Source organism: Electrona antarctica (genome assembly GCF_951216825.1).
Source record: "Electrona antarctica genome assembly, chromosome: 10".
NCBI classification, from domain to species: domain Eukaryota; kingdom Metazoa; phylum Chordata; class Actinopteri; order Myctophiformes; family Myctophidae; genus Electrona; species Electrona antarctica.
The window spans coordinates 36,708,848-36,772,582 of NC_136791.1; the positions used below are offsets into that span (position 1 = coordinate 36,708,848).

Sequence of the window (63,735 nt, forward strand, 5' to 3'; positions counted from 1 at the left end):
AAATTAAGCCCTGTGGATTAATCTGAAAAAATGGTCCATAAAGAACCACAAACTGCTGGTCCTGGAAAGTTTGTGTTTAATCCCTATAGGGAACCAAGCTCTGATGTCATCGCCTGCCCAACTGTAAATAATGTTCTCGAGCAAGTTGCCTGCTAAACAATAAATCATTGTACATGCTGTTGTGTGCTTTGATGTTGGGGGGGGGGGGGGGGATTATCCAATTCCATTTTACACTATTAAAAGGTAGAGTAATGTATTTTGGTTAAAAGGTTAAATCACTATTCTGAAAGTCATCATTGCTATAGTGTTTGTTCAAGAACGGGTCTCCCGCCCTTTAATAAACAATACATTTTCAGGTAGGTGACAATTCCAGACAATCGGGAGAGTAGCCAATTATCAGCTTAATTTGTATAGTGTTCCAGTTGTCTAATTTCTTTGTCATCTACAATTCCACTTTAATCCTTATCCTGACTGCGTTCTCTATCCTGATTGGATATTGGTATCCCGACCTGAAAATACATTAATAAAAAGCTGGAGTGACATGGAGATTCCTGTTACTGAACAAATACTAGCAATGAGTACTATCAGTCGAGGCGAGCTTTAACACTTATTTTAACCAAAGAAAATCACTTTCCCTAACCCTTAAATGATTTGGTTCACGTCTTTACAACAGGATTTGTTAGGTCAAGTCCCAATCTGAAATGGCTTGAAATCACTTTCATTATCAATAGATTGAGGCTTTGACCTATTCTAATACTTTCATGACTGACCCCTAGGTTGCTCTGCCAGGCTTTACCAGACCAGTTGATGTGTCTTCTCTGTACGGTGTCTAGCCATCAGTTATTTTACCAATGGTCCCAAATGAACGGTTTGTTTTCTTAGTGTAATAAACAGTCCAGTCAGCAACCTCACCTTCCCACATAGTATTACAAGAAGGACCACCACACAAAACACAACATCTAGGTCATAATGTGTTGACATAAGACTTTATTCTCTTAAATACAACAGACGAAGTTTAAATCAAAAGAGGCGGAGGGGGGGGGGGAGCATGCGGCACTAACAAATGACACATTCTTAGAGATCACTAAAAAAAAAGGAATGCTGAAAGTACTTCAGAATCAGTTATCACAAGGTCTATGAAAAAAAGGCTGCCACCTAGTGGGGGTTATTAAGAATTGAATCCAAGTCACATGAATATCTAATTATACATCGGCCACATTTAAACATAAGTTGCTTGCTTCATCCTCTAATGCTGCAAAAGCAAGGTTTCAGCCATCTGAAGAGGCAAATGTAAAGGTGAGGTGCAAATGGTGCATTTAAGCATGACTAAATATCAACGTCGTCCAGGGATACTGACAGTATGTTGTACAGGCCAACTACGGTACGTCTTGACATAAAGATGGCACAAATTTACCAATAACAAGTGGGTCACAGAGAAAGGTCAAGACAGGTCAAAGGTCGTGTCAGTGGTCAGATGAAGGTCTTGGTGTCGGTTGGTCGGTCTGTCAGGGTCAGGAGTCAGTGTCATGACAACAGTCGCCTAGGAGACAAGAAGCTGCAGAGAATTATCCAAGGGGGAAGAGACAAGCAAGTGAGTTTTCCGTACAGACTTTGTTGAAGGCATAATTTACCTGTCAACATTTAATCTAAGTGCTGAAAAACAAAAAATGATCTTATTTAATCTAATATTCTTTATTTCACAATAAGCAGTTATCAATATACTGGTAACAGAAGTGATTGCAATGAAGATGTCTCATTTTGAACGGCAAAGGAAAGTTGGGAGTGGTAATGTCCAAGTCCATTGCACCACATTATATCACAATACAGAAACATTGGTTTGAAAAGGACAATAGTCATAGTTACTGTACTTGCACAGTACATGCACACAAGTACTGTTGTGAATTGTCATCTCTTATTAGAAAAGAAAGCAACTACAATGTCCTCAATATTTTACCATTTTAAATGGCAGAATGTGTGTTTGATTATGTGCTAAAAAGAGTGACTGCAAGACCTTTGTCACTCTGTACTGTAAGTTAATGGGGAGACTACTTTGCATTATCCAACTCTTCAAGTCACTATTGAAGAGGATGCTCCGATCACCGATTGTTTTTCTCATGATCGGCCGATACCGATATGGCCGATACTGAACTAAGAGGCAAATTTGAATATTTCCAAAATTATTATAATTATGTCAAAACCCACGTCAAAACTGTTCCTGTGTGTGGGGAGGAAGGGGAGAATGTTTAGGCCAGTCATAAAAATGCAAAATGATATTACACTATATATCTGATTGACATTTATAGTGAATATCGGCCAATAGAGGGTATGTGCGTGACACATCATCATCAAACCCGGACGTCATGCAGGAACGCCTACTGAGTGGCAAAAAACTACTTTCTGGCCTTGACAACCCATACATCCACAAAGAAAAGTCCTAATTGATTGCATTAAACAACGTTAAACAATGTTAGTCACTTTTTGCATGTTGCTTTGCCACTCGATGTGCCACTCGATGTGCCATTCACTTTAAGCATGCGCATACCCTCTATACGGCCGGTCTCCGAGCGGTTGGCCGATAATCGGAGCATCTCTAGAAGATATCGTGCCAATAATTGCCTCCACATCATGTCATGGTAAATACACAAGCCAAACCTCAAACCAAAGTGTATGATTTGTTTTATTCTTCTTTTTTTGCTGCATTCTATAACCCATTTATTCAATTCAGCAAAATTTGAGTTCATTGCAACATCATTTCATGGACACAGCGAATACATAAAAATATAAAACGGTGAGGTTTTTACAAAACACTACTGTCAGATCCAGTTCCTTCCTATGTGTTTATTGAAATAAAATATTGGTAGTAGCCGTTATCCCCCACTAATTGTAAGGACTTAAAATTGAAAGCTTTAATTTCAGAGAGCATTTTCCCCCTGTGCTCCTGTATATTCCCTACATTGTAGATGTGTGCAGTACTTACCCCCGTGGCTCTAATAGGTTCGAGGACGTTTGTGAGACTCCTCTCTGGGAGGGTCGGCCAACATCACCTTCATTCTCACGCCGTTAATCGTTCGTCCATGAAGAGCTGCCATAGCATCATCTGCACACTAAGGAGAGAATTTGAACAACAAATCTATTAAAGGGACACTTCAGCCTTTTTGCAAAAACATATGTTAATGACATTTAGAAGATTATAGAGCAATCACTGAGCAGAAGCTCCTTGCTCAATTCATTGTGGTAATGCTCTGGACATATCCAAAGCGCTCCGTCCCTCCATCCCTATGTACAGTATGTCCCTATGTTTAGGGTACCAGTAGGGGCAAAAGTGGCGCTGTTGTGCTAGAAACAGAGAGAGATAGTGTTGCACTGTTGCCTGCTAATTACAATGTGGAACATGCATGTAAGAGAAAGTGAGTGAGTGAGTGAGAGAGTGAGAGAGAGCTCATTCCCCACAAAGTAACTGTCATTTCTCGACCGTTTCGGACACGGGCGGCTCGCTGGAACCGGGCCGGAACCTGTGGTTCTGAAAGTTCCGGGGACCCCCTGGGGACCCCCACACAGAGTTGCACCACTCACACGTGTTTTTTTTGTTTTTTTTACACACATTTTCTGACATGAGGTCAGGGACTTTTAGGACTAACGGTTCAGGCTGATATGCCTAATATCTTATCACATCAAACCAAGCTCAAGCTACGACATATGCATCCTCCATTTCTTTATATCCTCAATTTCTCGATCAGATCTTACAACTGTTTGACTCACCTGTTTCTCTGCATACTTCATATATCCCACCTTCCTGCCTGGAACCAGATGCACCTCAATCAGAGAGCCATATCGACTAGAGACAAAAAGGGGGGAGAGAGAGAATTCTTAATTGGCTTGACCATTTGTTTTTTAGCAGCCTTAATTACTAGTATGCATTTCAACTAGGGATGTCCCTATCAAATCATTTATTTTTTACCCCTGATCAAGTCTCGATCTGATCTTATTTACCTAAAGAAATACAGCTGCCACTGTGCATACTTTAAAGTACATTAAAGGAATTGTTCAGTAGGCTACAGACTAGCTAATTTCACCAATTGTTTTTTACCTATTCATCACAGTTTCGTTTCCAGAGTATGTTAAAGCAGAGACTAAAACCATGGCAGGTGCAATACCAAACACAAACATAAAATAAACTAGTCGTTCAAGTCTGGCAAGCTCATCTGCAATGGTCTGTAAAGGTTGAGATAATATGGTTCATACATGCAAACAACAGCTATAATAAGTAAAACAGCAGGATGATGGCAATAATCATCTCGACAATTTCAATGTGATTGATTGCCCCAATGGAAAGTCGACAACACTTGAACAGTGTTAGGATGAGTGCTGCCTTTATGAAACCAACTTCAAAGCCTGTTCTTTAAACCTATATGAACACCTGTGTGTGCACCTTCAAAGACTAAAACGTCCACTTGTGGAACACATTGCACAGGACAGCTGCATCTGTCAAATGTAGTCGAAGCATTTGACTTGATTTAACTAGAGGGAAACACATGATTTTACTGTACGTACCGACTTGATGCATGCTGAATATATGACATGTAGACTGAGCACAATGGGCGAAAATACTGAAATTTGTTTGCTTTGAGACATCTTTACATTGTACAGAAGCTAAATTGTGCCTTTTCTAGTTTTAATATAGACAAGTTCAATATGGAACCAACAGTTTTGTAATTGAAAACAAATACACTTATACACACTGTAAAGGCAAAGTCATTATTTGTCTAATAATAGAGTATAAACATTCTATATTTGATGGAGATTGGTTATAAATTTACCAGTAGACATCCTCCAGCACATCCTGGGGTAGCGGAGAAGGGGTGAACACAACAAACAAACGCTCCTTCACCTTGCTGTCAGGTGGAGCTAGCTTCTTCAGAGAAGGCAAGGATACATCAGTCTGAACCCGGGGCATGGGAGCAGGCCCCTGGTAGCCGCCCTGGAGGATACAAACAACTTCAACTTCATTATCTGCTACATTCATTTTCATTAAACTCGTTGAATGCAAGGTACAAAGATTGATTGACCATATTTACACAGCATCCAATTTGCTCTCATGTATGACAAGAGAAAAATTGAATATGGCCAGTATTATCAACATGAAACCAGAGTTCTCAGTTTCTTGTGAATTATCACTTAAGCAAGCATTTCATATTGTGTGTATAAACACACATACCCTTTAGTCAGTCTTTAATGTGGATCTAGTTTAACTTTGCAACTGCCATTAATAGAGAGAAGGGGAGGAAGTAACCTGACTCCGCCAGATGGGGCAGCAGAGAGTACACTGGGTTCCCCCCTCCTGAGGGGGGAACCCAGTGTACTCTCTGCTGCCCCATCTGGCGGAGTCAGGTTAGGGAGGAAGTGCCTTGGGAACCAAAGTTCCCTTGATGTACAGTACTAGTACACCCCCCTTGACATGTTAGTGTGTCTTAGTTTAGACAGTTTTTGGTTTAGACTAGTCATTGGTTAGACCAGTCATTAGTCCTACAACTACAACCTATCTCAAACGCTCACCCTAAACCTAACCTCCCACGGGGCAGCACACCTAAACCTAACCTTAACCCATGTCTAACCAATGACTAGTCTAAACTAAGTATGCACCCCGCTTACCCCAAATCCGTTTATCAATAGATTTATTGTGGGGAGGGTAAATGTATGTTTACCACATACATTTGGCTAACCACATTTGGCTAACCACACCAAACCCTGCCTAAACGTAACCATACTAGCAGCACCTATATTTAACTCAAATGTATTAATTAAACACATGCCTAAACTTACACATACTAATGGTGCCTAACCTTAAAATGAATTAAAATTCATGTTATATCCACATTTACCAGGACACCTACATGTTTAGCCTGGGAAATGTGCTGTAGCTGTATACATTTACCATCCCCACTGGAAGTCTATAGAAAGCTTGAAGGATACAGTAGTCAAGCTCGGTGCTGCATAAAAAAAATAATAAACAAAGACCATATCCACACTAATTAATTAGTTGCAACGTTTCAACCAATTTGGAAGAAATTATGTGGTGGAAATGTAATCCAGCAAAATATATAGACATTATCTGGACACACGGTGCAAATTAACGTAAGGCCTCAACCGTCTAGATTGTAAAGAGTATTTTGAATTCTTGCCTGGGAGGATTTCTGAGAGGAGGGACCATTCCACACCGTGGACATCATCTGTGCGGCTACAAACTGCATGGCCATACGACCTACCGGACTAAATACACAAGGAAACATGCTATATCAAGGGGAGACATATAGCAATAGTACACAGATTATATCATTCTTATGCATATGAGCATGAAGAGGTTCTTCCAGACCTGTTACAATACCTGTGGTACAAAATGCACACACTACCTACTAGAGTAGACAATACAATACACTCATATACACAATGTAGGCGTAATAATATCACGTTCAACTTGCAGCATGTGTAATGTTGTCAGCACATTGATTACACAATATGTTATGTAACTATTTTAGTGAGTCCATGTATGAGTGCATTTGTAGTCAATTAATTCCTGAAAAAAGTCTGAAAGATTTATGTCCCACCCAAAAACCACCCAGGTCTCCTGTATAAATGAATGCCTTTATTGCAGACTGGGGGTCCATAGAAAAACATACAAAACAAAAGTGTGTGTGTGTGTGTGTGTGTGTGTGTGTGTGTGTGTGTGTGTGTGTGTGTGTGTGTGTGTGTGTGTGTGTGTGTGTGTGTGTGTGTGTGTGTGTGTGTACGCGCGCGTGCGTGCGTGTTACTCGCTCTACTATATGAGATTCTGTCTGTACCTTGTGCGGTCCTCTCCATCATCAATGAAATTTACAGCCAATCTGTTGCCAGGGGGATATTCAAACCCATTTAGCTTCTCTTTAGCATAGACTGCAGATCCAAGGTTGTTGTAACGAATGACAGTGCCTGGGGAGAACATGAAATACAAAGTGACACAGCAGCATTTTATAGTGTTCCCCATGAATGTGAAGTGCTTGCCTAATGTAACATGGATAACGGCAGCCATCAGCTTACAGAGGTAAAAAAAATATAATATATATTCTGGGGCTGACAATTGTTTTTACAATCATAATTTATTCAGGGGGAAAAGCAATACTTTTATTCCACACAGAGTGCAAAACATACTCTCACCCCATGCCTTCGGCCTGGTGGAGACAATAACCGGTGGCAAACAAAACAGCACATTCAACACAACCTGAAATTGTCAGCGAGAAAACTGACCTTGCACCTTATTAGTCACCAAATAGGAATGGACACGGAATTTGAACCAAATGACTTATTTTGTGTTTTACGGTGGGTTTGCACATTGCTAACCTTTGCTGAGTCCATAGGAGTCTCTCTGGAGGTCACAGTAGTCCACACCAGGGATGAGATCAAACAGAGCATAGATCTGTTCTTGGGTCACCGGCGCTCTCGATGACACCATTAGGCAGCGTGTGATGACGTCACTGGAGCGGTAGTCTGTCGCTGGGTAGCTGTTGGGGTCACCTGGTCACAGGTGTCAATAACGCAAAATAAACTGTTAAAGGGTGCCTTTGGAATTGTATAGCTTTGCATTTCTCTTCTCCGATACAGATATTCATACACGCACCAAGTAATGAGATGGGTAGCTTCAAGACAAAATTGAACTTTTATTCTCTACAGTGTCAAGTGCTCGAAGAGGAATTACCACAATGAATAAATCAAAGTTGTTCATGCAACAGATTCACAGTCTGAACAGATATGACAATAATGGAAACCATCATGCTGAAAAATCTGTTACACCATAATTGTGATCTATGCAATGCTGTAAATCCAGACATCACCTTTTGCAATATTACAAATAATTGTTCCATTGTGAATTTGTCAAAGTTCAGCAAAACAGTAACACCAGTTATCAAACTTATCACATATATTCACTAATCTCAATATAACCATTTTTGCTGAAATCTCAAACAGTAAAAGCATGGCATACCCATAGTAAAGGGGTAGGCATTAAAGCCATCTCCACCCATGTGGTCAGCTCTACTGCCTCCAGAAGGGTATTCTCCATCAGCCGCTGTGGTTCTGGTGCGAGGTTCAGCCAAGATAGCCCTGTAACCTGTCAAACAGAGTGGGAAATTTAAAGTCTTTAAAAACTAAAAGATTATTTTGGCAGGTATGTTCCAATTTATACTTCAGCAACACTTGAAATAAGCGTTTTTCACCAAGTAAGTGTCATCTTGTTTTGGTGTTTTGGTTTTGTTTCTCTCTGCCATCATATGATAATGACAAGATTTTGTAAATTGGAAAGCCAACTAGATTAATGTTAGATGGTATAGGGGAGGTCCAGGAGTGCCTCGATTTTTCCATCCAGTTTCTTTATCATTTAATTGAACTACAAAAACCCTCCTACCCATACCACTACAATAATTTGAGAAAAGCTTCCACAACAAAAAACTTAAAGGCCTATTCAGATGGAACTAGTTTCTCACGTTTGAGGTGTGTGGTCTAACATTGGCACCCGCCTACCGATTTCACTAATCCATCTGGACAGCTTTACATCGACAAGATGAGAAACGTCGTTCTCCAGTCATACAGAAAACATGCATGCATGTTCAAATGATGAAATAACAGCTGGGATGTTTCACAACTAGTAAAGTAGTACAAGCAAACAATACACATAGCATTACCTCTGTCACAATTCTCTATGGCGATGGCAGCTTGGGAGGGCTTGTAGTATCTGACGTAGCCAAGGCCTTTACTTTCACCTGTAAACTTGTTCTTTATGATGACACAGTACTCTATATCTCCATAGTCCTAAGGATAGAAAGAGAGGGAGAGAAAGATAATTTACTCTCAAGTTGTTTAATGTTCCCATGACACTCATAGACTTCATTTTACAAGGAAAAAGAATGTGAAGCTACATAAACTAGAAAAGTTGATTTGAGGCTTTTTGTTCAAAACGGGCCAGTCCTGCAAACTTTGAAAGCCAATGTTAGCCAATTAGGATGGAATATGAAATAATGGACAGATCCGTCTTGAGCACATGACTATAGAGATACTGTGTAACGATTTGCGGGATATTTGGTCAAAATCTGGAGGAGTAATAGCAAAACATTTGTTTTACAAAAGTCGGCCTACTGGTGGCGCTATAACAGGCCGTTCTGGAATATTTGAGGTTCATCATTGGCATCTAGAGAGTGTGTGTGCAAAGTTTGGCATTGATCGGGCCAACGGTGCCAGAGATTAGCTGGTAACGGACGGACGGACACATGTAAAACATACGTACTCTCTCCCCATGCCTTTGGCCTGGTGGAGACAATAATTAGTCGTGCTGTGTGGCCAGCTGCTCCCTTCAACTCATTCCACACTGCAATGTGCACAAGCATTTGACAGCTTCTGTACGAACAAATGTGTGGTGGATAGTGACATACATGGTGAATCCAAATGTGAAACCTGCATCCAAACAAGAGACTCTGTAAGTCTAAATGAAAGCCTGCATTAGCCCTGTATTTTAAGGACAACTTTGGTTGTTTCATGTTTTAGGTTGTTATTAGAGAAAGTAAAAGATGTGTTTTGGGGTTTTTTCATTTGCTACTTTCTTTCGTTAGCGATTTTAGCTATTTTTGACAAGGGGGTGGGGGAATTCGAACAAGTGGCTAAATATGTTTGGTTTTTTTTACAAAATTGTACAGCGATTTCTATATTATTATTTACTATATCCCTACTAGACCCCAGGAAATTACATCTGGACACAAAAGATCACGGGATCTCACAGAAAAATAAACAAGCAAATAAGGCATCTTAGCTATAGTACTTTAAATGTGTCTTTGATGTCCTCCTCTGTGAAGGTTTTAGGAATCATGACAAAGATCCTGGTCAGTTCCTCATCCTCCACATCCCGGTGTCTGGCTGAGGACCGTGACTGGGCGATAAATACCTAAAAGACAAGAAAAAGAATAGTGCTCTGCAAAATCACATAAGTGTATTTAAAAAAAACATCTTATCATGATACTTTAATAAATTATTGTATTATTGCTCAGTTCAACCATGTACCCCAATGATATATGTGATGTATAAAAAAGAAAAGTAATGTCTGTGATTTCTGTACTGATATTGTATTGTGAACTGCTATAATCTGACTCGTCGTGACTGTGATACTCTGTAATTGATTGTCAAGCAAGGACCTCCCCTCTACACGGGTGGGAATGATTAAGTGTATGCTTTAAAAGAGGGACTGTAGCGGACCCAGCTGGCCATGAAAGGTTGAAGACTGAACTAATGATTTTGAAGTCTTTATTCGTATAACGTATCAACGTAGAACAGGGACCTACAGTACACCCCGAGTCGAGTATTACCTTTTTTAATCAGCTCTGAAGTGAGTGAGGAAGGCTGTTGCCGAAACAAAAATCGATCGATCAACTACATCTAAGATAGTCTTGAATCCAAGGACATGAAATAGCATGCAGTATGTTCATTATTAGACGACCTGTAGACTACAGTACACTGAAACCTCTGAACAAAGCATGGTGCACTAACTTATTCAGCTCTTTACAGGCTACAGCGACCCACTATGATGAATTCCTGTTCTGTTCTTTGACTATATAGAAGTGTCTATTTGTACGTCTCTAAATGTTTTGATGAATTGAACATGGTGGACCCTCTTGTAAACAAGTGTAATGCTTAATTGGGTCGTCCAATATTTCAATCAATCAATCAAAACCCACCTTAATGGGTTTAGTTCCTTCCGTCAGACATTTGCCGTGCATCTCCTCCATGGCCAAGCAGGCTTGTGAGGATTTGGCAAACTTGACATAGGAAACGCCTTTTGATTCCTTGGTCTGTTTGTCTTTGACCAGCCAAACCCCCTGGATGTCCCCGAACACGGAGAAACTGTCCCGGATCACATCTTCCGAAACGGACCGACTGGTGACCAGAAAGAGACGGCTGTTGGGAGGCTCGTCGAGATTTTCTGGGCCTTGTTTAGAGTAGTCGTCCATCTTTGTTTGCCGGGGATCAGAAGAAGCAAGACCACGATTACCGGTTACCGCCTCCTGGAATATTAAGGAATCTGTGCCCTACTAAATCCTCGCCCACAGACTCCTTTTTAAATAATAATCAAGCCTAATACTCACCACCAAACCCTCAATGACTCTTTTAAAAAAGGAAAACAATCGCGGTGCAGCGCTCGAGACTAATCATGCAGTGCATAAACCGCAACCCGGATGTAGTTGACGAGTGGGCGGGCTCATAGGGGCGGGCTCATAGGGGCGGGCTCCTGTGATTTTTTTTCTCCACATCTTTATTGACAAAACAAACTACATTACAATGTTATTTGTAAAAGTGGGTGAAAGTGTTCAACATCAGAGAGCCATGATGGGAAGATGATTTTTAGTTCAAATTAATTCGTTTGACCCAATGAAAATGTAGGTTTATTGCGACTGTAGGGTAGGTCGCACTCGCAGATTACTATGAAAACCTGAAAAACCTGTCAGTCACTCTGACTGTCACCACGCCACCATATATGGCTGCCAGTCCATCACGCCTCGTGACACGTCACGCCCGTGAGTCGTGACACGTCACGCCATCATATGGCCGTCAGTCCATCACGCCTCGTGTCTTGACACGCTCCATATATGGCCGTCTCCATATAGGCTATGAAGATCGCGACACTGACCTCATTATCAAACCCTGGATAGCCCCCCCCCCCCCCCCCCCCCCCCCCCCCCAAGTACATGAGGTTAGACATGAGGTGCAAGTCTGCATAAGGCAAAACCTTCCTGCATGGTAAAAATCCACATAGTAGATCCACTAAGGAAAAATAATTTGCATAGGGGAACAAATCCACATCAACCACATGAAGGGAGGTAATCCAACAAACGGAAAAAGAGTCTGTCAAAGGAAAGTGATCCAGTGTGGCAGGCCAGCCTGATGACAGGCACTGTTCAGGCCTTGTTCAATAGTCTGATAGGCGGGTGGAAGCTGTTCACAGTGTTCAGCAATCTGATGATCTTGCCCTTGAGAATGAGATTGTCACTGTCACCATGTAATATTATGTAATATCTGTCATATGATGCCGGCTGTATCTTATCACGTCAGAAGCTTGTGATTCACATAACAACACGTCAGAGTGAGAGAGACAGAGAGCAAATGCACAAAATTGACAGCAGCAGATTATCTTGTGTTTTTGTTATGTATGGTGTTAACAGAGGTATCTGTTCTTCATCAAGCCATTTTCGTAGGCTTTATTCACATTAATTATTGTGTTGGAACCTTTTAACTTTATGGTTGGAACAGAAAGAAACATTGATAGAGAATGACAATTTGCCTAACCCTTTACCCATAAAACCCTTCAAACACCAACGTACCATCAAGATCTTTATACTTTACTAAATTTGAAATACGGAGCAAGGTTTTGTGTTGTAATTTTTGAATGAAATGGGCCAGTCAACTTCATTTTACATACTTTATGTCACATGAATGGCAGGCCTGAGGAGAAAGTATATCTGCATGAACACAATTCTGTAACACTCAAAGTCACCAGCCAGCAGACATGTCTCTCTCAGCCTTTCTCTCTCTCTCTCTCTCTCTCTCTCTCTCTCTCTCTCTCTCTCTCTCTCTCTCTCTCTCTCTCTCTCTCTCTCTCTCTCTCTCTGGCATAGATGTGAGGACATAGATACATGTGAGGACAGTTCTCAGAAAAGATATTCAGGTTGAGGGTATAGGCATTCACAGGTTAGATTTAGGAGTTGGGGTTGGAGTTTTGCCTGATTTATGTTGCATGAGGGGTTGTGTACCGAAAATGTCGCTGCGCTGCAGATGTTGGTGCACAACACCGATGCTCAGCTGAGTAGACTGCAGCGTTAATAGGGTTAAGTTCAGCTGAGAATGAGGGTGTCTATCCCCTTTTCAATGTGACTGCTGGGAGATGCATGAGGTGGAGCGCAACACCTACTGTATCAGCTCCAAATAGCCTACTTAATGCATACCGGTAAGTAACCCATACCCAAGCTGTACTACTCACTGAGTTGGAGGTTCCCGGGATCAGACCTATGGATCAGACCCAGGACCTTAAGGTCGCCGGCCCGGACCAAAGGTGAGTGGTAAGAATCTTAGACGTTCGGAATCGTGCATTTCCCGTCAGTTTGTGTTGGTCGGGCACGTGACATCACGTGACATCATCAGGGATGGAGCACGTGACATCACGTGTCATCATCAGGGATGGAGCATGTGACATCACGTGACATCAGGGATGGAGATCCCTGATGTCATCAATATTAAGCCCATATATGGAGATCCCTGATGTCATCAATATTGGCCAGCAACTCTACATCTGACCTCAAACCTCAAACCCTTAGATCTCCATAAATGGGGCTGACCTGTTCTGACATTTCATATATATACCTGTCCATTCAAACTCTAGACGGGCCTGCCCCAAAGTTATTAGTGCAGACGGCAGACGGCGAAAACTACAGTTCTCAACAGCAACAGGCCCGAAAATTAAGATCTTACACCCCATGCCAAAGCACCAGCACTCGCCTAGCAGTCTGCTGTCACCCAGGCGGATATGTTGACCTGACCTCCCATTCTAAAGCGCCAGTGACAGGAGTCTGCTGTCACCCAGGCGGATGCGTGCATGCGACCTCGCCCTTTAGGGTGAGGTCGCTTCTCGACCTCAGGCTGGTATCTTGTGTGTGTGTCTGTGTGTGTGTGTGTGTGTGTGTGTGTGTGTGTGTGTGTGTGTGTGTGTGTGTGTGTGCGTGCGTGTGCACGTGCATGCACGTGCGTTGCGTGCGTGCATGACAGGGTCCCCTGTCAGTCCGCAAACTGCTAGACCTACCAGGTTGGCCACTGAACTATAGGTCTACATCCACTATTTACCCCCCACGTTTAATACTTTTAAAAATAATTTACTTTTTAATTTTTATTTATCAAAGTAAAATATTAACATTAAATTATAATGGAGACTTCGATGTGTCCTTCAGTAAAACAAGACACTGACGTGGCTATAAATCTCCTTACATGGCCAGATAGCAGCAGGTGCTTTTCTACAATAGAAGCTGAGGAATGCCGCGGCGTGTTCGGAACCTATGCTCGTTCCCTTCGCGGGATCCTTCTCTTGTTGCTTCCTCAATTCTGAGAGGCCAACGGCAAAAATAAATGTCTAATAATGTTTTAATATTCTGTTTTTGTTCCTGCACTCACATACTTTATCTTTATCCCCCGAATTTCTCCTGGAAAACATGAACCGGGTGGTGAGGAAAGGTTGTGTGTACGATAGTGGAACCAGGCCGCTGGTGGACCACGTAGGGATGTGGAGGAAATAGACGACACGCGGCACGTGATTGGTTGATGACGCTAAAAGCCGGGGCCTCTAAGTACAGTGAGTGACCTTCTTTACGTCCGCTATCATAACGGAGCAGCAGCACAGTCAGGATACCTACACACTTATTATCACTGTACAAATACTTCTCACCAAGAGGTAAGATTGTGTTACTATCACTGTAGCTTTACCTCTGCAAGATTACCTGTGGGATTGAAAGCGATTCACATGTAAGATTTTTAAAAGTCAAACATCAAGAGACAAGACTGTAACAAGGTTGGTTGGGTCTTGGGGATGCTTGCTGACTGATTGAGCTAGTAGCAAGCTATTTTAACTGGTCCTTTGGAGAAATACCAAGCTTGTTTCCTTTGCCTAAACCTATATGTTATGTGCCTTGTGGTTGATACATTTGACTTTTATTTCTTTATGGTTTGAAAGTAGCTAGGATGCTAATCCACCCCTGAAGATATGAACGTGGATGATTCATGTATAACGGTTCCCATTATCACCTATCACCTAACCCTAAAACAACTAGTTTCTTTCTCATGTGTCCTTGGTGGACAATCATAGTCTGATCCTCGATAAACACTGTTTAAACAGTTCCCGTTGAATGCACTGCTTATGGAAACGTGGTACATGATCTGATACTGCAGCAAATCCATGACTGTTACCATAACAGCTCCATGTGTTGAAATTGTACTGTTGCTTAATGGTATAGCATATTGTTAATCACCATTGCAATCGGTAATAGGCCTACGTCACTTTCTTTCGGTATAGACAGACAGTAGACGTTATAAGGATGGATGACATTAACCGTAACGTTGAGCATCATTATTACATCAGATTACATGATAGGCCTACAGCAACAGCGTAGTTTTTGTAACTGCTTAATTGCTGGCTGTTTGACAGTGAGTAGTAATGTGGCAGCTTTCCATCCTCTGTCATGTGAACCACGCAGGTTGCCTCTGAGCCTCTCTCGCGCGCGCTCTCTCTCTCTCTCTCTGCTGTTGGGCTGTTTGACATTGATGTATACGGAATACGGTAGTGTTAGCGCTGCCGCTGCGTTAGCGGCTAAATTACCGTTCATTTGTGCTAGGAGTAGGAGGGGGAGGCTATAGTTGCGTTACTTGTCGTTGCAGCCCGCAGGGCGGACTGTCCTGCAGCTCCCGGTTGTTTTCTCGGGTGTCGGAGGAATCTGGACGGTGACGGCCCCCATAGATATATGGACGGCCCGACCTGACCTGAAATGCCTTCAGCGTAGCATGACGTATACTCACTTCGTCGTAGACGTATGACTGTAGACACGAGGCGGAGTCTCATTTGTCATATATCATATGGTCCTGTTAAAGCCATGGAAGGGACAAGTCAGTCACATCACCGTGCACGTGCTGCTGCCTGCTGCTGCATACATAGTTTATTGAATACATGTGCGACCGGTGACTGAGGTGTTGTTAAATAGTTAGTACGTGTGTTAATTGTGTGAACTGTGTGGAGTTCTTGGTTACCTCAAACGACCTTCACAAGCAATATGGTGCAGGGTCGGCGTCGTGAGGATTTGGAGGAAAGGTCCTCTGTTTTTCGGCAGTGATCGTTACCTTAAATGACCTTCATAAAATGGCGCCCAAATATAGTTCTGTATGCAATAGCCTACAGTATATTTATACTGTAACATTGCCACACTTAGTAGCCTAATAATAGACATTATGCTTCATTTTCATGACAAAAATCTTTTAGAAATAGAGTATTTTTTGGAAATAATCTTAAATTATACCCGTGACAAAATGTACAGCTTTCTCATCACCACCACCAGTCATTAAGGCCTGGAGAGCAATAGGCTACCTGCACCAGCACACATTACACTTTAATAACTTTAATAATAATAATAATTATTATTAATAATATATATATATTTTGTATTATTATTATTATTATTATATTATCATCATTATTATATAAAAAACAAAGTACTTTGTAACACTATACTGTAAGTTGTACCAATGTGTGTGCTTCTATAACCTCTTTCTTTCTGATGTGCTCTACAGCTGAGTATGGGAGACATTGCAAAAGGAAAGAAAGCTTTTGTCCAGAAGTGTGCTCAGTGCCACACAATTGAGGACGGAGGCAAGCACAAGGTTGGCCCTAACCTTTTTGGTCTCTTTGGGCGCAAGACGGGGCAGGCAGAGGGCTACTCATACACAGATGCCAACAAGAGTAAAGGTCAGTCGGAAAGAAGACTTTGGTTGGGGGAAAGAAATGTCTTTAATAGAGATTTTTATTTTGTTTATCCTTTATTTACCCAGGGTAGTGGCTGAGCACAAGTGCTCATTTTCAGCAACGCCCTGAACATAGAAACACACACACACACACACATTAAAGCCTGGGAGCTGACCAGTACAACCAGTCTTATACTGTTGGCCACTAAGCAGCTCCAGGGGGAGCAGTTGGGGGTTCAGTGCCTTGCTCAAGGGCACTTCAGCAGTGTTGGGTGAGTGATGACAATCACTTCCCCACCCAGATCTTTCCTACCCGTCCGGGAAATCGAACCGGCAACCTTTCAGCAACAAGGGCGCTCCTCTAACCCTTAGGCCACCGCTGCCCCTAAAATTATGTTATTCATGAATGAACCAGAAAGTATGGTTCAACCATACTTTCTGGTTGGAGTGGCTGATAAAAAAAATGTCAGTGTTAAAAAATTACAATGGAGAAGAAAGGGAATTTACCGCACTCTGTGTCTCAGCTCCCCTTAGAAAACTTTATTGCATTTGCAATGACAATGTTTCAACCCAAACGGGTCTTCTTCAGGTCTGATACAAACAGGCAATAGATAGAGGACAGAGTCTGACAGCTGTTGTAGTAATCAACCACTTCCACACACCCACCTGATCTAAAGGCGCAGGCTGCGCTGCATCTTCCGCTCTTTCCCCAGATCTGCAAAAACTCAGCTGGGTTGTGCGACAAAGCATATACAGTAGCCTACATTTTAATTCGCCTTTACATTTTTTACATTTCCCTCCTTGTTTGTTTGCCAGGAATTGTGTGGAACGAAGGCACATTGATGGAGTACCTGGAGAACCCAAAGAAGTACATTCCTGGAACCAAGATGATCTTTGCTGGCATCAAAAAGAAAGGAGAACGTACCGACTTGGTCGCATACCTCAAATCAGCGTCATCATAAAAAGAAAAACGAATTCTAGAAAATATTTATTTGAATTGTAATGTGTTTATAGCATTTGCAACTATAGTTTATGTTTACTCACTTGTATCAAATATTACTTGATACATAATCTAATACTTCCTCTTTCAGTGAAAGTGATTCATTGTACAAGTGACAAAACATAAATTACACTAGTTATATCTTCTGTAACTTGACTTCATAAGAAAACATTTCATCACATTTACTGTATGCCGACTATGATAGGTTTCTTGACCTGTCACTCATTATGTTTCCATGACAACATACAATCTAATACATGTTTGCTTGCAGAGCCAATCACGAACAACTTTATTTAAAAATGTATAAATTAACTCAGTCCTAATGTAATAAATGTAAAATAACTGCGATGGGTTTGGCTATCTTGAATTTGTTTATGGTTAACTGATGTTAAGCTGTCACTGACTAACATGTGGACCTTGTGGTCTGAGGAGAGGGCAGTGTAGTGATGCCAAGCCCAGAACATGGTACAGATACTGACGACTTCTGTGTGTATCGAGAATCTAACCATTTGTCACTTTAAAAATATTATATAAAGAAACAGTGCTGATAAAGGAGCAATCTGGACCTATGTATTTACAAAGTAAATACGATGGTTTCAACATGGCACTAAGGGTGACATGTTGCTGCCCTCTTCAAAGGGCCAACAAGTATGGGTTATAAACACTACTAATGCCAGCAATGCACAATGGCTATGGCACCAGTGTGGCTGTTAACACTGCAAAAGCAAACTGATCTATGGTACCATCCAGTGAAGGAAAATGTATTTACCTGGTTTCACAGGCCTGAAAGAGGACTGATTTTAACGCATTTTACTGTAAAAGAAAAAAGAAAGAAAAAAAAAAGGGAAAAAAAGATTGAAGTTGTAAAGTATTTTTGTCGGGACTGCTTGCTGTCAAACAAGCAGAAATATGCACTCAATGATGATGACAACATGGTAGCTATGTTCTGTCGTTGTGGTCTGGATGAATGAAAGATGAATAAAGGACACAAATGAAATGTAAAAATGGTCATTTGTCCTTTCTATGAGATACATACATCACTGCCACAACACAACTGATAATGTACAGTTCTCAGTGTTCACTTCATTTCACTCTGAGAGTGTACAAATGTAGCCAAATAGATAGACCCATAAAGTTATAGGACCATTTGCTTACTTTTGTACATTCTGAGTTATAATAATAATAATTTAGTCCCCTTATGGTTGTAGGGGTATTTGTCACTACATTTGCAGATATAGGAAATTTGTCCTCTGCATTTACCTTTAATAATTAACACTGAGGATTTTAGTGGGTGTATAATTGTTCTTCATATTTATGGCTGCTATATCAGTTAATAATATTAGATCAAAATTTGTCTTCTGCTTTCTTCAACTCTATTCCCAAGATATAGAATACAGATCTGTTCAGACTTCTTTCAAATGCTGTGGTGGAAGGTCATCTGAGGCAAGATTAGGGCTATTGTTCCTCACTGACTGTGATAACACCAAGTTAAACTGAAAAAAGTGGTCATGTGATACTGTCACAAACATAAATGAATGGGTGTGATAACCTCATACATGAAGAAACTATTTGAAATCTGAGATACTTAATAAAGTAGACCATAACAGGTTAAGCTGGCTCGACATGAATGGATACAGCTCAGCCGAGTGTAAAGTCTGATTCACTGGTCTGATCACAACATGTGTATTTAGTCATTTCATAGTTTTATCTAATAATAATAAGTAATTCTGTGATAGTTCATCTGTTAGTATAACCACGCGGCCATTCCACCTATTTAATGTTTTCTTACACAAATCTTCAGGTATCAAAATTGTATTTATGTGAACTCCCTTAAAATTTTGGGTTATGGCCTATTATTCTATACATCTCTGCTGAGAACGACGCTGATCCAGTGAGGTATTATGTATTGCATAATGCCACTACAACTCAAGTCTTTCTAGGAAGTGATATTGAGTCAGCTGGGTGACTTTGACAGCGCTCTCCTTTTCCATTTGTTGACAGTACAAAGCTGACTGGTCCACATGAGTCCTCAGATAACCCCTCCTCTGTTGTGAGATAGTAGTTATGCTATCTTTGGCACACAACACTGCTATATGAGTATAAATTAAGCTTTAACAAGGAAGCAGGTGGACATAAAAAACATGTTTGTCTAATATTTCTATTAAAATGACCAGGGCAGGAAATGACCCTGAAACTGCCCACTTTGTTTTGCATGCCATTTCCTTTATTCATGTCCTTATACGGTCCATTTCCTTTTTCCTTGCTGCCTATCATGTTATAGGTCATGAATTTGAGACCTATCAAGTTACTGGCCTTATTCAGGTTTGAATTTCTTCCACTTGGACTAAAGGCTCAAAAATATATTTTGTCTATATGATCTTTTTACCTGAGTGCCATACAAATCCAGTCAGTGATTCTTTGGATCACTGACTGTATATTGAACTGATTCTAAATGTTATTTCACATTAGGATTTATTTATCCGTTTTGTTGCTGTGTACCTTCATATGGAACCTTTTCTGATGAATACTTACATTTTGAAGGTGATACTGCACATGCACAAACACATGTACACAATTTGTATTTGCAGTAGTAACATACTGTTGTTTTAGATACATATAAAGAGACTGTCAGCTATGTCCAAATTACAAATATGATTTAATGGTTTGGTTTAATGTCATCCTTCTATCATTAGAAACTCTGTATAATGTTGTTATATCACTGGTTATATCACTCACAAGTTTATGCATGCACTATGTGTACTACTCTTAATTTCCATTTTCCAGCCATTCAGCCCAAAATAATTTGGGCTGGGGGGTCGCGACCCACGGGTTGAGAACAGAAACTTACGTAAACATGAAATCACACTTTATAGTGCGAGTTTATATAGTTTACACTCGCACTATTTAACTGTTTAAAACTAACAATTTACTTGCACCTTCACTTCAGTGGGTTGGATCATTTTCAGGGCTTACTGGGCTGGATATTCAACTCCCATAGTCATGTGATGATGGTTAAAAGGAGAGAATATAGTTTAAACCAAGCCAGCACGTGCTGAATGCAAATGTCTGCCAGTGGCCAAGTGACCCATCATTACACTCACAAATCAAGCAATGAAATGAGGGTCCAGCTGAGATATTATTAGAACTGACTTGGACACCACTCAGTTACAGGCTTGAGTTATAACCAACAGGTGTGGATAGACAGGCAGCCAGTGAGTTTAAGAGAGGGACAGAGACAGAGACAGAGACACAGACACAGACACAGAAACGCCTATATGTTAGCATAACTTTTCACACAGAGGTCACAAGTGTCACAGCTGTCAGTAAAATGCTGTTTGTCTAGACAGGACAGGCCACAAATCCATCAACCTACAAACAAGACTTTGATGAAAGGTGATTTTATTGGTTTCAGACACAATATAGTGAAACATCCCTACAGTAAATGAGCCAGATGTGATGATCTGTGAACAACATGGCCATGTCTAACAGGCTCCCATACAATTAAACATTGTAAGTTGTTGCTCACAATAAATTGTGAAAGGGAAATTTGGAAGAGTGGTTTGACCAGTCATCAAGTTGACTCAAAATGTACAAATCCATCAGGATGGCAGCAGGTAAAGCATGCGTAGGCTATGCTCATAAAACACATACATCCCTCGTTACATAATAGTTAGGAAACTAGTTCAAAGTCTAGTATTCCCACAGTGGTGCCAATGCTGTCACCAAACATGCAAATGAAATGAAGAAATAACAGTAGGCTACTTTGTATTGAAAGCATGCAGTCTTAGTGGCTTCTATGTCAATTCATTTTGTTGAATTAATAATGCTCCACAAGACGACAAGAGTGTGATTGATTGATTGAAAATTGTATTAACAGTTTGCAGAATTACAGTACATTTCTAGCACAAACTCAATACAAAGGCTGTTAACTGTGAGTGGACGACCCAATTAAGCATTACACTTGTTTACAACAGGGTCCACCATGTTCAATTCATCAAAACATTTAGAGACGTACAAATACACTTCTATATAGACAAAGAACAGAACAGGAATTCATCATGTGTGTGTGTGTGTGTGTGTACAGTATGTGTGTGTATGTGTGCGCGTGTGTGTGTGTGTGTGTGTGTGTGTGTGTCTCAGCTGTAACCAGTCCAGTGTGTGTGCCGTAAGAATCTGTGCTTATTGTAACAACAACAGAATGGGGGTGGTATGCGGGTGTGTAAATGTATGTGTGGTGCATGTATGCCTGCACTTAGGTGGTTTGATGTGTGCAGGTATGTTGGTGGCATGAATGTACATAATACAGGAACCATGGGTGTTGGTGGAGGCGGCAGTGGGAAAAACTGATTTGCAACATGGTGTGGAAAAAGGGGAAACTGCTGTCTGTATTGTTGACAGTGCTGTTGCTGGTTCACTGAAAGATGTTGCTGTTGTTCTTGATATTGATGCTGTTGTGTGTGGCTGTCTTCCCTCTCTTGCCTGGTTCCATTCCTTTCGCCCACCTCCTTATCGTCCTCTTTTTTTGTCAGATGTCTGCAGACAGAAAAGGGCGTGTTATAGAATGTGATATCTTTGTGTTGGCTAGACAACACCTGTAGCTGGAGAGTCGATGTGGCACACGAGGGTTGGGGTAGAAGAGAGAGGGAAGAGGGCCAGGAAAGTGACTTAAGAAGTGGGGCTCTTCGCCTTGGCTCTATCCTCTCTGGGTTCTCTTGTCTCTCCATATTCTCTTTCATCTCCTCTGAGCTTCCCTGCTGTGTCACACTGTGGCTCTGTGGTTGCTCCTCTGACCCCATTCCATCTTCGCACTGAGAAGAAATGACTCCGGTGGCAGTTCCAGATCCAGATGTCCAATCCTCTCCAGCTCCTGCTGATGATACTGAGCCGGAATCAGAACTGGAGTCTGGATCATCAGAGTCCCAGTCAAACTCTGGTCCAGAGTTTTCACTACTGGTGCTGGAATCATGGTTGGCCTCAACACGGCCTCTCTGGTTATAGCAAGCAGCGCAGCGAGACAGACCCAGGAAGTCAGGACTTGATCTAGACTGGAACAAGACAGAAATATTGTTCACTTGACTCTCAGCCAGTTAGGATAGTCATCCAATTAGCTAATCAGTCAGTCAGCTACAGCAGTGAAGGTTGTCAAATATTTTCATGTCAAGGACCCCCACATTTATGACGGCCCATGTATGTTTCTTTTGGATACATTACAATTCACATTATGTTTACATTTTGATGTAAACATAGCTATTGAATAAAGACAGTTGTACATTTGGACCTGTATGGTATACAACCATAAGCCAGCAGAGATTGACGTGTTCTTCAATCCCATAATGAATTGCATTTATATTTTATTTTTTGCATGCATTGTATGTTGTATGCATGTATGTATGTTGCTCTGGATATCAGCAAGATCAGTGGTTCTCAATGTGGGGTCTAGGGATCGACTCCCAGGGGTCCTTGAGGGTGTTCCAGGGGGTCGCTAGCATAATGTTAAAAAAAAAGAAAAAGAAGGGGGGAAAAAGCAAATATTATTCCCTGGTACAATATTTTACATTTGGGGGTCCTTGACATGAAAAGGTTTGAGAACCACTGAGGTGTAACCTTGTTGTTTTTGGATACATCTGTAGAACTGTTCCCAGTTAAATCAGTGGAGTCCCACTGCAGGCTTTGTCCCCCAGTAGCCAGGACTAGAAGGAAAACAAGACAGAGATCAAGATAATGACAATTAAATAGAGACCAAAAATAACATATGGATTCACAAAAGCCTACTTTGTTGCTGAATGTGTTTGGTTATGATTGTAAATCAGGAATTTAATTGAAAAACCTGTATATATTTTTGGTTGATAATATAGTATTTCCTTTTCATCTTGCAGTCAATGGCTACAATCATTGGTGAAAGGGTGAAGTAGCTTGATTTGAGATTATTGAGGTTGTAGGGGGTTATTTTGTCCAATAGGGGGCAGCAGTGTTCCAGTTTATTTGTAATGGGAGAGACCAGACTGCTCTCTCAGCTCACCATCTTTGCATTCTTCCATTGCATTCATCACTCCTTTCACCAACACCCTGTTGGAGAGCAAGAGAGAGAATCTAAGTTTAGTATGTTTTAAAAAATATGCCTTTTTTGAGAGAGAGATAAGCCAGTATAAAAAACTATACAGGCTGTCAAAGACAGAAAGACAGACAAAACTATCAAGTGGAAGAAGCGGCTTGGATGCTCATGCATTGAAGGAAGCATGAGGTCAGTTGCTCACCCCAGGTTGGCAGAGGGAATGTAGCGCCTAAACTACAGCCCTTAAGTCGTTTTGAGTGTCTTGATCATGCTCCTTTATACTCATATAGGCCTACGCAGTAAAATACTGAGAGTGTAAAACTCTGGATTCATTTGATGACTGCTCTTTGGACTATGTTAATGTCATGTTTTTTAAAAATGCTATAGGCTATAGGACAGCTCTATCAAAAATGTTGCTGAAAACACTCTGGAGTTATGTAAAAGTTTTACAAATTACTGTAGTCCAAGTACAAGAATATGACATAATTGTGTATTTTCAACAGAGTATCAGCAAAATCCTGCTCATTTTGGTAGAACAAACTCTAAATATACAACAGTCCAGTGTCCCTCCACCATAGTCAAGGAAACCAGAAATCACATTTGAAGAATCTGTTAAAAGCTGCTTACGTGTGAGCTCCTCTTCCCACAGATTGAGGCTCTGCAGTGACATACAGTACAGCAGCACCTTGCCTCCTGCCCAGGATCCAGGATGTAGCCTACTAGGTGTGACATCTGTACACATTAGTCACCAATGTGTACAGACAACATGATTATATCTGTGTGGTCTGTCAGTCTGTGCCTTGTATTATTAAACCACTCCTACAACTGGCTTTGTTAGTCTGTCTGTCTGTCTGTGCAGAAAAAATGAGCATGGTTGCTACGGTCACCCAGTTCACCCGGGTGTGATTTCATTACGTCAGACATTACGTCAGACCACAGCTGATCAGGCTATATAAGACCTTACACCACTCAGTTCACACGGGTGTGATTTTTTCTGAATGTGTGACAAAGTCAGTGGTAGGAAACACACACCAGGGTAGCATTCTGGTGATGCGATAGGATTCAGGCCCTCTCAGCATCTCAGCTGACTTCAACCAATATAGAAAACATCTGCCCTTTTGATGTTCTGGTTACATTTTGGTTTCGTCTGATTGTCTCTTGTACTCGCTACTATACTCTCCCACCTTTCTATTCTATCTTTCACTATAAAAAAAAAAGATAATAATAATTGTCTACCTGTGGCCAGGCCACCAGCTGATCTTGACACATGGAGTCAAAGTTCACATTTTGTTTGTCTTATTTGCAATGTTTATCTATTCCATCATGTGGAAACAAAGTTCACACAAACACACAGAGCTACACAAATGCAAACACACAATGCAAGTATGAGACAATGACAGAGTTTCTTATTCCATGAAATCCAATTGAGCTTTTATTTAGACTGTGAAAAGTCTGAAACAACCACAAACGTTGATATTTAAGGCATGACAATCTCATCTGGTTTGGCCAAACTGGACAGGACAAGCGGGCAGCTAGCTGACATTCAATGATTCATAATAGAAAAAAAAATGATTAAAATATTAGCCTTTCTCCAGTCCCAACATCTTCACTAGATATAGCTGAATGAGAAATCTGCTCTCTCCCATACATTCCTCCCCAGTGACTCACATTTATCTTAATTTAGAAACGCTGTGAGAGAAAAAAAAAACATCTTAGAACTCAATGGGGCGGTTCACCCAACATAGGAAAATAAATAAATAAATATGATTTCCTTGTGTCCCAGTCCCAGAGTCATATCAACCTGTTCATATGTGATATGGAGGTTGGGAGATTCGTGCATTATAGAGATAAGAGATTTCTGTGGTCACCCCAATACGATGGGGTCCGATCAAATGTAATTTGGTTTGTGGCACTCGAAGCAGTAAAAAACATTTGAAACACTCAACGTCTCTTTCCAGAAACCATGACACGGTTACTCCGGATAATCCACAGACCTTGTTTTCTACCTAAGTACACCCACCAATACCTACCAATCCTCAGAAGAAGCACTCCAGTCCTGCCAGTGCTAAGCCTGAAATGCTTAGAAAAATGTCTAGAAAGCAATGCTGTGCTTGGAAGAGCAGAGCAGACTGGAAGGAGGGACAAATAGGCAGAGAAGAAAGCAAAGAGTAGAGTACACAAAAAAGGTGACAAGGAGAGACTGGAGAATTTTACCTCAGTAAGAAACATAAGATATTAATCTTGTCCAAAACACGCTGAACACAAAATAATAGATGTGTCCTTTTAACCCATTGAGACCTGGAACGCATCCATGTCACGTTAGCGTTTAACCACCATTAAAGAGGGCAGTGAAAGTCACAGATTGAGACTTCTGCTAAAGTAAATATTACACTTAAGGCTGACAGAGCCAAAATGTAATCTCACAGTGACTAAAAAACGAAATACTTTATTTTATATTTAATTTTACATTTTATAACACAAATATCATCATGATCAACACTCACAATTCTCTACCAGAGCACATAGATAAAAATGCCTCTAGTTTGAGGGTGTTCATGTTTATTGGCAGTACAATTTATGGGTTTGTTTTGTATGTTTGACACAGCAGTAGAGAATTAAAAAGGTGGGCCTAATGAAAAGGCACAGCACACCACATACACACTGGCTTTTGCATATTTGTCATTGTCTGTGTGCCCTGTACATTGTATATGAATCCCCAAATAAAAGGGAAGATGGACTTTTTTCTTAGATATGGCTGGATGTCAAACTTGCACACTGTTAGCGTAATATTATTGACAAACCCACAACAGGAACGCCACATCCACTACAACAGTTTTGGTTATTGGGAATCTCTGCATTGAGATTTTGTTCACGCTTCAATGGAACACTGCACTGGAACACTGTGAGTGTACCTGGGGGAACATGACACATTTCCTGCTCTAGGACAAGGAAGCTTTGAGAAGGAAAGGCAATGGTCACGTGACTGGGCTGCGCCATAACACTTTCATGGACACTTTCATGGGAGCCAAACTCACACCGGAAGTTCAATGAATACATGGCAGTGAATGGAGCCGGCTGGACCAGCTCATAACAAACATTATTTCTGAACAATTGTGACCTTTGTCATATAATCAGTTCAGGAATATAAAAGAAGACATATCACAGGTTGTTTTCTAATCAGTGCACAGTATATCATTTTATCTGAGGATCTAAACAGCAGTAGGTATCGTTCTGGCTCCGAGGTATCGCGATATTTGGCTGCCAGACAGGAAATGGTGGGAAGTCTCGCGATACTTGGTACGTTCAGAAAGGTACTTTGTGCTCTTTAGATACCATACCTCTATAAACATTACACAGTGTACACATCGAAAAGCAATACAGCAGACAATAATGTGTTATATCTTCTGTTGTTTTCCAGAAGCGATTACTTTACAAAAGGTCTCAGTCATTCAGAAATAGTGTTCATGAGCTGGTCACTGAGCTCTCATTGACTCCAGTGCATTCTGCCGAACTTCCGGGTGTAGTTTGGCTCCCATGAAAGTGTCATGGCACAGCCCTGTCACGTGACCATTTCCTTTCCTTCTCAAAGCTTCCTTGCTCTAGGAGAGTAGGGGTGGGAGTGAACTACAGTGCAGAGGGGCTTTCCTCTGCTGATTTCTACCAGGGAGGAGAGGGGTGGAGGGGGCAGGGGGGCTCTGAGCAGTGAACCAATATTCTCCACGGTTGCTCCAAGCACGCCCGCCCTTCTAGACCCCTCTAGGACGCACACTGTCCAGGGCAGCGGGACAGTTCTTCTGCATGTGACCGTGTGTATAGTGTCAACACAGACACTATAGATGACAGTGAGATGAGATGACAGATCAGAATCACGCACGCACGCACGCACGCACGCATGCGATAGAGGATAGAGTTTTGGTATGGAATGAACAACATAATATAATAATTAGGCATGCATCGCTTTGCCTAAAACACTGAATTATATACACTGAAAAAGCCTACGCCGGCTCCCATGCATTTGTTGAAGAGACATCTATACATTTTCAAATTATATTGTTATTATGCTTAAATTATCGCTTTGGCTAAAACGCTGAATCCCGCGGATAAAGTAGGCTATGTACATATAACTACAGGCATTAATAACTAGACATTAGTCTACCGCATATTTACAATTATATAGCCTACATTTAACAAACAAGCTTGATTGACATTTGTAAATAGGTCAATACAAAAACTGCTACGAGGATAAAACCAGAAAGGCACTAAGGCTTCTTTACATCAGTTATAAAGTAAAAGGAAAACGTGACAACCATATGGAAAAAGGGGCAGAAGAACTAACTGGGAGGCGGAGGCGCGGGGGGTGTGCTGTACTGGCTAGGCCAGGCTACCTCAGGCCAGGTGACATCACGTGACATAATCAGGGATGGAGATTCCTTAAACTCCCATTTAAACTCCAGACGGGCCTGCCCCAAAGTTAATAGTGCAGCCGGCGAAAACTAGAGTTCTCAACTCGAGTTGCCAGACTGTTGCCTCTCTCAATTTTCAAATGCTTCCGTCATACAGTCTAATATAAATCAAAATCATTTAAGCATATATAGCTTGCTGCTTAGCAGAAATGGAAATTCAAAAATAAAATGTAAAGATATTTTTTAATATATTTTCGTGAACCGAAATGCCAGCTTCCTTGCTCGGATTTCGGGAGGTGTAGTTCCAGACTCTATATAGTATTCGGAGATTTTTGAATAGTTTTCTGGCTAGTGGCTACACGAGACTATGAAGGAACCAAATGTGAACATATGTAGTCTGATGCACAGGCTAAACCGGCAGCCTCCCAAACACAAGTATCAGTCCTGTCTATTACCAATTACCGGCATCCACCCCCATGATGGTTACAGTGCAGAGTGTGTAGGTGGATGGCAATAAGTCAGTGCAAAAAGCCTGAGTCAGAGTAATTTGCTTATGAACTCTCTTATTTATCCAACCGAACCTCCCATGTCTCTCACTGTGTACCAGCCACTAAAAACTGAAATATAAAAATAAAAAAAAGATTCAATTTAACCACATATTGCAGAACTGAACATCAATGGTAACATCCACATTGTTCACAACGAATCATTACCAAATATTTGGGACCTTTTCAAATAGACCTTTTTCTCATGTACCAACCTTGAACACTGATCCACGTGGATTTGGTTGATTTGTCAGTGGGCGTGGTCTTTGGGCTGGAACCACACCCTCTTTCCTCAGGGATGGAGCAAGAATCACCATTGAGACTGGACAAGACACCTGGAAAACAGTTTTGCTGCATATTCAGAATTTTGGCCTAAACCAAATTTAAAGTAGTTAAGAATTACCACTGAACATTACATTAATCTACAACCACACCACTAAAGCTAGCGAGCAGTGACAGAGGCGAACATAGTTGACATTACAAACATTCTTCCAGCTTATGGTCTGTCTTGATTTTGAACTAGCTGTCATTGACATTAAAAGACGACTTCCCTCGTGGTTGTTGAGCCTCAGTTACAATCACTTAACTAACCAGTTATAATAAGCAGTCAGCTGACGCCTGGTGGAAATGAAAGTGTCAACAAAGTTGTAGCAGCAAGCATTGGTTACTTTCTTCCTTGAGTCGACTATGAGGCACGTAATTTATCTGTTGAAATCTAGTAGGTCTACTGCATTTCATTTAAGAGATACTGTACAACCATAGTGTACAACCCAGAACTATATCGGTAAGTGTTTCCTAAGCGCGGTAACAGGTACGGCCGCCCCTTTACCAACTCGCCCTATTAACCCTGTGTGACTAGTACTATCTACTATCTCAAACTAGTTTGGACAAAAAAGTACCATATGTTATTTGATCTCTGTCAGAGAGATCTTACAAGATTTTACTTTACTTTTGTTTTGCCTTTTGTAATTGATATCCTTATTCCTTAGAACACCATTCACGATCACAAACTTTTAACGACCCCTTTGCACAGCAGCACACATACAATAGTATTTATTTATGCACATAAAAAGCAAAAAAAGTTCGTCTACACCAGCAAACAAACATAGACTGAGCATCATCCCACAATGCTTCCTCTCTCCTCCGGAAGCAAACGACGCACACGAGGACGTTGATGACGTGTCTGCAAGAAAGTGGGTGGGGCAATTATGCCCTGAATTGTGCCCCGTCGTACGACGGTGTCGCGAGGCAAAATAAATAGCCGATCTACAAGCTCACCGCGCGCCGCGGAAGCGGCGGACGCGACGCGCGGTGAGCTTGTAGATCGGCTATTTTCGTCGCGCGTTGCCGTCGTACGGCGAAGCATGAACCAGCAGCCAGCCCAGGGTTTACACAGGCAGCAGAGCAGGACAGGACGGCTACGTTATGCTAACTGTCAAACATAGTGCACTCGACTGCTGCACCGTCCGTTTAGCGTTATAGACGAATAACAAAAGCATCGTCCCGCGAAGCGAGACGCGTCGAACTGACTGGCTTTAATCCCGTCAGCTGGGGGAGAAAAATGGACGGCCGGGCGGCCTTCTCCTTTCCCACTCTGCTCTACGGGGCTCTGCTGCTGCTAAGCGGCGCTACAAGTTTCTATCTTCCGGGTCTGGCGCCTGTCAGCTTTTGTGCCCCTGAGAAAGATGGCCAAGAAAACAACCAAGTACCAGACTGCAAGGTAAAACATGGAAACATCCAGTTGCTAGGCTGCCTCTGACTCCACCAAGCCAGTCCAGAGACTGGCAATGGTAGTACTGTCTGTCCAGACGGTTTCAATGATACATTGATCTTTTAGCCTGGTCACTTGGTCAGTGGACTGGACAGTGATGACAACATGCTAAAGCTAAAGGCTAGATGGCTAACATTAAGTCATTAGGTGTTTGCTGGCCGCTGTATCGTTATTACACTCTAATAACGATATTACAGCATAAAAAGGCTTTTTGAAATACCAAATTACCAATCAGTCAATTTCATGTGAAACAATACCCAGACTGTTTGTTTTCTGAATAAAATCTGTTGTGAATGTATGGTCTCTAGTTTAAAAGAAGGATGGAAAATGAGGGGAATATAAACAATGAAACGAAATTCAGTTCAAGACAGGTCCATAATATGACATTATTTATTTTAAATTGAACTATTAAATGCCATAACAAATAAGGTGATGTTGTAATCAGGCTCATCCTAAATGGCTTACAGTTTACAATGAGCACTTTACCTTAAAAAATCAGACCCGTCTGAAGTGAGTGGTGTGGTACTGTACTGTACAAGTCCTCCCTGGTCTTTGTGTGTCTGTGTGTTAGGCTGTGCAACAGTGACACTTGGTGGTGAACAAACGCTACAATGCTATTTTCGTGCTCGGACACAGGGACCCACACACATAGCTGTCTATAGGAGTGGTTGCACCAATGCACCACTCAAAAATAAAACAAAAACAAAATGCCAATAACAAATGGGGAAGACACTCGGAAACCAACATTTATGTATTAAGCAAATATTGCATCAATTATATATCTGACATGAAACAACAAGTCAGTCTTAGCCGTTAAATAACAACATCTAATTGTATTATGATTCATGGGTTTTACATTATCGGGATAGTGTTGATTGTGTCCCCAGATCTGTTTCAGTACCATCTATGTTGTCAGTTTCAGAATCTGTGTCATTGGAGCATGCAGTTCCACGGCACTATATCGACAGGCTCAAACTAAAGGCAGATAAATCCAGGTGCATGAGTGCTGTAGTCCAGGGGTTCTCAAACCTTTTCATGTCAAGGACCCTCAAATGTATATGTATTTGGCCGCGGAGCCGGACCCCCATCTGAAAAGGTTTCGTGCCAGGGACCCCCAGAAGAGAAGATTAAAAAAGAAAAAAATATATATTTTCTCAATATACGAGCTTGCAGATCTGCTATTTTTGAATATCCAACATATAAATGGATAAAGTGGGTGCAGTACGTAGGTCCGACAAACGACAACCCACCTCAAACCCTAACCATAACCGCAAGCACGGGAGCAGCGCATGTCCGACGATGTCGGAATTACCCCTATGGGTTCTGTTGCTAGTTTTGTGATGTTTGGCTTTTTTTTATATAATTGTCCTTGCGTACAGTATAAGTAAGTAAGTAAGTACATTTTATTTATAAAGCACCTTTCGAAGCAAAGCTACAAGGTGCTGAACAATTGACACAGTAAAAACAAATAGAAACACAGAGAACACAGAACAAATACAGTTGTGACTATAAATGAGCAAAACAAAAACAGGCAGAACAAAGACATAGGGCTATAAAATGAATCAGGTCAAAGGTACATGGGAGAAATATTTACGGAATAAATGAGTCTTTAGGAGTCTCTTAAAACAGTCAACTGATTCAGCATTTTTCAATGCCAGGGGCAAGGCATTCCATAGGGTAGGACGCAGGTATTTCTAGCAGACCTTTGTTGGAGGATCTGAGGGGTCTGACATTGGTTTTAGGAGGTAGTAGGTCGATGATATACAGCGGGCCAGCCCATGTAGAGCTTTAAAAGTAATTAAAAGTATTTTAAAATCAATTCTGGCTTTAATAGGGAGCCAGTGTAGTGCGGCTAATACTGGAGTTATATGTGCCCTGCGGTTTGTGTTTGTGGGGATTCTGGCTGCGGAGTTTTGTATTAGTTGAAGTTGAAGAGGAGGCTTCACATTCATTAGTAATACCTATGATTAGTGTGGAGGCCAACACAGGTGCTGTCATAGATTTGTAGCTGTAAAGAAAGAAAAGCAGGTGAGCAGGTGCTCAACTTTGAAAATAACTTAACTCATAAACCAACTAAGTGGAAAAAGCGGCACTCCAAAATAAAAGATGCAAGACTGGCTCAGATGCAATTTCTCATGTTTATTTGAGAACAATTGTGCTCGTTATTATTATTTATTTTGCAGATTTGTAGCTGTCTTAGCTTTGTAGCTGTATTAAATTCACAACCAGCGAAGAATGTCTGAACAGTGGACACTGCATCCCGGCCCATTTCTTGAGATAAATACATTCCTAGATCATGTTACTATATTAATATACTGTATGTGCAAGACAGCAAATTCAGCAATTACTGTAGCCAGCCACACTAACTTCTGAATAAGCCAGTGAATGCACGTTACTATAGATACAATAGAAGTCAGCACACTGTAACTTTGTAAAGGTCACAGTCAAGGCTGTTTCTTTGTCTTTTTTTTTTTTATTATGTTTTTGCGGCTTATCTGCCTATTGATAGGACATAGTGGAGAGAGACAGGAAACAGGGAGAGAGAGACAGGGAATGACACGCAGCAAAGATCGTCGAGATCGGGACTCGAACCCGCGACGCACTGTCAGACATGCGCCTATATGTGGTATGCGCCTGGAAAGCTAGACCAGCGGGCCCCAGTCAAGGCTTTATTATTACTGTAGAGCTGCATCCCTAACTTTAATCACTATACACTTGACTAGAGATTCTCAACCAAGGTTCAACTACAGTATATCAGTAATCCAATTGCAAAGTGAAAGGCACGTGGAATTCATTGTGTATAAATCCAACACAGCAGCTACATTCTCAACGGTTAAGACATTTAGCCATAGACAAGTGGCCATACTGTATCGTGTATTGTTCAGTGCTTGTTCATAAGCCTGATGGCAGCCAAGAAGAAAGTACTCCATAGTCAGTCAAATAATAACCATTATACATGTGTATTCTACATACATACAGTATACATATCCATGTGTTTCTTAGAACACAGAATGTTTTGTGTTTGGTTCTTGACCCCACAAGTTGAGAAATACAATATTAGGTCAGCTCCAGATTTGATATTCATCATTAGCTCAGATTTCCTCACCAGAATCCTCATGTATGCAGTTTATTACTCTGCAGCAGTTATGGCTGCTCTGAGTTCATAAATCATGGTGAGCGAGGACAGAAATAACTGAGTGAATCTGTGACTTTCAGTACAAACAACGTCAGAACGACAGGATGTGCAGTGCACAGAATCATAGGCCATGGTGGTGTCTTGGTGACTCAGCCAGCCAGTCTGTGACAGTGTATACGTCAGGCCCACGTTACAAGAGCATGTGTTGCAACATCTGTCTGCCATCCATATCCTCTACAATGTAGAGTATGTACAGTTGGGTGCCACCGATATTGTCCCTTATCATTTGACCCATTTAGGCCTGACCTCAAAATTTAAAAAAAATCCTTCTAAATCCTCCAGTTTTCTGAAATAAATATTCTCACGATTTTTCAAAAATAGCAGATCTACAAGCTCGTAGCGCGCCACTCGGTGGCGCGCTATGAGCTTGTAGATCTGCTATTTTTCAATAGCTAAATTATAACATAATGTTTAAAACACCAAAAGGGGTTCCCGCCCAAAATGGGTTAACTGTCCTTTTGCGCAGATCACGCAAACCTCAGCAAAAAGAAAAGGACAATATCGATGGCCTCCAACTGTAGTAGACTGAGTCTACTTCATACAGTACTTACCATGCCTTTCGATGTCTGCCCATGTTTATTATTACATAGGCCAATGTCTTTCCTGGGGATTCTTTTGACAAGGGCAGAGATTAAAATAGGGTGCATTTTGCATCCCAAAACGCAGTTTATAGTTAAGGGATGCAATAAAACAACGACCTCTGAGTCTGCATCCATGGGATGCATTACTGTACTACTGTACTGTTTTTTTTATTCTAGTTTATTTTGCTAGCTTTAGTTATAATAATCATTTTTTTTTGGTATATGTCTCTGGCGAAATTGTGTAGTATCCTGACAGTATGTAGCAGAATAGGATTTTGGGGCTATCTACCATTGTATTCTTAAATATGACCTACATCATCTCCAGAAACACAAAAATATATACTGTCCGCTTAACAAATAACAACAAAGATGGTTATTTTCCAGCACATTATGGTGAATATCACTGCCTCACTTGTATATAGAAAACCTCCCATATCCTTAAGCTTCAATTTAAGACCAAGATGACCTTTCTATCTTGAAAATTGTTCTTTCTGTAGCCAAAAGTCTGCACTATAACCTCAAATCGGTGAAAATTGTATATTCAGTCAGTATCAGCTATAGGCCTACTTTTAGAATGAAAGTAATGAATGACTGGGTTTGAACTGACTCCACATTATGGAATATTTCTTGCTGTTTCGTACTTGAATAAACTATGTTAAAAAGGTTTGTCCCCGCTACCATTTTTATGCAAATTAGTGCCGCCATTATCGAAAAATCTATTTTCAATATATAATTCAGCCAATATTGCACTTAAATGAACAAATAAGCTGTCTAGACCTACCGGTATGTTTTGAGGGTCAAGGATCTCAGTGAAACTGTTCTTAAAGTGACCACATATCTTTACAAATATGCTATCTAGACAGATGCTGCATAAAGCGAGCATTATAGCAGTAGTTTTCAACCCTTTTAATATCAGGGTCCATTATTTGTTTGGCATTTGAGCCACGGACCACCATTTGATGAAATTTAGTCTCAGACCCAAAACTTACAATGTTTTGTCGTCGTCTGATTGAATTTTGTCCACAATTCCATAATGTATTGATGTTGGTAGTGGTACTATAGGATAGATAACAGTTGTTCAAAATAACAATTATTGTACTGTTGGTTACATATTTGCCTGCGAGTGTGTACAGGGCAGCATACTGTAATGGATTGTGTGACTGTATTTAGTTCTGCATAGTGTAGGCCATTATTACTAGAATGTGTATACTGCCATATACTATTGTTCATTATTCTAATTGTGTAGATTTCTTGTAAATGAAGTAATGCAGATGTTTAACAATTATTTAACTCTTGGTCCATTTGGTTTCATTTTACACAAGAGTTAAAGATCTAATAAGGGTCCATTTGGTTACCAACTCTCCATCATTATATAGCTTAAGGATATGGGAAGTTTTCTATATACAAGTGAGGCAGTAATATTCACCATAATGTGCTGGACAATAACCATCTTTGTTGTTATTTGTTAAGCGGACAGTATATATTTTTGTGTTTCTGGAGATGATGTAGGTCATATTTAAGAATACAATGGTAGATAGCCCCAAAATCCTATTCTGCTACATACCCCTATGTGCCAGGATACTCCATGCCAAATTTCACACTTCCATGTGTATTTATGTAATTTTAGTGAATTTTTATTTGCCTTTACACAATTTCGCCAGAGACAAAAAAGTGGTTTTGGGGCCCCTGAAACCGAGTTGGGGGTGGTCCCTTCATTTTGAGATGGCCCAAGGTATATGCTAATAGGAAATAACAGTGAAAAAAAGGTAGCAAAAATGAGTATGAGGGCTGGGCCTAGCTCCCGGACTTATAACCATATCAAATGAAATGGGAGTTAAATGCTGCAATTTGTAAAAATGGCAAAATATGACTCCCAACGTCGTTGAAGTGGGACTCATAAAATGTCCCTGGGACTCATCTAAAAGACCATCCCTGCATTCCGGGACTCATTACATTGAAAAGCTATTTACATCACTGCAAGGGACAAAGGTAACATGCATCAGACATGTAAATTGTCTTAATGCCAAACTCCTGTGTTTCCTGTGTTTCAGTCGGCCATTGAGCTGTTCGTGAACAGGCTGGATTCAGTGGAATCAGTGTTGCCATATGAATACACTGCGTAAGTAGCCAGTATATGATTTGTCTGTAAATGTCTCTGCCTATGTGGTTGTTGTTTCCTCTGGCTTGGCTCTTGTAGAAGAGTCTGTCTGCAAACCACTGGACCGATCTGAATGCTGCCATTAGGCAGAGGAAGTAAACCCCCCCTTTTTCCCATAATTGTGAATTAATGTTTTTGAGGGGCGCTAGCCCCTCCTATGCCCATTTTTGTGTGTACACCATAGCAATGATTTGATTGGCTGAGCAATGTACATATTGAGGATAAAAAGTGAGGACAGAAAATTGAGGATGCCACAAGTGATTAGCTGGATTAGACTTGAGGATAAAAAGTGAGGGCGAGTCAAAGGGTAACCGGTATGGTCGCCCCTATTCCATCTCGCACCCTCTTATTTCCGCCGACCTCACACCGACCACTCGGTGAGGCGGTTCTTGTATTCTTTATTTTATTTTACGGAGAATAAGGTTAGAAATACGTTTAGGGTTAGGCATAGTTTTACCGGGGTTAAGTTTAGGAATAGGGTTAGGTTTAGCTATAGTTTTACTGAGGTTAAGGTTAGGAATAAGGTTAGGTTTAACCGCTTAAGCATAATTTACTTAGGTTACTTTAGGAATACCAGGCCGCGCAGTTCCGCCGGCTATACGCCCGAGGCGAGTTGGTAAAGGGGCGAGTTGTTTGGTATTCAGTCAAAGATCAATAGATAGATATTTGCATAGTTATTCTGATTGGCAAGTCAAGTGATGGCACAGACTGCACAGTTTAACTGATAGCTGAAGCTAAAATGTCTGCTTTAATTAGGTCGGTGACCTCAAAAGCGGTAAATGGGATAGGCTAAGTGTGTGTGTCTGTCTATTTCTCTGGTCTTGTCCATCTATGTGTGAATCTATCTCATTGCCTTTCTGTCCCCTTCTGTATGTGTCTTTAGTTTATTCACTCTCGTCTCTATCTTTCTCTTCATCTCATGGCTCTCTCTCTCTGTCTGTCAGTGACATTCACAGCCAATGTTTGCAGTTTGCTGTGAAACACAGGGCTCTTTCATCCAAAGCGGAGTGTAGCCTAACCGTCGGACCACAGCAGCATTAACTCTAACACTAGTCATATTTTACGTCCATATACCAGTACTACACTGCTCTCTGGGCAGAATCTAAGCCACTTATGGATCCCATAACGTTAAAGTACACAGAAACTTAAATGATTCCCTACATACCCTGCTTAATTAAGGTATGGTTGGTTTTACAGTAGATTACATTATATATAGCATTAGCAACATATTGCTTCTTGTGTGTAGATACTTGCAGTTGGCAACTCTAATTGCCTTACTTGCTAATCACCATGGTAATTGAATTCCTTGTGTGTGTATGCACCAGCAACTACTACTATTACAATAAATAATCTAACGTTTATTATTTATTTAGTCATATCTATGTAATACACAGAGCAGCATGCATGTTAATATAAAGTTGTCTAGTGTAGGATGGTCAAGCTTGTGGTACCGCACTTTAAATCAATGGCAACTTCTGATAAACTGTGTGTGGGTGTGGTTGTGGGTGTCTGTGTACGTGCAGGTTTGATTTCTGTTCAGACGTGAGAGAGAAAAGGCCGTCAGAAAATCTTGGACAGGTGCTGTTTGGGGAGAGAATCGAACCTTCGCCGTACAAGGTACAGTGAACACTGAACAGTCATATACTATACTGATGTGGCAAATATTAAGTGTTATTCAAATATTTACTTGCTTTTCTATAAGTTTCATAAGTAATTACATGTCATACATTATCTCTAGTGTACATACCTCATTAATAACTTTAGTGCTGTTGTCAAATATCAAAGAAAGATAAAAGACAATTTAGATTTTGTGTTTTTGTGACAAAACAAAACACACAAATCGTTTAAACCAAAACCGCAGGCAAACTGAACAGTTGCAGCACACACACACACACACACACACGCGTGCGCGCACACACACGCGCACACACACGCGCACAGTAATTCATTAATACAGTAATTAATATATTATATTTGAACATGTTTTGTTTCCAGTTTGTGTTCCAGAAAGCGGAGGTGTGTACACCGGTGTGTACCAAGTCCTACAGCAACAGCCAAGCAGCAGACAAAGCTAACCTGGACTTTCTCAAGAAAGGCATGCTGCTCAACTACCAGCACCACTGGTAGGTACACTAGATGTAACGATAGCATTTCTTATTGTGGTGGAGTACAAGTCTTGCTTCGAACATATATAGATTCAATAAACACACAAATATATACAATCCCAAGATGCAAAGAAGAAAAAACAATAACAAGCTAATTGTTCTTAATAATCTGAACAAATGTTGGAAACATACAGTATAAGAGGTCTAAGGGAAAGAAAAGGCCCCTATCAATCAAGCCCCACCTCCCCCACCCAACGCACGCACGCACGAATGGATAGATGGAAAGAGGAAATGTAATGATAATTGACTTTAGTCCAGAGGACGGGTTGGGGTTTTTACCCTTCAAGGCGGGAACCGATTTTTGGGTGCTTTTGCTATGTACAGTATACTACAGTATATAGCAACATAACATTTTTGTAATTTCTACGTGGGTGAAACCTGACATATAACAGCTCATGAGTCATGAACCGACCTAGTCGTGATTGGCTGCCCCCAACGCCGCCTAAGCCAATGGGAGTCTGACCCCATACTCTGAAACGCCGCCAGCCAATCATGTAGTAATGATTGGCTGCCTCCTAAACTATGACACGCGCACTGCGGAAGTCTGCACCCAGACCACACTCTGCAACACCGCAGCGCGGAGCGGAGCGCCTGATAACACCGGCTAATGTTATGAGCTAACTGGAGAGCAGGAAAAAAGAGAAATAGGGGGACAGATGCACAACAGATACAGAGCTTGTTTCACCTGACAAATATGACTGTCTTCATTTAAATATTTGAAGTTTTTAGAAAACATAGGTCAGGATTTATACGGTGTTATTAGATTCAGCCTCAGTCCTATGGGTTAATAAGTTATCACTAGGTATGTAACGATTCACTCAACTCACGATACGATTCGTATCACGATATGAGGTTCACGATACGATTTTTCACGATATTTTAAACAAAAAAATATAGTTTATTTTAATTTGATATAATTTATCTTCCCCCCGAGCTTTTTTCATATTTTTTATTTAACTACATTGCAAAATAAGTAGCATTACTTTTGACAGTGCAGAAACATAATTGCCTTCCTTGTCCTTGATGAGCATCAATGACCATCATCACCTGGGCACAGTCACAGACACACACAGCTCCCCTCTACAGTGCTCCACTACTGAAAGTGACAAATTTCTCTCCAAAAGCACTTGAATTTGATGGAATATGACTACAGCTTGTTTTTGTTTTTTTATCAATTTTTTTATTTCAATAAATCGATTCATATCGTCAGGATTAATATCGATATATATCGATATACGATATATCGTTACATGCCTAGTTATCACTGTGGCAAACCACTTTATATAACACTAACACGTGAATCAAGTGATGAAAGGGTTAGCCTGTTCATGTCCTTTATTTTTGTATGCAGATGATTCTGCTTTACTGAGTGAGTTATTCGCTCTCTAGAAAACGAGTTAAAAAAGAAGTCAACAGATGGTTAAGTGATAACAAGTTATCCCTGCATTTGGGTAAATATGAATGTATAGTTTTTGCTTCAAGGCACAACTAAACAAATGAACTGCTCATGACGGAACGTTCCGCCAATTAGAATCCAACCGGCAACCGCTATTGGCGGAACGTTGCGTCAAATAAGCTTTATTATTGATATCAAACCGGATCGCTGATTATTTTATTTATTTTTGGCTTGGCCTTTCCTTCTTCAGCGATCCTAGGCCAGTTTCGCGCATCCGTAGTGCCGTTCACTTCTTGTATACAGCCAGACTAAAAAGCGGAATAACTCTAAATCTACGGAGCTCTCCATGGTTTTGATAAACCGCGCGATGTTCGGAGGTCTTTGCTGATTATCCGGCGATCCCGATTGGAACATTGGCGCTTTCTAGATCAAGGATGGCTTCATTTTAGCTCGCTAGCATTGACGCTAATTATTTAGCATCTAAGATGCTGTGTATCCAGCGTGCAACACACTAAAACGTCGGAGGATTGGAACAAAATCCCAAGGGAAATTAAATTTGCCCAGTCTTTGAGCATTTTTGAAAAATTGGCTGATGGGCAAGTTAGAATAGTGTTGTATTTATCTATTTATTATCTATTTATTGTTTTTCTTTACTGATCTATGACCGTGTTGTTTTAATGTCAACACATATTCTTCTTACCATATGCTGTATCTTATTTATTTGGATCACAATGGAATTAAGTCTTCTGACTTTTTGTGCAATCCTGATAATTCTGTACTGCACTTTTGTGAATTGTATCTTTAATATATCGAATCAAATCAAAGCTGAGAGACCTGCACTGAGTGGGAGCCTAGGCTGGGCTGCTCCATATGAGCAATGGTGTGTGATTGTGTAGCACTGTAGCCCATGTCCATTCCCATTTCTGGGTTTTTCCATTGGCCAGAATCACAATAGAACGTGCAGCTGGTATGTATCGATAGTGCAGCGAGAGTATTGAAACGTTTTTAAAATATTTAGAATCGAAAAATGTCTGTTTATGACAGACAACACTTAAACTGATTGATGTGCACATTACGGTATGTAATCCCACAGTAAAAAAATAAAGAAATGGGTATACCTACTGTGTGTGTCTGTGTGTAGGATTGTGGACAACATGCCTGTCACCTGGTGCTATGATGTGGAAGATGGACAGAAGTTCTGTAACCCTGGCTTCCCTATTGGCTGTTATGTCACAGAGGCGGGGCGACCCAAAGATGCCTGTGTGGTCAATGTAAGTTACTTGTTATGCACACATCGTACAGTATGCTGATGAATATGATATAATAAGGTTTCACACTCGAGATTTCCCCAGCATTGTATAATGCTACAGGATATACTCATCCTTCCAACACTTGTACTAAATATGTATATGGAACACGGTCTGTAACTATAATACATTTTGTTGTTTTCCCTAAATGTTAATGTTTACAAAGTTCAAGCATGTACTAAATTTGTATCTTTATTCACAGAAATCACGCTACTGAATAACAAGTTGTGGTAGAAACAAATGAGGTTATTATTGGAGGATATTATTATATAATAGTAGTAGTAGTATAATGTTGATATAGCCCAACAACCTACTCCCAACACACAGTTACACACTGTGCTTAGTAATATTAATGTACATTGATTCTAAATTTCTAGTATTCAAACCTAGCTCCATTTTCAATGCTCTGGAACCCTTTCCCCTATTAAATTAAATGTATAATGGTGATATCAGTGTCCTTGTATTTGTTTATACGGAGCTTGGCATCAAGGCTTAAGCATGGGAAATGTTCGGGCAGAGTGGATTTAGCCATTCAGATTTTCAAAATGTATAATATATTATTGTGTACCAAATTCTAACATAGGTAAGGTGATGTTTCCTTCCCACGTTATTCCAGCATTTAAAATAATCGGTTTCCCTGCTAGTTGCCCTTTAACCTTTAATCTGCGTTGGTTTTGCTGTTCAGTCTGACTTCAATGAAAAGGACACCTTCTACATCTTCAACCATGTTGACATCACCATCCACTATCACCTGGTCGAGAATGAACAGCTGGGAGCGAGGCTGGTCGCTGCCAAGATGGAACCCAAGAGGTAACACATCTTATTTCTTCAGTAGCTCCCACTTAACCATTTTATCAGATGGAGGGGTAATCCAACATCTTTTTCATGGTTGTTGCTCACTAAATGAGATGTGGGGTGACGTCGGTAAAGAGAAGCACTTTGAATGGTTCAAAGAGTAGAAGGCTTCTGTATTTATGTTTTCACTATATTTACTATTTACTTCATTTATCATGTATTTAACTTATTTGCAATTTTTCAAAACCTTTTGTCGCTTGTTACAAAGAATTTCTCTAAAGACTGAAGAGCTAAAAAAATAAATTGAGCATCTATTTGTTGTAGTCTGCCGATAGTGATGCAGAAGAGCCATGCTGTACACAGACAAGCCATGCTGTAATTAATGTTTAATGATATAAACATGCCCCGTCTACACCGAGACGTTTTTAGGTGTATTTTCCCTTTTGTTTCTCATAAAAGGAAAAAAATGAATGTATACTGTACAAATTGTACAATATAATTCATATAAATAACAGATATAAATCTGTTCTTAATAAAAAAACGTATTTGACAAAACAACTGTGACATTTTTTAGAACATCTCTGTGTGGACGTGGCCTAAGCCACATTGTAATTTAATCTTACTTTCTCTCCCCTGTCCACCTCCAGTTATAAACATAACAATCCAGATACCCCAGACTGTTCTGGAGGACCCATGGCCCTCAACAACAAGTTCACTGGAGATGTCAAGATCCCATACACTTACTCTGTCAGCTTTGTGGTATGTACAGTACACTAATTTACATGCACCAAGTCTCTGTACGTCTGTCTGTACGTCTGTAATCCACGTAACTCGAGAACCGTTCGCCCCACCGACTTCAAATTCGACACGTGTTCCACACCCCCACAAGGGAGTGCAATGCCCGGTGTCGAGTCGGTCGGACCCACGGTTGTTCAGAACCGCCACAAAAGGCCTCTGCCGGGCCACAAAAGGCCTCTGCCCAGGCCAGACTCCATATTTGGGCATGCCTGACAAAGAACTGTCTGACATCATTCTGACGTCTGCATAGACTCCATATTTGGTCATGCCTCACAAAGAATATGGACAGAAAAGGGACACGGACATAATATCTGGGTGGGGCATGCATTTCCAACTTGCATCGTTCCAAGTAGGCCCAGTACCCAACGGGCACCGCTGTAGAGGCTCGTACGCATAATATCTGGGTAGGCCAGTGGAATTTATATAGCGCTTTTCTAACTTTATTATGGGACTCGCTAATTTATAGTATGTGTGAGTGATTGTCTTGCACTCTCCTACATTCCTCTGTTGCTGTTTCTGTTAAGCTTTGAAGAGCTAGCGGCTCTAATTGGGGAACATTTTAATTGAGTAAGGCTTTTGTTAATGCACATAATACAAGTTTGTCGCTTTCTCAAGATAAATTAAGAATACTCCTGCTAACATAGCATGTTTTTTGAGTCAAATTCATGGTCTGCTTTAGTCTTGGTTTTAGAATTGGTGTAATATTAAGTTTATGGTTATAGTTCAGAATTAAAGAATTGTTATGGGATTGGGAAATCAATGCATGGTTCATCACAAGTACAGTACAGTAATACAAATTGTGTGTTTTTAGGAGGACAAGAACATCCGTTGGGCATCTCGATGGGATTACATCTTAGAATCCATGCCTCACACCAACATCCAGTGGTTCAGGTGAGAGGAAGACAGGATCAAAATCCTGTAGTATGCTACACGCACATTCAGTTAACATTAAGTAATCCCCACTTGTACTTCACCATATACTGTAGCCATGTGTGATCGAAACACTTTGTACTGTATGTGTACATTTGTGTGTAGACACTCAGGGCGGATACATTTCAGGTTTTACCAGTCCAATACTATGTACAGGCCAGAGATTAAAAGATAGACACTCTTTAAAGGAGAATTCTACTACCTTTATTTGTAGTTGTTACGTCCCCACCAAAGAGGTCCAGGTGTTATTTTGTGCAAAAGTGCATTATTGGCTATTTCCCCTACCATAAGCCCTCAATGAATTGAATTTAATTTAATGGGGCATTGGGGTGTTGTGCTAATTCGCTTATTTCCATCGCTCAAAAATCAAAAATACTACTTATTTCGATGGAAATAAGCGAATCAGCACAAAAGCCCAACCCCCATTGAGGGCTTATATTATGGGGAAATAGCCAATAATGCACTTTTGCACAAAATAAGACCTGGACCTCTTTGGTGGGGACGTAACTACTACAAATAAAGGTAAGAAAGCCTTCTAGCATGGGAATTCTCCTTTAATCTCATTCATGTTTCGCACATGATTCATCAACAAACATTATGAGCGCTCAATGTTTGGAACTATAAAGTAGTGTTGGTTTACCGATTTGCAAACATTGATTCCATATTCTTGTTCTTGTTGCTATCTCTGAGCACACTTAAACAAATCTGTAAGTTTGTTTTGGCAATAAATTATTGAATATTATATTAATTGTCCTCTTAGGACAGAAGTAGGGATGTCCCGGTCACGTTTTTTTGCTTCAGATCCGATTCTGATCATTTGATTTTGAGCATCTGCCGATTTATATTTTATAGAACACGTTTATGCCATATCACAATAGTACAATATCCCAAATCACAGACAATATCCAGTCTAATATCTTGATATGGATATAATATTGATACTAGAGACACTGACGTGATCGGCCCCGATCACCCGATCCGATCGGGACAACCCTAGATAGAAGTCTATGGAAATGTTGTAACTGTATTTCTCAATAGCTCTGGTACAAGTGTAAACCGGTATAAAGCTGCATTCCATAAGATTTATATCCTACCTGAGATTCGAACCTAGATGTCCCGCACAAGCACCAAAATTTGTACTGCTGAACCAACATAGGAATTCCGTCTAGGCTGGGGAAATATTGTGGTTTGATCTTTATGCAATACCTTTTGCCAACCAGTAGTGGTCCCTCCCGACCACAGGATCTAAAGTTCTCAGAAGAGCAGAGAGACTGCTTCCAAACGCCACAGTTGTATTAGTAAACATACTCTACCTTTTGAGATTTGTTAAAATGCAGTTTTATTCACACAATGTATTGCAGCTTTAACTTTAATGCTAATCCTAAATGCCAACATGACCTTCTCGTCTGATACTGCAATACTTTTCAGATTTCAGCATGCTGGTCTTATCAATGTAAACATAATTGATGATTGATAATCCGACAGACGATGAGAAAATAAATGTAAAACTAGGATTGTCTTTCCCCTATTGGAGAGATTTGACAGGATGGGAATTAATAGTGACATGAAGTTGGGCTGTTCAGTGTTTACTGTTCATTTGTTTTTGTCAGAATGTACGTAGATATGCATTAGTAAACAGTTAAAGACTGAAATCTAACACTGTGCACATTGGGTTACAAAGACTTTATAAAACTATATTTTTGATGCCGAGTGAATCAAGTATATGCTGTGTGCTACAACAATAGATATGGATCAGTATTCAATCTAATTGAATACAGGACCTAGTCAAAAGTTCAAAACAAGGATACATCCACATTCATAGCATTGTATGTGCTTATGATTAGGGGAAAAAAATCCTGTTTCTTTCATTATGTTCAGGGGACGGTTGGATCACTTGTGCCACCTAGTGGTAAAATGATCAGTATCTGTTCAAAGATATTTTCACTGGCCAAACGCATACACACTGTTGTGCTGAACTGCTGATATAATGTGATTAACTCCATGCTCTTGCCTTTCTTCTCTGTGTTGACAGCATAATGAACTCGTTGGTTATAGTGTTGTTTCTGTCTGGAATGGTGGCTATGATCATGCTCAGGACTCTGCATAAAGACATCGCCAGATACAATCAGATGGACTCTGTAGTAAGTAGCTGTTTGTTCCCTTGTCTGTCTGGAAGTCTTTCTTCGATGCTGCATTTTATTCACAGCTATGCTGTCTGTGTCTTCATCAGTGTGACACTGATGAAGGCTGGATTATTCACTATTCAAGAATAAAAACTAAAGTAGTTCCTGGTGTGTGCGACCCATCACCGTTATTTCTATTGCATGATTTGAACGGGTAACGCACCACGACTCGAGTCAGAGCGCGGTGGTCACAAAGAAAAGCTGGCTTACATTGACAATCAATGGTAGACTGTATCTTTGCATCTGCCCGTGTGAACGCACCAAATGATTTCCTTCCTGTAGCAGTTCAAGCTCATCTGTTATAACAGTTTTCTGTTGACCACAGTAGCAGCAGCCACACAAACCTGGCCCAAAATCTCACACACTGCAAGAAGTTTGTCATAGCCCAGGGGTTCCCAACATAGACATAGAAAGGTAGACGCTTCCTTTGGCTCTGGGGCGTGTGCATCTTGAGAGTAAACAACCTAGAGGCAAGCTTTTGCGGAAGCATAGTAACGTAATGGTGAGTCACGGAAGGGGATGTTCGGTAGGCCAATCAGAGGCAATGTAAACGTTTGTCGGGAGGTAACAGGGGGTGCACGGCCCAAAACATTTGGGAACCGCTACGGCTTGTGGATGGTCCGTCCTTGTCACACTCAACATCTATGTGTTAATTGCTCACAACATTTGAGCTAGTCAATCTTTCATTTCTCCGTTTCCTAGGAAGATGCCCAGGAAGAGTTTGGCTGGAAGTTGGTCCACGGAGACGTGTTCCGTCCCCCCCGGAAGGGCATGCTGCTGTCGGTTTTCATCGGTTCAGGAACGCAGATCTTCATCATGACCTTTGTTACACTTTGTATGTGTGTTGTGGCTGTTTTCATATGAGAATTTGGATAAATGTTTTTCCTCTTGTGTTTGTTTTTTTCACACTTATTTAAGTTAGAGGTCTATAAAGAAATGACACAAAAAAACAGAGGTGGACACGTATTTGGATATATAATGATGTAGTATAGTGATTATATAGTATATAGACATAGTGATGCTTACACAGTAATCTTTCTCATGTATGTAGCTGCTGTTAATGTTCAGTTTTACTGTACTACTTTGCTTTCCCTTGAGATATAAGCAATATGTAGGCAATATATATAGGCAAAATGTGTGCCAGTTACAATGATTCATGGTCATTCTGATCTGATGACTAACACATCATGTCTGTTGTCTCTTCCTGCAGTCTTTGCCTGCCTGGGTTTCCTGTCACCAGCCAACCGCGGTGCTCTAATGACCTGCGCTGTGGTGTTGTGGGTCCTGCTGGGAACGCCAGCCGGCTATGTGGCAGCACGCTTCTACAGATGTAAGCACAGTAGGGCTGAAACAGACCTTTTCATTATCAATTAATCCCTTGCTTATTTGGATTATTATTCAATTAATCTATACACTATGTAGACCATAACGTTATGGAAAAATTGTTTAATAAAGTACAAAATTATGGTAAAGTTACACCATTTTCTGATCCCCAAAGGAACTTATTGGGCTATTGTTTATCGTTCAGGGAAAAACATTTCATCTTATAATATGGAACAAAGGCAAACATTCACATTTTGATGATGCTGTAAATCTCACGTATTACACATTGTTGCATGATCACTGCCATGTTGATTGACTACTTAATTGATTAATTGAAAGGGAACGGGAAGGAAGAGGATAAGATTAGACTAGAAAAGCATTGCTTGTACTGCTGGTTCATTATTTCCAAGAAGGAAAACAAGTTTGGTGGCATAGGATGAGTTGTGAAAGAAACAATAGAGAGACTTGGAGAAGAGGTCAAAGGTCAAAGGTTATAAACCTAACGGGTCACTGATGAGCCATCTGGCCTCGTTAGCTCTAATCATCATCAGCTAAAAGGAGGGGTGGGGTCACTCACATACAGACGCACACGTCACGTACACACTGACTAACAGATACACAATCACATATTAAAAACTGGGGGTTACTTTCCACACACCCAGTCACACACACACACAGGTCTGGGTTACCCTAACACACACCTGCCAAGCCCATCTGTCCTGTGTGTTATGTTGTGTTATATTTGTAGGACTCCACAGTAAAACCATCATTCACTGAAGCATGCTTTACTCGGAGCAGCTCTAATGGATAACACTGTCGGTCATACAGGAATTTTATATGCAGGAAACATTCGAATATATTTTAAAGTTTGACTTCCGTAGTTGCCTGTCACTGGATATGTTGCACATGGAATCTGTCTGTCAACTACTAGTGCCCACACAAAACATTCACTGTCTGTCCATACGTATGTCCGTCCGTCAGTCCAGCCGTATGTCTGCGACCAGCTAATCTCTGCCACCGTTGGCCCGGTCGCTGCCAAACTGTGCGCACACACTCCCTGGATGCTAATTCCGAACATATATGCCTATAATTCTTCAGATCAACCTAATTTTTGCAAAACACATTTTTGCCATTACTCCTACAGATCTTTTTCAAAAATCACGCAAATCGGTACACAGCATCTCATAGTCATGTCATGTCATGTCATGTCACAGATCACAGATTCACCCATGTGCACCTGTGGTTAAAGAGGGAATTGTTTGATTTACTTTCTTGTTGTTGCTGTTGGCGCTCACATTGCTCATGTTTGTCTCCATTTCTCTCTCTAGCCTTTGGAGGAGAAAAGTGGAAGACAAATGTACTGCTGACAGCCTTCCTATGTCCGGGGTAAAGGACACACACACACACACACACACACACACACTCTCTCATATCACTATGTTTCTGTATCAGTCCCTCAATTTAGTTTAATTTAAAATTACTTTCATTACAAATATCAGTTAAAACTGTACAGGCAAGTTATTAGGTTACTTACACGCGTAACAGTGGTATACCAATAGCTTATTCAAAAATTATAAAAACAATACTTAATATTATTTCATAACCACTATCCTGTCTGTCTGTCTGTCTGTCTGTCTGTCTGTCTGTCTGTCTGTCTGTCTGTCTGTCTGTCTGTCTGTCTGTCTGTCTGTCTGTCTGTCTGTCTGTCTGTCTGTCTGTCTGTCTGTTCGTTCGTTTAGGGTGGTGTTTGCTGACTTCTTTGTGATGAACCTGATTCTATGGGGCGAGGGCTCTTCAGCAGCCATGCCTTTTGGTACCCTGGTGGCCATCTTGGCTCTATGGTTCTGTATCTCAGTACCACTCACTTTTGTTGGGGCCTACTTTGGTTTCAAGAAGGCTGTGAGTACACACACACACACACACACACACACAGACACAGACACAGACACACACAGACACTTACTCAAACGCCCAATGAATGTATGTAATAGTACACTTGGACCCCGAAACACACAGAAGTCATGATCTGATTTAAAAAAATAAAATAAATAAATAGAGAGAATGCATAAGATGTTGGCAGATCTCAACAATCTGTCTCTAGAGCCAAAGAGTGGCATAGTGTGTTATGCTTCACCTAAGCTTTTCATGGTTTTCAGAAAGTGGAAAAAATAACCCAATAGATCTCATGTAGTTAAGCTCTTTCATTGGTAATATTTCTAAAAGCCCACAGAGAGACTTAGCCACTTTCAACCTGGCATCGCTATTTTGAGCATGTCATTATAGGTGAACAACATACCGGTATATTAAAGGAAAAAAAACTTTAAGCATTTTGGCGCACCTGGTGGTGTTTTATGTCATGTTTTTGTGCCACTGTTCATAATGTCACTTTGGACATTGTAGTGCTAATCTAATATCACTTCTATAATGTACATTTTTATAAACTGTTATGTTACAAATGCAGAATCCTTAAAGGTGCTGTAAATTATATTTTTGGTTAAAACAAAAATGTTCTATATTCTATATTCTGATAGGATTATTGAGGTCCCTTACTTAAACGCTCTAAAACAATGGTCCAGTTCTGTCCAGTTTTTTCATCCAATCCGGAGAGAAAACCAACCTCAACTTTCACCATAGTCGATTTTTCCATCAATATCAGAATAGCATTTATTTTGCTGATCAATAGCTGCTGTTAGCTTGGATTAGTGTTTATTTATAAAATGTAATAAATGTTCTGTGTTTCTGTATTCTGTTTAAACCAGTGGTGGATAACTTTGAAGGAGAGGGCCACTATATTTCCACACTGACTCCAGAGGGCCACTATATTTCCACACTCACTCCAGAGGGCCACTGTATTTCCACACTGACTCCAGAGGGCCACTATATTTCCACACTCACTCCAGAGGGCCACTATATTTCCACACTGACTCCAGAGGGCCACTATATTTCCACACTCACTCCAGAGGGCCACTGTATTTCCACACTGACTCCAGAGGGCCACTATATTTCCACACTCACTCCAGAGGGCCACTATATTTCCACACTGACTCCAGAGGGCCACTGTATTTCCACACTCACTCCAGAGGGCCACTATATTTCCACACTCACTCCAGAGGGCCACTATATTTCCACACTGACTCCAGAGGGCCACTATATTTCCACACTCACTCCAGAGGGCCACTATATTTCCACACTGACTCCAGAGGGCCACTATATTTCAACACTCACTCCAGAGGGCCACTATATTTCCACACTCACTCCAGAGGGCCACTATATTTCTACACTCACTCCAGAGGGCCACTATATTTCCACACTGACTCCAGAGGGCCACTATATTTCCACACTGACTCCAGAGGGCCACTGTATGTCCACACTGACTCCAGAGGGCCACTATATTTCCACACTCACTCCAGAGGGCCACTATATTTCCACACTCACTCCAGAGGGCCACTATATTTCCACACTCACTCCAGAGGGCCACTATATTTCCACACTCACTCCAGAGGGCCACTATATTTCCACACTCACTCCAGAGGGCCACTATATTTCCACACTCACTCCAGAGGGCCACTATATTTCCACACTCACTCCAGAGGGCCACTATATTTCCACACTCACTCCAGAGGGCCACTATATTTCCACACTCACTCCAGAGGGCCACTATATTTCCACACTCACTCCAGAGGGCCACTATATTTCCACACTCACTCCAGAGGGCCACTATATTTCCACACTCACTCCAGAGGGCCACTATATTTCCACACTCACTCCAGAGGGCCACTATATTTCCACACTCACTCCAGAGGGCCACTATATTTCCACACTCACTCCAGAGGGCCACTATATTTCCACACTCACTCCAGAGGGCCACATTGCATCTACTGTCGGGCAGAAACCTCTTAACTGTTTATTCATGTCACACAAAAGTACCAAATATAGCAGATCTACAAGTGACATGTTTTGAACTTGTAGATCTGGTATTTTTGCTTCACATGTAGAACTGACACACTGACATTGACTTCAAAGTCAGGTGCAGGGGATATTGATAATCAGCACAGGTGCAAATGTTCCTAATCAGTAGCTGTTCTTAATTTTTTTTATATATATGCAACAAACAAAATATTCTCGACCCCGCGACCCGTGGGTCACGACTCCCAAACCAGTCTTTGGGAAATCCCTGGGCTGAATAGTATTTTGTTTGTCATCATTGGCCTAAGCTTCTACTCAAACTGTTTGTTGTCAGGGTATTGAACACCCGGTACGGACCAACCAGATTCCTCGTCAGATTCCAGAGCAGTCATTCTACACCAAGCCCCTGCCTGGGATCGTGATGGGTGGAATCCTTCCTTTTGGATGTATATTCATCCAACTCTTCTTCATCCTCAACTCAATCTGGTAACACACTCAACAAGTACATCTAATACTCTCCTGTCAACAGTTTCAGATGCTACGTTATATATGAGTTTTCAGAGATTGACCAGTTTATGGAGAAATGTCATTCTGGGACCCCTCCAAAAAGTGGTATTATTATTCAGTTTACTCTGAACGGGATCACTGAATCAGTCAGTGCAACACTTTCACCCGAACGTCCTCTCCTTTCCTCCTCCCACCTCTTCTGCTCTCCTCCTATCTGCTATCATCTTCTGCTATCATCCTTCTTTCAACTCACTCGGCGCCAAAAACGTGTTTTGACATCTTCTGGTACAAAGGCGCTCGACACAGAGATCTGTGATTTTGACGGATTTTTTAACACATTCCGTGCATTATAGCCTAATATAACCAGTAAGACGCCTTAAGGGCAAGAAGCGACCACAGGAGCAAGTGGGTGGGGGGTTGTCAACAAATACAGACGGCTGTGCATATGAGAAATGGTGGGACATTAAATGACAATAAAGTTTGCGTGCAGTTGAGCATAATTGAGAATCATGGAGCAGAGTAGAAAGAACAGAGATGCCTGTAACGCAACCTGCAGCTATTTTAAAAAAAGCTTTTTGTTGCTGCGCCGAAAAATAATCCACCGTCGTGATGCGGGAGAACAACAAACGGTAATGGCGCAGTAAAACCCTGTTCACTTGCATTTAACTCATTTTCCCAGAAGCCCTTGCAAGCCAGTGGCTAGGCCGATTTCCGGTTACGTCATCATAGCGCGTCTAGCGTGTTACGCAGGGAAAGACAATAGAATAAAACGTGTGAATAGCGGGTTACGCAGGGAAGCTGTTAAAACTCTTTTACTGCCAACACCCCCATCTGGTATCTGAATTGTGTACTCCAGGACCGCAAGCCAGTCATTTTATAAGAGAACATTTAGTTTGAAATCGGTTTCACTCGGAAACCGAGAGTCAGGAAGTAAATAATCGCTATATAACAGGTTCCGCGAATGTTATTTCATTCACCCAAAACATACATTTTGTAACCAGGGATTATATCGTTTAGATAAATGAGGTGCAAATCAAGCTCGTTTTGATCCAAAAAGAAGAATCTGAGATATTACGACTCTAAAAACTGCATTCCCATAGACAACATAAGCCATCTTAATTTCCACTATTTTCATCGTACCGGAACCGGAGTGTTATGAGCACAGAGAACAAAGTTGTGAACCGTAATCAATATTGCGAACGCAGTGAGCATTTACTATGAGACCCAGCAGATCATGTCTGTGTGTCTGTGTGTGTCACGCTGTAACACCACCCGCCCACCACCAGAGGGCGCAGCTGTATCACACACAAAAACACACACACATGCACGCACACACACGCACGCATGCACGCACGCACGCACACACACAAAACTTAACTTAACAAAAAAACTTAAAAAGGAAAAACTTTAAAAGGAAAAACTTAAAAAAAACTTAACTTAAAAAAAACTTAAAAAACTCAAAAAAAAGAACTTAAAAAAAACCTTAAAAGATTACGTAATTTATTCTAATTGTTGTTTTTGCAATTTACGAGCTGCGTTCGCTTCCCGCGTTCGCGCGTCTTACTTGTATTAATAATGTTCTTACCCTCTGCCTTGCTAACTTTAAAGGTCATCCCTACATCTGCACATTTTGTCACCTCCTTTGCCATCTTGCTTGTGATGCTGTAGCATGTGTTGTGTGGAAAGGTGTTAACAACGCATTGTGTCCAATAAGGTGTTAACAACGCATTGTGTCCAATAAGGTGTTAACAACGCATTGTGTCCAATACCTCTATCTATTAACATGCACGCCCACTGTCTGATGGTCAGGTTTACATAATAAAAGAAAGCTATTATCATATGGATGGAATGGAATGTGTTTCATTCCAGTGCCATGAACTGAATGTGGGACACGTCTGTGTGTGTCCCATGTAGATTATGACGACAATATGACAGGTACGAAGTAAGATATATAATTTCCACGTATCCACATGTGAAGGCGATGCTTGCGTAATGGTCGCACTAACTTGCGTAATGTTGCCAGTTATTGCTGAATGTATAAAGCCAGAATTAGCGATCATGCCGATTTAGTAATCTACCAAAAATAAGAACTATAGCTGTGTGATTATTTAATTAAAAATAATATACTATACAGTATTTGTCTTTGACCAATTTTTTAATATTGAGGAACTGGGATCCATGGCCTGTTGGCCAAGAAATATTTTGCAGATATCCCTGGCAGATTGTGAGATTAGCTGTGGACAGACCGACGGAAGACAGGGCTGAATTGTCTGGATATGCCATTTTATTTAATAATGACTTTTATTTGTTTTTCAATTCTATGCCAGACAGATGATTATTTATTTGCTTGCAATATTATTAGACCAGACCACAATTTCCATTGAAAGATGAAGCTGAGGGCAGATAGGTGGTAGCTGGTAGGCCATGCAATACAGGTCTCTGGCTGGAGTCAATCCTCAATAGAACATAAAGTGTGCATTTTTTTTTCTTTTTTCAACAATGTATTTATTTTCCTTTTTTACACACAAATGACAATACAAAAAACAACAATGAACATTACAAGACAATTACTGATATAAAGAAAGCAAAACAACAATAACCAAAAAAAACAACAACAGCACTACTCCTCTTCAGCTCCATCCATTAAATGTGACAAATCATTGTTCTTTATGTATCTTATAAAACGGCCCCACACCTCCTGAAACATTTCTTGTTTGTCCTTAAGAATGTATGCAATCTTTTCCAAAAGTAAACATAAAGACAATTCCCTGAACCACTGTGTAATACTTGGTTTGTCTGGCCTCTTCCAGGTCAATGCTATCACTCTCTTAGCTTGTAAAAGACATATATCTATAAACATTTGTTCATTACGCTTTATCTTGTGTCCCTCTGGATATAGACCGAGCAGGAAGAACTTTGGTTCTGGTACAATATTTATTGACAAAATCTTCTGTATTTCCTGCACGACCTTCCCCCAAAACTCCATCAATTTTGGACAGGACCATAGACAGTGGAACAATGTGCCTCTATCTTCACATAAAGTGTGCATTTACCGTATGAATGAATGACAGATTTCCATATTCAGGCTAAGATAGCATTATTTATTCTCTGTTGGTTACTTGTGCGCCGCATAGACATACCGGTATGCTGTTTGCTTGTCCAGAGATGTACGTACGTTATTTATATACTGTAGTATGTTATTTGAAGAGATGGTAGGTTTGTTTTATGTTTACCTGCTATGCTAGTTATTTTGTAGCACTTGATCTTTTTTTGGTCGGGACTCTAATGACTTTGGTTGGTTGATTAGGGTTCACTTATTCAATTCAATTAATCTGACCATGTTGGTTGACTAGACTAGTTCATGATTGTAATTGCCTCTGTTCCTAGGTCCCACCAGATGTACTACATGTTTGGCTTCCTCTTCCTCGTCTTCATCATTCTGGTCATCACCTGCTCTGAGGCCACCATCCTTCTCTGCTATTTCCACCTCTGTGCTGAGGTAAATGCCAAACACCCTGGAAACAGCATTTGTTGCCCACCCCCTCCCAGTTGTGATGTTTTCCCTTTGGGTCTTACAAGTATGCAATGTGGCTTTGCACTATGGCCCTATGGTTTCTACTAGATAGATACAGTAGATAGATACTTTATTTGTCCTTTCGGAAATTTGTTTTGTGCCAGCATAAAAAAAAACACATACACAGGCAGGTGGGGTGTTACCCCCCACAGGAAGAGAGTAACAGGAAGAGAGCAACAGGAGAGAGTAACAGGAAAGTGTGTGACAGCTTCTTGCTTCCACTCAATGAAAAATAGATTCACACTCACTCAATCTGTACCTTCTCTGTACACTACAGCACAGTACTGCCACCAGATGGTGCTGCTGAGCTTTCATACAATGACCATAATATATACATGTGTATAGTACCAGTAAGCAAGTAACCAATAAGGGAGTGAAAGAAAAATAAAGCATCAGAGAAAATGTCAAACTACAGTGATTTAAAACACTTGGATATGGAAGTTAATTATTGGAAGTAAAATTGAGACATTTATAAAAGTGTGTAAACTATGAATATAAATATTAGAGTATTTTCTCACAAATGTGAATGTTTTTACTGTATTGCTTTAGTGTAATGCACCAAGCCAAATTCTGTGTATGTGCATACCTGGTATAGAAATAATTCTAATCTGATCCCGAAAAGGCAATTGTGACAAAGACATTTTAAATTGGGAGATAATAAACACAAGATCTAACAACGTCTCATACATTGATGTCATACTCTCAAATTGGAGTTTGTTCTTATTAACCAATGATAATGAGCCATACCAGGAAACAAAACAAAATGGCAATGCACTCTCCACAAAGGATCGATGGAAGAATGCCATTACATTTTTCCCCCCATGTTATACTGTCTCAGTCTGCGCATAAAATGCTGACCTTTCTTATAGATGGCATGAGTGTTGGAATTCCATGTCAGCTTGGAATCACTACCCCATCCCCATCAATGACTATTTCCTGGTGTGCATGAGCACCAGTCCTAAAGTCAAATATGACCTTAGTTTTTTTTAATATTCAACTGAAGGAAGTTACTCCTACACCAACCAGCAAACTCATCCACTGTTCTTCGATAGCTTATCTCATCATCCTCAATCAGACCAACAATAGCTGTGTCGTCTGCAAATGTAACAATACAGGTGTTGTCTGAATAGATTACATTACAATTACAAACTTTCTTTCCTCTCTCTGTCTTTCTGCAGGACTACCATTGGCAGTGGCGGTCGTTCCTGACCAGTGGTTTCACAGCTGTTTATTTCCTGGTTTATGCCATCCATTACTTTTTCTCCAAGCTGCAAATTACTGGGCTAGCCAGCACAATCCTCTACTTTGGATACACCATGATCATGGCTCTCATCTTCTTTCTGTTTACTGGTGGGTATTTTGGCTGCACAATATTAGTGACTCGTGTTGTTGTTATTGTGGGTATTATTTACTAAATATAATATAACTAGTCCATACCTGAGGATCTACCCTCAACATAGTTGCAGACTTTAAGTTATGTGCTGTGTAGACGGTATAGCCTATGCTTACACACAGACACACACACTGTGCAGCTCCAGTCATTTCCAGAGAGAGCAGTTTTTCTGCACAGCCGTGAAGCAGGTTGTCATGGACCCCCACCTAGGACCCCCACCGAATGCTTCGCTGATATTCAGTTACATGATAACATCTGTGTTTTGGTGAAATTAGTACCTTTCCACCGTCAGTTGATGTCCGCGACAACAACATCATGAGAAAGAGCTATTACAACGTAGGCTAAAAATACAATATGCAAGTATAATCATTGTAGACTGTGATTTATATTCTCAAAGAAGCACAAATAGCAGCATTAAGGACAGATATAGGCGAACATGACGTCCATCACAAATTATTTCAAAATTTTGAGTATAACAGCTAAGTTAACAACTCAAATAATATTCAAACGTGTAGTCTACAGCATGAGGCGACAGAGCTTCATGCTCCCCCCCCCCCCCCACCCCCCCCCCCCTGTTTTAAAATGTCTGTGGCTTGTTTTGAAAATCGAACAAGCCAACATTTATTTGATGTATATACTATAAATACCCATTGGTTTGGGGGAGTGTGAATCACATTGAGTGACAGAATCGATCTGGTGTGTGTAATAGTATATTATGGTTGTAGCGGCTACATCTGTCATTAAAGAATTATGGGTGTGCTTTACTGTCATTAATGCACTTCTGCGCTGCCTTTCAGCTGCGGGCGAGTTCCTGCAGTATCGCAGGCGTGCATTAATGATGGTAAAGCACACCCTCTCGTGTAATATTGCTTAAATAAATGGCCAGAGCCATATTATTGGCTTGTGTTTCGCGGGGAAGTTTGGCTTATTTCTCTTGCAAGAGTTAGCTTGCCTCTGGTAACGTTAACAAAAATCAACGATATATAAGTTAAACAACTTAAAGACGTTTTCCTCATGAAACTCTTTAATGCCAATTGGTTACTAATGTGAGATGTTTTGTCTCTCCTACAGTAGCATTTTAAAGAAGCCATTACAGTTAACATTAACACAGTTAACATCTTCTGATTGTTTTGTTGTGTCTGTCTATCCTGCAGGTACCATTGGTTTCTTTGCCTGTTTCTGGTTTGTTACCAAGATCTACAGTGTGGTCAAAGTGGACTAAAAGACAGCAGACTGCGGAGATGTTCTCTCCACTCCTCTTTCCCTGCCTCCCCTTTTACCCAGCAACATGGACTGAAAAATCGACAAGCTAAAGACACTTTGTTCTCTGTCTATCTTCCGTATCTCCACCCCTCCTCAACTGGACTTCAAAATCTTTTTCTTCCTCTTGTTTTTGCAAACTCAAACTCAACGTGCTCCCTCAAGTTGACTGGAATACACTACAAACTTCCCCTTATTGTCCTTTGCTTTGTGTGTGAATGAGACGTGGGTGTACGGTAGGGCAGGCACATGTCCTCACACGCTTACGTCGCAGTCGGTGTGTGATTGTCTCATATGCATTTTGTATCTGCATATAATCTGAACACATCTAAGCATATGAACCTCTCTTCTGAGTTGCACCACATGTACACATGTGACTACACATGAACTACAGTAATGGCAGGCTGAGAGACACACATGGCCAGAGTCTTAAGGCCAAGAGTTGTGCCAGTCTTCTAAGATAATGGTGTTCATCGCTTTGCTCTCCTAAGATAATGGTGTTCATCGCTTTGCTCTCCTAAATTAGCTTTCCAGTCCCTCCGGGAGCTCTGTGAGCAAAATGAACTATATACTGTGTGTGTGTGTGTGTATATATGTGTGTGTATATATATATATATATATATATATATATATACACACACATACATACATACACAAGCGCGCGCAAACACACGCACACACACATAATACATGTGTATGTGCTATATATAAATATGTTGTGTGCTTAACATTTGCGAAAGATGTTGACAGTGGCAAATCAAAGGACAAAACTGCACATGGACTGTGTTACAGTATGGCTCAAATTGCAGGCAATGTTTTTAAAAAGGTCATTGTTTTTTGTTGTTTTTCGCTGGTAGAACCGTAATGATTGGTCCGAATAGAGATTTCTTGGGAGAGGCTGTGTAGTGTTCCCCACCTAGAGCACAAGACGGGCTGGGGTTGACAGCCTAGACAGAGAGTGACGGGAGAGATGAATCCATTTCAGAAACCGCAGCGAGTCTGACTGCAGTACTAATTTGACCCAGTTAGCACATAAACCAGATTTGTTTAATCCCTAGCAGTAGTCGGAACCAAATGCCTTTCAGCTTCTTGCTGCATTTTGAAAAGCATTGAAAATGGTATTTGTCGATGCCGACATTCGCTTTGTTTTGGTTCCTCATGAGCAGGCAATTCGCCCCCCTCTGTGTCACAACTCTTATGGTGTAAAGCCGGATTTATACTTGTGTTCTCACATCAAAAATAAATGGCATACAAATTCACAATGTTGTGAGCTTTTAGATCTGCTATTTTCAGTGCATGCCACCGAACACAACCAAGTATAAATCAGACCTAAGGCTCTCTATAAAGCAGTCCATAAAGGAGTTATTTGCTGGCCCAGTGACCGGCACATGTTGTTTAAATGGTATTTCTTGCCCTCAAGAACACATCAATTCTCCGTAGCCATGTTGCATTCCTCCTATTGAGCTTGTGTCTGAATTTGGACAGGGATGCCAAATGGCTCATCTGAAGCAACCCATGAATCGATGGTACATTGGCTGAAGGAGGTCTTCATCTTGATATTCAGAACCTCTGGTGTTGGAAACATTGATTGTAAATAACCTTTTTTCTAATGTTGAAAAATGTTTGGTTGGTTGTACAAAAGGGTGACAAGAATTTAAAAAAAGATGTGAATGAACGTAATTTTGCCTGTTACCACAGAAACCCTTATAATGTTGATTTTTTTAATGGTTTTTGATTTTGGGGGGATTGGACATGGATATTTGAATATTAACCTGCTTGGATTATGTTATTTAACTTTTATTCCATCTTATTTCTTTTTCTTTGTTTTGTTTTTTACTGTATTTTTATTTCTGTTGCCTGAATTCTCATGGCTTATCCTTGATGGGTTTCTCAGACTGATTGTCTCTGTATCGGCAACAATATCGATGCATCCTTATTCACAATTTCCTGTATGCTACTTTCTTCAGTTCCTCATCACTTTTTATTGTTTGGAATTAGATGGATGAAAGGTGTAGGGGAAACGGATTAAACTGGGTGGAACAGGTCAGATCAGAGCCTGTATTTGACTTGTGGTTTAATACACTGGTCCCAGATTATCTCTTATGATTGGGGAAAATGGGAGACAAAGGAAAGTAAAGCGTATTAAGATGTCATTCATCCATCCATGTGTTAATTGTCATCAGTTTCTGGTTTCTTTGTATATACCTGTCTATCATAAATTATACTAGTTTGATCCTCTGATTAGCTCCTTTTTTTTCTTTTTCTTTTCAGAGTTCATTGAAATGAAAAATTGGGGGGAAAATAAACCATTTTTCCACAAGGAACAACAGCTGTGCTTCTCTGGGCCCTGTGTTATTCTTTTCCTTTAAAAAAAAAATATATACAATTACAAAATGAATATGACAATGTCTCTGCTGTAGGTAGTATGTTCACATTTACTCACTAACATGATTTAGTTTTTGGGTTGTTTTTTTATGTCATGTTTAAACATGTATAAACTGTTGAATATCTAAACAGATGAGCTTTTAGAGTTGGTGATGATTGCACTCCACAGGAACCGGCAAGCTTTTTTTTATTATTGACAGCATACTGACTGATGGATAACCTCACACTGACCTGACCCTGGCGCGTAATTGTGCACGCACGCGCGCGTGTGTGTGTGTGTGTGTGTGTGTAGTGTACGCCAAACCAAGCGCCTATCAAGATTATGCTCAGTCCGCTATAACAGGTAGCCAGGCTCTGTGGAGAAGATACTCCTTGTATCTTTAGGTGTCATGAACATATAAGTTCTCGTATACAAAACATTGAAAAGTTGTATTCAAGTGTGTGTGTGTGTGTGTGCGTGTGTGCGTGCGTGCGTGCGCGCGCGCGCGCGTGTGGGGATCCTGGTAGGGTGCTTTGGATGGACAAAAGACTGCATCATTGAGACTCTAGCCATCATTGGCAGATCGCAACTCTCACCCGTACACGCGCACCCATGCGGTGGTGTTTTGTGGCTGATCCGATACGGAGACATCTGCCAGCCTGCTGAAGCCTGCTGCACTCTATGGACCAGCTGGAATATTTTAGACCACTGCTTCTCAACTGGGACCCCGACTGTGCTTTGACCATGAGGTCAGAAGTGAGTATATATTGTTTACATATCGCTCCCACTTTTATATGAATGTGGAAGGAATATTTCACCATTACTACATTATTTTTCTTTTAATAAAATGATCATCTCAAAACACAGTAGCACACCCATCTTTCCTAAAGTAGACTATAACACTAGATAGATAGATGTCTGAAATATTTATTTTATTTTTTATAAATTGTTAAGTGAACTGATAAATTAAAAGATAATTCATAACCTTTTGTACAGTTGTATATATTGCACAAAATCCCTATCCATTCCACAGTAACCGTAGTCACTTAAACCCCTGCATCCGTATTTGTGAAAAACCTTTGCAGAAAATAGCGTTGTGACGTTTCGAGAGCTTGTAGATCGGCTATTTTCTGTGAAAATATTGAATGTAGCGAAAACATAAAAGACAGTATAGTATAAAGCCCTGAGGGACTCCGGTCAACCATATAGCATTTATGTGGTTATACCATAACCACTTAAACTTTATGGTTGACTATACAGCAGGTGTGCCCAAAAGGTAGATTGCGATCTACCAGTAGATCACAAAGGCTGTGCACTGTGCAGGTAGATCACATGACATGCCCCTAAAGAATATTTTAATTAAATATATAAAAGACAATTCTTGGCATCTGCCACTTGAATTAAAGGTGACTTGATTGATTGACATGAAAAAGCGCCTGTCAGCTCAAATCCACAATGCAACATTTAGTTTTCAGTGTTGCTGTGCACAGACATCGGTAGCATTATAAATGAAACACAAAAAAACCCTACCTATTGCATTTCTCCTGCTCTATTTCCCATTCCAGTATTTCCCATTCCCATTCCCGGCTCCTCCTGTCTACATGTCGAAGTGTCCTTGGGCAAGACACTGAACCCCAAATTGCTCCCGATGTGCTGGTTGGTACCTTGCATGGCTTCCGCTGCAATCGGTGTATGAATGTGTGTGTGAATGGGTGAATGTAATGCACAATCTATGTAAAGTGCCTTGGATAAAGGCGCTATATAAATGCACCATTTGTCTTATATGTAATGCCAGCGACGCTATTCTAAAGCACCCTCAGGTACATACAGAATTGAAACTATTTTCAGGTGGGTAGATCTTGTTGATCTGGTCATTTTGAAAGTAGCTCTCAAGTCAAAAAAAGGGTGGGCGCACCTGCTATACAGTATACAAGAGACAAATCTCAGTTGACTCAAGAAGGTGGCGCTCCGATCATAACAGTGTCCACAGCCTTGTCAGTGTTCATTATGACTGAATAGTACTGATTTGCATTGCTGAAGCCACACCACACCATTTTCCACACCAGCAGTCCAAGCAGTCCCTTCAGCTGAAATTAGTTCAACTGATTATTTCTAGGACCATGATGGAAACAAGTCCACATGACCTTTTTGTGTTATCCTTTTAGGCCTCATGCACACCTAAAAGACACCTGTCTTGTCTGTGTCTTGTGTCTTGTCCGTGTTTAATGGACAATGCATTTCTAATGGCAGTCACATGGTTTGACCAAACATTTTTGTTTGATGGGGGGAGGGGGGCAGAACACAGCCATCAAACAAAAATGTCAAAGTCAAACCATGTGACTTCCATTGGAAATGCATTAAACACGGACAAGACACAAGACGGGTGTTTTTTAGGTGTGATTGAGGCCTTAGCCCAAGTGTTTTACTGTACATCTGTGATGTTTACATTTTTTGCTAATAAAGATGAAAGTAAAACATAAACCAATCATGTGTGAAATTCAAACTAGAGAACACAACCTGCCTTGTAGGCTACTATATTGTTTCATTATTTTTTTAGGTATCACCTATGCATTATGGATTATTTCACAAAAGATTGTGTTTTGTGTCTCTAATGGGCATAAAATACATGTTTACATTGATGCTGCAGATTTTGTATTGCAGACTGGTCTCTACTGGTGGGAGTCACATCAAGGCACAAAACGTTCTGCACACACACACACACACACACACACACACACACACACACACACACACACACACACACACACACACACTCGCACACACACTTGAAGTGGTCTCCATATGGCATTTACTCCCACTACACTATCGTAAACATGTTGGGGAGGGGGACCATACAATCAATGGTTGTCTTGCTCTCCCTGTACACACACACACACACACACACACACACACACACACACACACACACACACACACACACACACACACACACACACACACACACACACACACACACACACACACAGGGTTAATGAATGAGGTGGACAGTCTTTTGGTGTTTTGCTTCAAAGAGAGCGTTGCATTGTTGGCTCCTCCTCCTGTCCTGTCTGTCTTTGTCCCAATCCATAGGGGGTGTCATGATGTCACAATGATTGTCCTGCAATGACCTATGGGGGAGAAAGGGGGGATTGTCCACGCATTCTGGTCACATTACACGCTTTTAATGTGTCCCTGCATTTTTTCTGGACTGTCTCTGTCTGTCTGTCTGTCTGTCTGTCTGTCTGTCTGTCTTCGAGAGAGAGAGAGAGAGAGAGAGAGAGAGAGAGAGAGAGAGAGAGAGAGAGAGATACAGACAGGCAGGCAGACAGACAAACATATCTGTATGCAATGCTGTGTTCCACTGCAGTTTTAATTCGGACGTCTCTTCATTCATTTCAGCCAGCATACATCCTTCTAGTGAAAGCATCAGAGTTAGGCTGCGCATGACAATATAAAGTGTCTGACTGACCTCCAATATGACAGCATCAGGGTATAGAAAGGCATGGGCACACAACAATAAGCAGCAACATTTGAACATAAAGTCTGTTGTCCAGAAATGCTGCATTGTGTAAT

The 63,735-nt window shown here is 40.8% G+C and overlaps 3 protein-coding genes across 5 annotated transcripts; 2 read left to right on the forward strand and 1 right to left on the reverse strand.

Annotated features, from left to right (window-relative positions):
• Nucleotides 1–967: 967 nt before the first annotated feature.
• rbm45 (RNA binding motif protein 45) lies at nt 968–11,268 on the reverse strand. 3 transcript variants are annotated; one of them, XM_079512608.1, is made up of 12 exons: nt 11,154–11,268; nt 10,746–11,018; nt 9,836–9,958; nt 8,709–8,835; nt 8,012–8,137; nt 7,372–7,545; nt 6,837–6,963; nt 6,180–6,267; nt 4,818–4,978; nt 3,760–3,835; nt 2,978–3,104; nt 968–1,540 (listed from the first exon to the last, which is right to left on the reverse strand). In XM_079512608.1, the coding sequence occupies exons 2-11, from the start codon at nt 11,016–11,018 to the stop codon at nt 2,988–2,990; spliced, it is 1,392 nt and encodes a 463-aa protein (XP_079368734.1). In that variant the 5' UTR covers nt 11,154–11,268; the 3' UTR covers nt 968–1,540; nt 2,978–2,987. The 3 variants fall into 3 exon arrangements, with proteins under 3 accessions (XP_079368734.1, XP_079368733.1, XP_079368735.1); XM_079512607.1 differs by having other exon boundaries at nt 10,746–11,262; XM_079512609.1 differs by having other exon boundaries at nt 968–1,555; nt 10,746–11,262.
• A 3,102-nt stretch (nt 11,269–14,370) lies between these two features.
• Nucleotides 14,371–18,559, forward strand: LOC306931209 (cytochrome c). Its single transcript, XM_079512466.1, has 3 exons — nt 14,371–14,500; nt 16,384–16,558; nt 17,371–18,559. Exons 2-3 carry the CDS (start codon nt 16,390–16,392, stop codon nt 17,514–17,516), a joined length of 315 nt encoding a protein of 104 aa, XP_079368592.1. The 5' UTR covers nt 14,371–14,500; nt 16,384–16,389; the 3' UTR covers nt 17,517–18,559.
• Nucleotides 18,560–29,898: 11,339 nt separating this feature from the next.
• Nucleotides 29,899–60,126, forward strand: tm9sf2 (transmembrane 9 superfamily member 2). Its single transcript, XM_079513155.1, has 17 exons — nt 29,899–30,274; nt 36,154–36,221; nt 37,784–37,877; nt 38,256–38,383; nt 40,963–41,092; nt 41,814–41,938; nt 42,571–42,682; nt 43,533–43,612; nt 45,684–45,792; nt 46,537–46,669; nt 47,045–47,164; nt 48,486–48,543; nt 48,897–49,056; nt 51,398–51,549; nt 54,958–55,069; nt 56,323–56,494; nt 57,692–60,126. The coding sequence occupies exons 1-17, from the start codon at nt 30,116–30,118 to the stop codon at nt 57,757–57,759; spliced, it is 1,980 nt and encodes a 659-aa protein (XP_079369281.1). The 5' UTR covers nt 29,899–30,115; the 3' UTR covers nt 57,760–60,126.
• The last annotated feature ends 3,609 nt before the right edge of the window (nt 60,127–63,735 follow it).

Coding starts and splice junctions, on each gene's coding strand:
- tm9sf2 (XM_079513155.1), top strand. CDS start 30,116: ATGGACGGCCGGGCGGCCTTCTCCTTTCCCACTCTGCTCTACGGGGCT. Junction 30,275..36,153: donor ACCAAGTACCAGACTGCAAG/GTAAAACATGGA, acceptor CCTGTGTTTCAG/TCGGCCATTGAGCTGTTCGT. Junction 45,793..46,536: donor ACAATCAGATGGACTCTGTA/GTAAGTAGCTGT, acceptor TCCGTTTCCTAG/GAAGATGCCCAGGAAGAGTT.
- LOC306931209 (XM_079512466.1), top strand. CDS start 16,390: ATGGGAGACATTGCAAAAGGAAAGAAAGCTTTTGTCCAGAAGTGTGCT. Junction 16,559..17,370: donor AGATGCCAACAAGAGTAAAG/GTCAGTCGGAAA, acceptor TTTGTTTGCCAG/GAATTGTGTGGAACGAAGGC.
- rbm45 (XM_079512608.1), bottom strand. CDS start 11,018: ATGGACGACTACTCTAAACAAGGCCCAGAAAATCTCGACGAGCCTCCC. Junction 8,138..8,708: donor CATAGAGAATTGTGACAGAG/GTAATGCTATGT, acceptor TCTGTTTGACAG/GTTACAGGGCTATCTTGGCT. Junction 6,964..7,371: donor CTCCTATGGACTCAGCAAAG/GTTAGCAATGTG, acceptor TGTTCTCCCCAG/GCACTGTCATTCGTTACAAC.